We start from the raw sequence: 72,089 nt of genomic DNA on the forward strand, positions 1-72,089 counted from the left end.
AAGCGTGCAGGATGTATGAAGTGAAGCAGGTTGAAGTGTGGGAAGTTGTTGGTTCAGAATTATTTCAATGCTACCGCTTTCTACCTGGTGAGGTGTTTATGTGGCAAGAAGTAGGACTGACGACTGAGCTAATTGTGCTGCGCTCCTTTCCGTGGAGGGGATCGTGACCGCGTGTCCCCCCCTAAAAAAAATCAGTTAATCACTGTGTGTTAATTAGGATGTAGTGTGTGGAGATGGGTGTGCTTCCATCTTCCTCATTCCGGCAAGGAACATTGAAGTCGGCTAAGGTGCAGGTTATTTGCCTGCCCGGGCTGCAGACCATTGCGAGTGCGATAACTGCAGCTGCCTTTTTCTTCCCCTCCATAGTGCTATGCTCACTGCCTACATTGTGCAATTACCTACGCTGGCCATGGATACCGACTACGGTGTCTGAAGGGCTGCATCTGTAAACTTGGCTTTGCCGGGCTTCCGTGCCTTCGCCGCAGGAGTGCTTCTCTCTCATCTATGCAGCGCGCGTGTGGTGTTCTGGTCAAACGTAGAGGTATAGGGGCTGACTCTGATGTGCGCTTTCATGCTCGCGGAGGACTCTCAGCTGATGCCGCGGAGCAAAGAAACACTTTGTAGTAGAGAACATATGTTTGCCATATAAGGTGACCGTAAGGCGACATGATGATTTTGTAAGCACCACTTGGCCACAAGAGGTAAATGTAAGTTCGAGATCGTGGAACGCTAATAGGTGATTCTGAAAGGATATTTTCCACACCAATTTCTCACACTATTCACATCATGCTTCTATCGGCTATATATGATACCACATTCGTTGCGGAGCCTGATAAACTAGAATATTGGTTTGGGCCTGTTGGTCAGAATGCATAATCATAAGAGGCAGCGAGAGCAGACAAGGATATCCTCTTATCATTGTGCCTAATAAAGCTCGGGTTTTAGTTTCCTTTTCTTTTTCCTTCATCCCCCTCCCCGAGTACGTGTAAGACTGCTAGTCGGAACGAACGGGTTACTCTCTTCAGGTAGGTGGCTGTACTTTGGCACAAGGACGAATTACAAAAAACAAGACAAGACTGGTGCGTGCATGAACCTTGTCTTGTTTCTTCTAATTCGTCTTTGTGCCAAAGTATAGCGCGCCTACCTGAAGATGAAAAACCAACTAGCTACTATTACAGCATTGCTTACTCTCTATCTCACTTTACGTTTCTTCCCGCTCTACTGACAATGTCTTGAACCCCAAACCCATGATCCAGGCGATATACTTCCACGAGATTCAGAACTTCAATAACAATAAAAATAAAAGTGAGCACATCTTGTCTTATCTAATTATATCCACCTTTGACAGTGTTATAAAGTTTATTTACATGGAGTGCGAAGCTTATGATCACCTCTCTATTCTTTTTCAGACATATCAAAGCCATGCATGGACCGGGTATCGGATACTATCTGTTCAACATTTCGGTGGAACTCTACATACACTTTGCCAGAGAAAACCCGGACAAAAACTTCGCCTACTCGCCGTTTAGCATCGCTACTGCACTTTCGATGCTTCTCGCTGGAGCTTACGGCAATACTGCCGAGGAACTGTCCAAAGTGCTACATGTCGCACCAAGCCAAGGTAATGTTGACATGTTTTATGAAGCTCTCAACGACCTTTCCACCGACAAAGTGACTCTACGCATAGTCAACAGACTGTATAGCGAACGCCAGTACCCTGTCTGGACAGAGTACGCGTACCTCCTCGAGGATTACTATGGAGCCAGCATCAAGTCAGTTGACTTCAAGAAAAACGCTGAAGCCATCAGGCGTGAAGCCAATAAGTGGGTTTCCGAAAAGACTGAATCCAAAATTCCCAATCTGCTTGAACGCGGAAGCATCAATTCCAAAACTATGTTCATCGTGATCAGCGCTATTTACTTCGAGGCTGCCTGGATGTCTCCATTTCGAGCAACAGAAACGCGTCCCGCTGACTTCTACCTCGACCGCAAGAACGTTCGGAAAGTTGACATGATGCGCCAGAAGTCGTATTTTGAGGTAGCCTATTCTGATGATTTGAAGTGCGGCGCCCTGGAAATGCCATATAACGGGGGAGAATACTCGATGGTAATCCTTCTTCCCGATAACCTCGATGGGCTGTCCTTCCTGGAAGAGCGAATCACGGAACATAGCTTAGAGTCTCTCCTTGACAGCCTTAAAGTGGGCCAGGAAGTCTTGCTCCAGATTCCCAAGTTCAAGATTGGGAGCAAGATGCAAGTGCAGGATGTCCTGGAGGCCCTGGGCGTTCACGATCTGTTCGACCCAAGCATGGCGGACTTGTCGGAAATGTTCAAGAATGAAAACCCGGCGGTCAGCAGCATTGTGCATCAGGCATTAGTGGAAGTGGACGAGAACGGCACCGTGGCGGCAGCTGCTACTGCGGTGCTCGGTAACAAGTACAGCCGCCCTAACCGCGAGCTCATACTGTTCCTCGTTGATCATCCTTTTATGTTTCTCATCAGGAAGAAGGAGGGGAACCTGGTTCTTTTCATGGGCTCGGTGCATAACCCTGGATGAACTTTCATTAGTCTCGGTGCGCGGAGTAGCGATTTAAGCTCCGTCGTACGAATTTTCTCTCTGGCATTAGAAATGCGTCAGAGAGCTACGGAGATATGTGAAGACATTGCAAAAAAGCACCAATAAAGCGACGACAGCACTGAATGCTGGAACAAAAAAAAAATAAAAATGAACCTGACAGATTCCACGGCTACTCTTTCAAAACAACAGTAGTTAGGCGTGTATAAATACAATATATATATATATATATATATATATATATATATATATATATATATATATATATATATATATATATATATATATATATATATATATCGTTATGCGAGTACTATATATACGGCAAAAATGTTTCAGGACCACGTTAGCTTTCAAATATCTCGGCACCTCTGAATCTTTATTAGCTTTTGTAAGTATTCATTTTATTTGAGAGAGATCATCCAGCCTGGGTAAGCAAGTGCTGTCTGAGCCAAAATAAATAAAAACGATATCATATCTCTTTTTCTTCAAAACCAATTTCATTATTTAAATTATAATGATAGCCTTACGTTAAACGCCCAACGGTAGAAGAAACTCACGTGCACGAGTTTCATCACTGGAATATAATCTTCATACCGGAAACATGGGGAGTATCGGCGGCATGTACTGTTTCGCTGGTATAAGCATCTGCAAAAAGCTATGCGAACATCAAGCAGCGAAAAAATGCGGTTACTATCAATTATGAAGTGACGCCGAGTCTACCTGCACGGAATCAAAAAGCGTTTTATTGGAAGAATACCGCTGCCCAAATGCCTACGCCGGCGTACGGTATCCGCGCACCTGGAGCAAACACCGGCACAAACCTGGCGCATGCTCTCTTGTGGCACACCGACGACACAGCGCGTGATTACACAATCTATCACGCTAACAAAATGTCAACAGCTTTCATTACGGAAGAATCTCTTATATTTTCAAATTAACGCACGGTTTTGCGCGCTAATGTTTTTCATTGGAAGTCTTTTTCTTCATGAAGCCGAAAAAGCGTGTTTGCTGAATACGCGGTTTGTTTTCCAAGGCACTAGAATTTATGTCCCTGTGTGTAGACAGATCTTCAGTATCAATTGAAACAAGATTAGACACAAGAACAGATTCATTTTTTATATAGGCCCCCGTTTTATATCATAGACAAAAAAAAAAAACATTAGAAAAAAAATAGTTGTGGTTTAGCTCTGTTTAACCCTAGTTTAATTGCTTAAGCAACGGCGGAAGCTTCTTTTGCCTCCTACATTATTCCCCTATCACGCCCTATTCGTGTAAGGTACTACATTATTGGGGACACTTAAAGGTCAACTCCGGTGGTTTTTCCATCATTCTGTGTTTTTGGTTGAATTAAAATCCTCGGCACGTCCTGACTCGAACATAAAAAACCGTTTTTCGAAATTCCAATTAGAAGTATTTTTAAAAAGAAAGAACAGCAAATCGAAACCGAAACTGCTTTCACGGCCAGAAATGACGTCCCAGGTGACGAAATGGTGACGTCACACTCAGTATTAGAGAAACACTCATACGTGCGTTGGATGGTGAAAATAAAGCATGGAAATCATGAAGCATTGCATAAAATGTCTGAGGTAGTTCAATATAAGCCTCAAAATTTCATAATCATGCGGAAAATGGACAGCAACGCCGGTATACTGTTTGTGACGTCAGAAACTCAGTGTTGCCGGCAGAAATAGTCTCAATTTAAGCCATGAAAACAGCATATTTTAAAGTCGTGTTGCGCGCGAACGGATTATTGTACGGCGCCCAAATTTTGTAGAATGCGTCAGGACGGAAAGGAGAATGTACAGTAAAATTTTTATTAGAATATTCGAATGTCAAAAAAACCCCGGAGTTGCCCTTTAAGCTCGTCCTTTAAGGTTATGGCGCGAGAGCGTAAGCTACCAGCCCACATATAAAGTCACGCTTCAACCAAGCCGTGCGGACGTGCCTGCGTGTCGTAGGGGTAACGAGAATGCAAACGGTTCTGGCAGGCTGATTCTGATATCACCCTCCCATATGAAAGGAGCGACCCGAGTCGGAAGCTCCTGCCCGTGGCATAGGAGTAACGTGAAATCAAATGCCATGGCAGGCTGATTTCTTAATGAGGAGACCGTAGCTACACCTCTTCACGGCGTAGCTACGGCCACCCGAAGTCTCGCTTTGGCTGTCGTAGTGTTTCTTTCGCAACAATAAGCGTTTTTCATTCATACTTCCCGATTATTGTTGAATATGGATAATGTGTCCTGCATCATATTGGAGTAGCCTTTACGTATGTAATCGACTAGAAAGATATATCAGCTCGCAAGGCGGCACAAAGTTAGGTGGGCGGATGAGATTAAGAAGTTTGCAGGGGTCAAGTGGATGCAGCTAGCACAGAACCGGGTTAAGTGGAGAAATATGGGAGAGGCCTTCGCCCTGCAGTGGGTATAGTCAGGCTGATGATGATCATGATGATGATGAAAATAAGAAATTCTCTTCATCCTAAACACGAATAAGAATGGAGTAACATGTCTTAGAGGGCAATAACTGTAACAGTAGGCCTGTTACAGTTAATTTTTACCACCCCTGGTAGACCACTAAGTATACAGAATCCTACGCTCTTGGCAACAAACCTAGAAGCATATTCCTACCCAAAGCAATATTTGTTTCATGTAATTGTCAATCAAAGAATACATTTAACAGCGGCACTATACGCGAACAGAGATGGACGAGCTTGTGAGGAGCAGAAAACAGGGCAAGTACATCGTATCTCTTCGTCATTATGGGCGATCTTGTGTACATACGGTGCCACTTCTGGCTTACTTCAACATTTTTCTGCTCATAACTTTTTTCAAGCTTGCATGGCTTTCTTTCTTTTTTTTTTTTTTTGAGCCAAGCCTTCAGCAACTGATGTGGATACCGCGCAGGAGATCCATGGCTCGCCACTAGAGCGGCGTTCAAAGCGCTTGCCAAACCAGCATGCATGAAGTAAAGGCAGAATCTGTCGCATCCCTGCGAGGATATACTGCCGATGAAGAGCAATGTGAGAACGTCTCAACACACCTTGCGAGATGACAACGCTGCCACACCAAATGATAACGAGGAGACGCAGCCGCACTACCAACGCTCGACGATGAGTGTAACCCGACATCGAGACCGACGAACAAACCGAAAGCCAGAACCTCACACCTGGCAGAGGCTATGATGGCCATACAATTCTAATTCGGTTTATACTAGAGTAGACTATCCCGTCATAAATAGACCCTTCGTCACGCATCTCAAGAAGGTGACAACTACATGAGACGGCCATAAATCCGAAAAATAGGAGGGAGGCCACTTCATTACGTCATCAGGAGGACGATGAGCCGTGAGTGTGGAAGTCAGCAGGCACTCCTCGTGCCTGTTCTGCAGTTCTCCAGCGGTGCCTTGGTGACGTAACCTTAGATACGGATTTCCTGAAGGAGCATCAGGAGGTCCTCGACCATCCATTCAAGCTCATCAGCACTGCTCTGGTGGTGCAGTGGTTATGGCGCTTGACTGCTGTGCCCAAGGATGCATCATTAAATCCCGGCAGCGGCGGCCGCTTTTTGATGGAGGAAAGAAGCGAGCTGCCCGTGTGCTTTGCAACGTCAGTGTTCGTTAAAGAACCCCACATTGTCAAAATTTCCGGAGTCCTCCAATACAATGTCATGTCTCTCAAAGCCTGATGTGCTTTGGGACGTTAAGCCCCATAAGCCAAACCAAGCCAAGTTCCTCACGCTTTCGCGAGATGAAGCCATTACTTCGAAAGCAACACTGAAACACTGTGTGGCCGTGAGTCTTCGACGAAGTGCTCCACACGTGTCAATCGTTACGGTTCCTGTACTCTCTGCAATTACCAAAAATTTCGAAGGCATCGTTGAAAAAAATAAACACGTAGTTAAAGTTAAACCAAGGATTTGCCGCTGCAATAAGCATCGCCTGTTTCTCGGAATGGGGAAGTTGTTGTGATCGCGACAAAAGTTAACTTAAAATCATGACCTCCACCAGCCTGACTACATCCACTGCAAGACAAATGCTTCTCGCATATATTTCCTATCATCCCGGTCCTATGCCAGTTGCGGCCACATTATGCCCCCAGAGTTGTAATCTGATCCGCTCGCTTAACTTTCTGCCTCTCGCTGCTTTGTTGCCTTCTCTTGGAGTCCAAACTGTAACCCTTACCGACCATCGCTTATTTTGCCTTTGCACTACATTTCGTGGCGAGCACGTTTGCGGCTACACCACCATCGAGGTTCTCAGTTCTTTGTAGGCGCGTTAGTTCTGCTCATATAGTATCCAACGTTGAATGGCAGAGCCCAACATCAAAGCGGGTCCAGACAGAGCGACACCCTAACAGCGGCACCAGGTACGCCCAGCAGTTGCATTACATGTCATGTACATCTTGTGCCAATGAACGGTTGGAATTTGACCTGCAGAAGTACTCATTTTTTGCATTATTCGCGTTTGTTTGGTTTTTTGTGCCCACCTGTCGTTTCTGCAAAGCCCTCTGTCGATGGTTCCTTCGGAGGAGACTAATACAACCAATATCTGTGCGGCTTGGGAGCAGATTTATCTCCAGTATTTCTGCCATTCAGAACAGACCACATTAGGTGGTTTCCGAGCCTCACTGCGAAAGTTTTTCATCAACCTATAAATGAGTGCAGCCGACAGGGGCAGCGAATTTGCTCTTCAACGGCCGAAGAACATATGTGTTGTCATCGCTGCAAGCGAATCCTCCAGTTCTTCGTGATCGCACGTTAACACAATAAAGAATTTCCCTCGCCATAAAAAGGATTTCCCTCACCAATAAAGGATTTCCCTTTATTAGCGCCATTCTACAAGGAAATTCCCAAGCCTGCACAAGGAAATGATTGTTCGTTGCTGCGCGCCGCATGTGTTGCTTGCTTATTGTATTATCCCCGACAAAAAGTGCTGCCTCAGCTGCGAAGCCCTGTGCCTAGTAGTTTGAAATTCCCTAGACAAAGGCCTCAGTTTCGCCAACGGCGCCGATCTGTAGACCAGCGTTTTTTCATTGGCGCGCAGGCTGCTACGCCGACAGGCTGCGCGTTTGTGCAATATACAGCGCTATACAGCCGTTCGCGACTACCTCTGTGTAAATATTTATACCAGTTGCGCGCTGGATGGTCACTTTCTCTTGACGACAGGTAAGGAGCACGGCATGGGTACTGGAGGGTAAACGAGAAACAGTTATGTGGAGAAAACAGTATCATTTCCCACAACCTAAGGAGGGGAGGGGAATGATTAAGGAGGGTTGAGTAGTATGTATTTAGGTACATATTCTGCGAGGAAATTCTGCGGAAAGAAAGTGTCGCAGTTACGATCGACTACGGACTTGCCTTGGCTCACTGAACCTCATGAAGTTCAACGTGAGCTGAGAAAGCGCCATGGCTCATCGCGACTCATTGTTGCAAACGGACTAATCTAGGAAGGATGCAGGGGGCCGTTCCGCGAACTTTATAAATCGTTCAGTGGGGTATATTTGCAAGTTTACTACATTTACGTTGCAAGAATCATTGTTCCGACGATCATCCAGACTGTGCTAACTTGTGACTACGGACTTGCCTTGGCTCACTGAACCTCATGAAGTTCAACGTGAGCTGAGAAAGCGCCATGGCTCATCGCGACTCATTGTTGCAAACGGACTAATCTAGGAAGGATGCAGGGGGCCGTTCCGCGAACTTTATAAATCGTTCAGTGGGGTATATTTGCAAGTTTACTACATTTACGTTGCAAGAATCATTGTTCCGACGATCATCCAGACTGTGCTAACTTGTGACTAATTTTGCAAGTTTTCAGATGATGTTAACATTCTGCAGAGAAGACGCGCGCGCGCGCGCGCGCGCGCGTCTTTGGAACACTTTGGAACCAGATAAGATGGTGAGCTGGTTCAAGGTAGGGAACAACGATGAATCAGTGGGGATCGGCTGGCACGAGGCAAGGTACGCCGATCTATAGCAGCAAAGCGCACTATTTACACAGTGCCAATCGTGGCCGCGAGTTACGATTCGCAACACCAAGATAACGTTATTTCATAGTACTGGCTGCATTAGCCTTATTCTTCACGTAGTCGTCATCGTTCCTTCCGGACGCCTATCTCAGCTTGATCACCAAACTTTGGGTATTCGCGATTTCAAAGCTGCCTTTTTCATTGTTTTTTTTTTGTGCTGAAGTTGAAAAGAAAGTCGGGAAATTGCAGAGAGTTTGATTTGTTATGACTTTCATCTTGTGGGGCTTAACATCCGAAAAGAGCTCTAAGAGAAACGCCGCAGTGGAGGGCATAGGACAATTTTGGCTATTAGGGTTTCTTTAAAAGACAGCTCCATCAGTTTTCGAGAATTACGGGATATTCAAGGATTCACATCTATATCGGCTGTTGGCAACGCTTGCAAAACGTTTTTCTATTAGCATTAAAACTGATGATGTAATCGACGATTAAAACTCCAGCTTGTCCTCACAACACTGTAGGACTGCGGCGAAGCTCGATGATGACGTCACGGACGGTTATTATTTCTTTGCTGCTTTCGCCCACATCCTGCGCTGCCTCACGACGTTTCTAAAAACTTGCTTTCGATAGTATTGTTTTTACTTCCTCGTCAACAGCGTGTATGCGGGAAACGTACCGGTACGTTCAATGACGTAATCATGTGCCTCCTCTCCCCCACAAGTCGCTGTGCAGTGTGAAGCCTGATAGCCGTCGCGGCATTAATTGTTATTCGCGCCATTGTTTCAAACGCTAGCGCCAAGGTATTTAGCACGTTTAAACTGCAAGCAATAATCATTCAACGCTCGAAACTTATCGAAATCTAAAACTGTTGCAGGCTCCTTTTACCGTGCGCTGACACAGCGAAGAGCGCAGTTGCCTTGCGTTTCGCCGCCATCGAAGCATGGCAGCCGCTGTCAGTGGTCAGTCGTTGTAACCACTGAACCGCCGAGGCAGAGTAGGCATTTTTTTTTTATTGTTCTCGTTTTGCGAAAAAAAATTTCAGCTGTACGAACCCTCTGAAAAGCAAATAATATGCACTTTAAAAATATACACCATCATCTCAGCCATGGTGGTGAATTAGTTAGGGCGCTCTATTCGTGTACTCAAGGATGTGGCATCGAATCTTCGATATTAGCAAAAATCAAGGCACCCGCGTGCTGTGCGGCGCCACGCAGCGCACTCTAAAGATCCCCAAGTGGTCGAAATTTCCAGAGTTCTCATAGCCTGAGTCGCTTTGGTGCGTTAAACGCCATAAGACCGAAACCAATAAAAATACATCATATTTCGATATTCTATATGACTGCAAAATGCTTGTTGACCATTTTCGTGGTCGTGTTTAGCTAGTGGTGGAAATTTTCAGAACCCTTAGGCTGCATTTTCGAAATAAGAACCATTTGGGGAAAATTAAGTGCCTTAATTGTTCTCAACAACTATAAGACGTGAGCAAACAAACTTTTTCACGTGTTTCAGTTAATGTATTTTACATGACTGGAAATTCAATTAATGATGCAAGTAAACTGGTATCTTAGGAATAAAAAGAAGATATTCATTAGCGCCAAATTTAAAGCGCAGAGAGAAAAGAAAGAGAAAAAAAGCATATTTTTTGCCGAAAGCCAAAATTTCATTTCTGATTGCGTAACCCAGAATTTCTAGGGTTCGCATTCGATAGGTGGTATCAAAAACTTACATGTGTGTAAAAAACAGACAAACAATACATGCAGCCAAGGCTGCATGCTTCTAGAATATTACTTTAAAATATTATTCTCGTGACTACTATTAGCTCTACTTTACTGCCAGTCTTTGTTTTCAAAGTCTCATTCCACGCTCAGTGTCCCTCTTTCATTTTTTTTTTTTCAGAAGTGCCGGGCCATGTTTCCAAGAGCGCTGAGCTACCAATTGCTCCAGTTTTCATTGGACCTGTACGCTGATCTGGTATATGAGAACAAAGGACAGAACATCGCCTTTTCACCTTTCAGCGTCGGTACAACGCTCTGTATGCTCCTCGTCGGGGCCCGAAACGAAACGGCGGAGCAACTGGCTGAAGTGCTTCATACTAGAGTAGACGACAAGCGGATACACGAGGAATTTGCCGAAGTCCTCAGCAAATTATTGATCGACGCCCGTGATGTCACATTCCGCATAGCCAACAGGATATACAGCGCGAACTCGCTCAAGGTTCGGCCCGACTACCTCTCGCTTTTGGAAAGTCGTTACCTGGCCACAGTCAAGTCCGTGGACTTCTATCAGGAGAGCGAGGCAGTTAGATTAGCCATCAACGACTGGGTGTACGAACAGACTGAGCAGAAAATACGAGACTTGCTTCCTATTGGCAGTCTATACCCGGACACTGTGCTGATCCTGATCAACGCCATCTACATGAGAGCTTCCTGGCAGTTCATGTTCGACGTGAGAGAGACGAAGCTCCAGGACTTTCACCTAGACAATAGAAACCGCGAGCAGGTTTACATGATGTACCAGGGGTCGATGTTCAGGGTGGGTCATTCTGACAGGCTGAAGTGCAGAGCCCTCGAGATGCCGTACCGAGGTGGGCAGTTTTCCATGGTCATCCTCCTTCCGGACGACGTCGAAGGACTGTCCTTCTTGGAAGCCAATATCAGAACCCACACCCTCAATTCGCTGCTTAGGAGCCTCGAAAAGGATTCATTCGTGATGCTCAGTGTGCCCAAATTCAAAGTAGAATTCGGCCTGGATCTGGAGGACAACCTCAGAGGGATGGGCGTGGAAAACATCTTCGAGGATGACCTGGCAGACCTGACGGGAATTTTCTTGGATAAACGTCCCAAGGTCACCAATATTTTTCATCAGACTGTCATCCAGGTGAACGAGAACGGCACCGAAGCCGCATCCGCTACGGTAACACTTGGCATGGTCGTTAACGCCGTTGAATTGGATCGCTTTACGGTGTTCCGCGTAGACCATCCTTTCATGTTTCTGATAACAACGAAAGAAATGGACACGATTCTCTTTATGGGCTCCGTGCGGAGCCTATAGCACTGAGGTTTGTGGGATATGGGTAATATTGGACTGCTTCACAAGCATTAGTCTAAACGTCGTTTGCTCTTATATTAATGATCGTTGCTTGAGACGTTCACGTGTTTGTTTACTGAAACAAATATAAGCGAAAACAACCCTTCCAAGCGCCAAAACGAACTAAGCGGCAATGTCTCGCTGCATCTTATTCAGATTCTGCTCACAAGAAGAGAAAGAAGAGCCATGGGGGGGATCGAAAGGCGCAGAGCTCAAGGCTCTTTCTCTCATTTTGAGAAATTATGCTTAGCCCGTGACTCTCTTTCATTCGGTTACACCGGCAACGGAGGAGGGAGGGTGGCTGCTCCTGGCCCTGATGGGGCTGGGACAGGTAGGTCACTGCCCCTTGCAGCGGGGGCTAGCCTGTCACCGAATTTTTATCAGTTGTATCACCGAATTTTTATCTGTTGTAGGCCGTCATTGCACCCTCCACCGCTTCGGAGGTGGGCGACGGCGGTGCGCGTTTTCTCTCCCTCTTATTTTTCTTTCTTCTATCCTTTCTCTCTTCTATCCGCCCCGCCTGGGTGGTGCAGTGGTAAGATGCCCGACTACTGTGCCGGAGTTCCCGGGTTCGAACCCGACCACGGCGGCTGCGTTTCGATGGAGGCGAAACGAAGTGGCGTCCGTGTGCTATGCGATGTCAGCGCACGTTAAAGATCCCCAGGTGGTCGAAATTACTCTGTAGCCATCCACTACGGCTACTCTTTCTCTCTTTCCACTTTAACTCCACCCTCCTCCCTTCCCTTACGGCGCGGTTGAGGTGTCCACAGAAAAACAAGTGAGACAGTTACCGCGCCTTGCCGTTCCTATAAATCAATCAATCAAACTCTTCTGTCCGCACGAGGCAGCGGATGTGGCTCAGCTACAGAGCCAGTAGCAGGCCCGTGCATTTTCTTTTCCCTCTTCCTACAGCCATAACAACAACGATAACGGCACCAATGGCGACGCGTCGCAACAGCCAAACGGACACATAAGAACTGCCCTCTAAAATGCGTCAGAACTAAGGTTGCAAGCCCCGCCGCTGTGGTGCAGTGGTAAGTCACCCGACTGCTGTGCCGGAGTACCCGGGTTCGATCCCGACCGCCGGCGGCTGCGTTTCGATGGAGGCGAAACGAAGAGGCGTCCGTGTGCTGTGTGATGGCAGCGCACGTTAAAGATCCCCAGGTTGTCAAAATTATTCTGTAGTCCTCCACTACGGCTCCTCTTCCTCTCTTCCCACTTTCACTCCCACCATCATCCCTTTCCTTACGGCTCGCGGTTGAGATATCTACAGGAACAAGCGGCCTTTCCCTTCCTATCAACCAATTATTACCTAAGGCTGCAAACCTGGTTTATTCGGCTTCCGTGAAAGCGAATATAATATATACATATATAAACGTAAAGGAGGTGACACACGGTGGAAAAGCAGTAAACTTTAATCCGACGTTTCGGCCGGGATCCGGCCTTTGTCAAGGAACTACTCCCGTAATCCGAAAGTAGTAGTCCTCAACGAGGCATTCGGCCTCCCTTATCAATGCCAGTGTCGGCGGATGACCACTGCTTGCTCCAGCCTTGCCCAGTTCTCAACGAAAGAATGTGCTTTCTTTGAACAGTTCAAATGCTTCGGCTCCTAACTTGCCAACTGTGTGGGCCAAAACAAACTCAATGGCTTGCATCATCGAGTACATGTTGTGGCGGAGACGTTTCCTGACTTTAAGCCCCGCGCTGCTGGAAGCGGTGTAGCCCAACTCAATCGTCTGGATCACAGGATTGTTCTCAATGCCCGCACTGAGAACACCGAGGCACGCCTCATCAGCGGACGGCCTGCCGAACTCCATGCAGCAGAGCGTCCTGTTCACCTCCAGTGCGGCGGCGATGGCTGTGCAGCCGGTCATATTGAGAGATATACTCTGAACACTGAACCGCCAGATGATCTTATTCTTGACTAGGCCATCGAACATGCGGCAGAGGCATATGTGTCGGCAGTTATAAATGCTTCCCTTTTGTACGTGGAAACAACGGTCTGCATTTCGTGGAGTTTGTCCGTGGGTAATTGTGAACACCTTCATTCATGCGAGGAGTTATTTAGCTGATATGGCTGAAATAACCAAAGCTGAAAGCGAAAAGGAAGAGCCCTGCTCGCGGCACGAGAAGAAGAAGAAGGAGGACAGCGCTGTGGCGCGTTCGGAACCCCGTCTCCACGAAGAACAGAAAGGCCGCCTTCTGAACCACACAACACAGAAAGGCAGTCTCCGAGCGCAATGGCCAACCCACCTCCCAATCCTCCCGCAGCTCCTGTCCCGGCTGCCAAGAGACCCATCTTGGTCCAGCTAGACATGGACTTCAGTGAGGGCGGCTCCAGCCCTTGGTTCAATACCAAGGGCCGCTCGACGGTGGCCGGCCTAACCTCCGCGCCGGAGAATGCCGACCTATTCACCGAGCTGGCCCGCGACGGCACCATTGGCGCACTGGTCTCCTACCTGGACACGGAGCAGCCCTCGGTGAGCTCCGTCGCCCTCGTCTGCTACATCGTGCTGGGCATGGTGCTGCTGCAGCTGTTCGTGCTCTTGCCGTTGGGGGCGCTAGGTCTCAGGCGTTACGTTGCCGGCGTAGGCCTCATACCGTGGCTCTTATGCGAGCTCATCCTGCTCGCCTGTGCCGGTGTCCAGCTGGCCTGCCTCCTGTCCATGATCAGCACCTGGTACGGCATGAGCGACGGACTAAAAACCAAATGGCCAGAGGCTTACGAGTGGACCTTTGGACTGCTGCGCAACTACACCCAGCTCACCGTGCAGCTACTCAAGGAGGCTAAAGACCCAGGCCCGGACATTGATAAAGCATTAACTGTCACGACGAGCGGCCTCACCTGGCTCCAGGGCAACATGTCCGCCTGGGAGAACAACTTCGGCGCATATGCAGCGCTTCAGAACATGGTCGTAGGACCGATGTCCCTACTCCAGATGGGCATTCTGGGATTCGCGCTCGCTGTTGCTGTGGCGTCGGCCCTTCTCGCGTGCGGCGCCTGGAATCGGCGCCGCAAGAACCTGGAAAAAGGCGGCAGCAGCCCCGTGTTTGTGGGTTTCGTTCTGTTAGCCGGAGCGGTACTGCTGCTTACACATCTGGCCGTGGCGCTGCCCATGATAGCGCGCTGGTTGCCCGTCTGCGTGCTGGCCGACACATACTTCTGTGGACCATACCGCGACGGCTCTTACGGCATTTTGAATGACGGCGTCGCAAGGGTATGGCCATTGGCACACAGACCGGAGCCATTCTGCCGTCTCGTGCCCAGCGCACTGTTAGCAAAGTGCTCCGTGAAGAACACGACGGCTATCAAAAGCCTGGCCGAATGCCCCAAAAAGGACGTCAAGAAGAAAGCGCTAGCCATTGCGCGGGACGCCGTATCAAGCCAAATGCTTTTGCAGCCACAGCCGCCGCCGCCGTCACCACCACCACTACCATCACCCCCAGCAGAGAACACAGCAGCTGCCTCAAAGGGAAAGCCCATCGGTGACTGCTTCTACCCGTATAAAATCATAGACACAGATATGACAGCGGCATGCCCTCTCTTTACAGACGAGTTGATAGGCCACTGGATGGCGCTGGTGCTGTCGGTATTCTTCGGACTGCTGAGTGCATTAACCGCTGGTGCCATCGCTATCATATTTTTGGCCGTCGGCGATATCAGCCGCAGCACCATCACCAAAAAGGTGGTGCGCAAGAGGCGTGTAAAGAGGAAGAAGAAAAAGAAACCGAAAAAAGCATCCCCGCCACCTCCGCCGCCACCACCACCCCCACCCCCACCGCCTCCTCCTCCTCCTCCTCCCCCACCCGAACCCGAGCGCATCGAAGTGCCAGTTCCGGTTCCCATGCCTATGATGGTCCGACCGAAGCGAAGGCGCCGTCGCCGCCTTCCTATGCCTCAACTCCTCCCACCACCGATGCCTCCTGTCGTCGTCGTCACACCTCCGCCTTGCGATCATCCCCCAAAGCCCCGACGACAATCTCGGCCGATGATACTCCCGACGGCGATGATGGCTCCCCTTGCGCTGCCCATGCAAACCACCTCACATGCCGCACTTGCTGCGTCTAGCACTTCAATGACTCCCGCAGCTATGGCAAGATACTCAGGGACCAGCCAGCAGTCTGCTTTGTCCTACAGCAACGTGGGATTCTATGGTCCCAGCTCCGGGATGCTGGCGTACGCACCGGGAGGGCAGATGGCACTCACAGCGTCGTCACCAAGAGGTCATTCAACAAACGTGTCGACGCAAACGCATACGGCATCTGCGTACACAGTGCCGCAGTCGCCAGCTTCGTACAGTTCCAGAAGCATGTCTCCAACGCACGTTCAGGTGACAGGACCACAGTACGCGATGCAAGGAACTACGAGCAGCATGACACCGACGCTTGTGGAAATAACAACCCCGCAGGGTGTGACGCAAGGGGTAGCCGCAAGCGGAGCGGCGCCGGTGGTCAGGAGGTACACGACTCAAGCGGTCCAGCGTCGCGTCTAAGGACGTTACCGAGACGTCGCTGGGGAGGTCGTCTGAGGGCTCTTTGAAATAAACGACCCGTCAACGTTACGAGACGGTCTAAGAAGGAAAAATTTGTCTGCATGGTTTATTATCCGGTTCGTCCTAAAAGCGCATGGACTGTTTCTATTTTAGCACTTACTACATGACATGTTTAGAACATCCTTCGCGATAGCCTTAAAAAAATAAAGCAAGTTAATTTGACACAACGCATTACACTCGGTTTTAAAGGGCCTCCAAGATCGAGCTTCGTTTCAAACTAACATCAGGGTAAAAACACTATACATATGATAAGGCTCTCTCTGTGGTACAGCTTGTATCTGGCATTCAACGATTGTAGAGCTCAGTTACTGGCCATTTCATTTATACCGAACGTTACAAAAATAGGACGATCAAAAATGAAACTTTTTTCACGACCAAACTGCCCTCCCGGCGGACGCTTGTTAGATCATTAGTATTGTCATTTTAATTATCGCATTTGATTAAACCAAACGCAAAGTTCGTATCCAGAGATAAGGGCGTCCTACTGTATTTTGAAACAAATTTGACATTCGCTAAAATCACGCAGGCCGCCGCGGGAAATATATAATTTTGTCTGAAGAAAAAAAAAACGAAACAGAGCGCAGGAGGTTCAGCGCAAACACAGCACCCCAAGTACCATGTTTTAAACGCATAAGACGTTCCAACTGAATCATCTGCGCTATTTGTTCCGCGATATGGACATTCATCAGCTTAGCCGCTTTCGGGGACGAAAGTCATGTAGTTGGTGGTCGATACCCTTCATTAAATAAGCATAGAAATTAAACTCTGGTCGCATTTTGCTTGTAATGATGCGCAAGACATTGCATGTTCCATCACGCGGTTTACGCCTACGACCGCTAAATGATTTAATGAAGCATATTTTTCACCTGTTCCGGTTTGAAGTAGTAGCTGTGGTTTATTGCATAATCAAACGAAAAAAGGCAGGAAAAGAGCGTTTCCGGCAGCGGCAACTGCTATCTAAAATCTAAAGCACCCGAGCTGCATCCGGCGGGAAAGAAAATGGGATGGGGAGAGGTTAGCAAGGGGAAGTACAGATGGGAGCGATAGTGCGATAGCTAGAAAGGACAAGGGGAACCGGTTTGAACAGCCGAGCGATGGCTGTGACGTCAAGGGTATTCGTATAGGTAGACAAGTGAGGGATGAAATAAACTGCGATGGAATTGCTGCATCTTCTCTCGTTGTGGCTTCTATTCTTGATGCCGACTGGATTTAGCGGCGCAGTCAATTGAAGCTACGAACGAATCAACTTATCACTATTTTCTTCCCTGGCGTGACCTTGATTTCGCTTTGACGTCATCCCAGGCGAAAATCGTAACTGCCTAAATGGTTTAAGGTACAATTCCCAGTTGATACCAGTTAGATCCCAGCTGGATCAAACTGGGATTAAACTGGGATATAACTGGTATCAACTGGGAATTGTTCTTTAAACCATTTAGACCAGTTACAATTTTCGCCTCAAACAGGTGAGAAAAAAATTCGACCATAGATTATGAACTCGCAACCAAATACTTTCAAGGTCACACACGCGTAACATATAACATTATTCTAATGTTCGATGCTAGCTTGGGCTTCGGCTTATTATCGGCTGCCCTAGCTACTGCAAAGCCACCGCGGTGGTTGAACATAATCATCAAGTGATCTATTAAGGAATATTCAAAATGAAATCGGAGGCACTTCAGTTGCGGAGGCCGAAACAGAGACACTGAACAAACAGAGGAAAAAATTCCGAGATCACTGCACTAGAAATATGAGTAAGCCTAAGCGTTGCTGTTTTCTCCGCGAGATGTGTCAGAGGGATTCCGCGAGTGACAGGTACTGGACCTTTCCTCTCCTGTAAACCACTTAATTCTCTCTAATTAAGTACCTAATATCAACCATTTTGTCACTTGCACATCTTTCCTCGATGCTCTATATGATGGTACCATTTTTTTTTTCGATATACCAACTATAGTTTTTCTTCCGTGAGTGACAGATACTAGGCCTTTCCTTAAACCACTTAACTGGCTCTAATTATTAAAGCTTCGATGGAGGCGAAACGAAGATGCGTCAGTGTGCTTTGCGATGTAAGCGCACGTTAAATATCCCCAGGTGGTCGAAATTGCCACCCCTTTCACTATTTCCACTCGGTTAAGGTGTCCACAGAACAAGTGTGACAGACATTGCACTTATCATTTTCTGCGAACCAATTATTTTTGTTATTAGCTCCAACTGATTATATAATTAAACCACATCAACCATTTCGTCACTTGCACACCTTTCCTTGACGCTCTATCCTATGGCACCATTCTTTTTCCCGATGTACCAACCAGTTCCTCTTTTACAGCGCCGACAAAGTCACGCCCACGTGAAAGCCGCCTACATAGTCATACATTGATTACCCATTAATAAAAAGGGAAGCGGTAGAGAGACATAACATGGTAAGATATACGGTAAAAATAATCATAAAAAGTGAAATTAAAATATAAGTAAAATTAAAAATAATCAAAAAATAGGTGCTCCCTTAGCTGTCCCTTAAGTGAATAATGGGTGGCCGGTACAAAGCAGCACGACCGAAAGCTTTCATCTTGATCATAGCTTGTACGTTGCTTATCAGTAGTCATGCGCCAACCTTTCCGCGCAGATGAGTCGATTTGTTTTATTTCTAAAAGCAAGTGCTTTTACTATTTACCCTCTCATATCAACACTTTCCTCGACAGATACGGGTAGGTACATCCTGGACGCAGTAAAATTCCAATCGATCGGTCCACCCTTCGACAACAGCCGCCTCGTCACCCAAAACATCCGGGACAACCTTATCATACAACCCTACCTGAGAATACGCATCCTACTCACAAGGCAAGAAGGGAGGCTCGAGCCAAGGCGTTACACAAAGTCCATGCGACTGACACCGAAGCGGCCTACGTAGACGCGGCCGAATACAGTCAACCCGCGGCATATGCCATCAGTGTACTTTAGTATAACTTATATCCCACAGTTTCCGCCACTGTCAAAGCAAAAACATCTACAAAGGCCGAAGAGGCAGCTATAGCACTAGCCATCTCCTCTTCCACTGCCACACTGATTTTCAGCGATTATAAACTGGCCATCCAAAATTTCACAAGAGGGAAGATACATCCAGTCGCCCATCAAAACTCCTGGCTCCACAGCTCCCCGACCGATTCACATCATCTGGGTACCAGGCCACGCGCGAAACCCCGGCAACGAGGAAGCCCACTCAACTACTCGAGCGCGTCAACCGAGCGGGGCATGGCGAAGACTGGGGAAGCACGCGGACAGACTAATTCTCACCTATCATAACTATTCACTACTGAGAACGACTCTTCTATCCCCCGCCTCACATCTCTCTCAGAATCCCAGCAAATAATCTGAAGACAGCTACAAGCCGAAATCATCCCCTCCCCAGCTTGGTTGTCCTTGGCACACCTGGGCAGGTACGACCCCATATGCTCTCTATGCGGCACACCTAGAGCCACTTTCGATCATATAATGTTTATATACAGATTTCCCGCCACTGCCCCATTGTGGCTTCAGGGACTAAGAGGGTTTGCGAGATCGCAGTCTTCAGCATGGATCCAACCTCACAGCAGATGCTAGTTGACTGGGCTGAAGCAGTCGCTGCCAGGCACGGCTTGAGATACCAACCAGGATCAGGAATCCTTGCAATCCTTGTAATCGACCCTGGTTCCCACAATAAATATTTTTACCACCACCACCACTGCTCCCCTCCGTCCTCCGTACCTTCTTCGCCAAGTGCACGTTTGACCTCGAACCGAGGAGAAACCATGTGACAGCTATAACGTCACTCAGCCACCACCGCCAAAACTGAGGTAATCGTGAGTGAAAACCACATAATTTTGGAATGCTCTAGATCCCTGGGCGCTAGAGAAAACATTAAAGGTAGCAAAGCCTAGAAGATCCTGCTGCGGAGCGAAGTTCCACTGACCAGCAACGAGCCGTCCACCTGGAGGCTGAAGCCGTGAAGAACCAATGCATCTTCTCCCTACAACATCCCCAGTAGCCCTAATTAATCCAGGGAGCACATGGGCCAAAAAAGTTGGAGGGTTGCAAGCCACGCCAACATAACAAGCACATTATACAGACACGACAGGCTAGCAATGTGACGGCAAAGCAGGTAGAGCGCGAGGGTTCCGATGACCCCTCTTGGCGATGACCAAAATGGATAGCGGCTACAAAGAGCATGCTACAGTGATTCAAACTATAAAAGGCACTGGGGCATGCTATTGGAGTTGCCCATATTGTCACAAGCTCCACAGTCAAAAACGACACCCGAAAACGATATCGCAGCTTCATGGAGTAGGACTGAAAATTTGCAGATAGATGGAAAACCTTTATTTTCCACATATCTGAGGTGTTCGTGAGCTCTGCTGTGTAGGGCCACCCAAGATAGACAGGTCACGGCAGAGAGTTCTGGCAAAATGTGATTCACTGGAGAAGGTAATGGCAACCCACTCCAGTATTTCCTGCCAAGAAAACCCTATGGCCAGTCACAATACCATTATCGATATGGCGCCGGAAGATGAGCCCCCCAGGTTGGAAGGCGTCCCACATGTTACTGGGGATGAACAAAGGGCGATTCCTAGTAGCTCCAGGACGAATGAAGCGGCTGGGCTAAAGCCAAAAGGACGCTCAGTTGTGGATGTGTCGGGAAGCGACCGGAAAGTCCGATGTTGCAAGGAAATATATCACATAGCAACATGGAATGTAAGATCTATGACGCAAGGTAAACTGGATATCGTCAAGCGAGAAATGGACAGATTGAACATTGATATCTTGGGTATCAGCGAGCTCAAGTGGACCGGAATGGGAGAATTTAACTCCGGCGACCATTATGTCTTTTATTGTGGGCACGAATCCAAGAGAAGGAATGGGGTCGCTCTCATAGTAAACAGAAGAATGGGCAAAGCAGTGCTAGGGTACAACCCCAAAAACGACCGAATGATTTCACTTCGGATCCAAGGTCACCCTTTCAACATAACAGTTATCCAAGTCTATGCACCGACCACTGCTGCTGAAGAAGCTGACGTTGAGAGATTTTATGCGGACCTACAATGCCTTTTAGACCGCACCCCATCATCAGACGTCGTTTTTCTCATAGGAGACTGGAATGCTAAGGTCGGGAGTGAAGAAATATCCGGAATTACAGGCAAGTTCGGTCTTGGTGAGCCAAATGAAGCTGGGCAGAGGCTAGTAGAGTTCTGTCAAGAAAACAACCTGACCATAGCGAATACTCATTTTCAACAGCACAAGAGGCGCCTGTACACATGGATTTCACCGGACGGTCTGTACAGGAATCAGATCGATTATATTATTTGCCGGCAGAGATGGAGAAGCGCTATACAAGCAGTAAAAACAAGGCCTGGGGCCGATTGTGGCACCGATCATCAGCTTCTTGTTGCCAAAATTAAGCTTCGATTGAGGAAAACGCAGAAAACTAGAAGGCCTTTCAGGTATGATCTGGATCAGATTCCATTAGAATATGCTGTGGAAGTGAGGAATCGATTTCAAGAATTAGATCTAGAAGACAAAGAGCCCGAAGAGATGTGGACTGATGTTCGTGATATAATACAAGAAGTTGCTACTAAGGTAGTTCCAAAGCAAAAGAAATGCAAAAAAGCAAACTGGTTATCTGAAGAGGCTTTGCAAATAGCTGAGGAAAGGAGGATGGCAAAAGGTATGGGGGAAAGAGAAAGATACAAGGTTCTCAATGCGGATTTTCAGAAAATAGCAAGGAGAGATAAGAATGCCTTCCTGAACATACAGTGTCAAGCAGTTGAGGACAACAGCCAATTAAGAAACACAAGAGCTCTGTATAAGACAATCAAAGATATCAAAGGAAGCTTCTGTGCTAAGCTGGGCGTGATAAAGGACAAACGAGGCAAGGACCTCACTGAAGCCTCAGAGATAAAGAAGAGGTGGCAGGAATACACAGAAGAACTGTACAAGAAGGACCCGGATGTGCAATCCCAACATAGGACGGTTGTGATTACTGATCTCGAGCCGGGCATCCTGAAGAGTGAAGTTGAATGGGCCTTAGCCAGCCTTGCTAAGAACAAAGCAAGCGGAATTGATGGTATTCCAGCTGAGTTGCTTCAAAACCTCAACCACGACGCTGTTAACACACTGCATACATTATGTCAAAAGATTTGGACAACCCTGCAGTGGCCACAGGATTGGAGGAGGTCAGTTTACATCCCCATTCCAAAGAAAGGCAGTGCCAAAGATTGTTCCAACTACCGCACGATCGCGCTTATTTCGCATGCTAGCAAGGTGATGTTAAAAATCCTGCAAGGTAGGCTGCAGCAGTATGTGGATCGGGAGCTTCCGGACGTGCAAGCTGGGTTTCGCAAGGGCAGAGGAACTAGAGACCAAATTGCCAACCTTCGCTGGATCATGGAAAAAGCAAGAGAGTTCCAGAAACCCATTTACTTCTGCTTTATTGATTATGCGAAAGCGTTTGACTGCGTAGATCACAGCAGATTGTGGCAAGCTCTCCGAGAGATGGGAGTTCCAATTCACCTCATCTGTCTCCTCAGGAACCTGTATGAAGGGCAAGAGGCCACAGTCAGAACTGGGCATGGTCTTACTGATTGGTTTCCGATTGAGAAAGGGGTGAGGCAAGGCTGCATACTGTCGCCCTGCCTATTTAACCTATATGCAGAGTGCATCATGAGGAAGGCCGGTCTGGACGAGTCTTCAGCTGGAGTGAAGATTGCTGGAAAACGTATCAACAACCTTAGATATGCGGATGATACCACTTTAATGGCAGAAAGTGAAGTGGAACTCGAGAGACTTCTGATGCGCGTACAAGAAGAGAGTGAGAAGTTTGGGCTTAAACTGAACATTAAAAAGACGAAGATCATGGCGTCTTGCCCTATCAAGTCCTGGAGCATCAATGGACAAGAAGTGGAAGCTGTGACAGATTTTCTGTTCTTGGGCGCCAAGATTACCTCGGAAGGAGACTGCAGCCATGAAATTAGGAGACGCCTGCTTCTGGGAAAGAGAGCAATGGTTAGCCTTGACCGCCTAGTAAAGAGCAGAGACATTAGTCTGCCAACCAAGATCCGTATAACCCGTGCTATGGTCTTTCCAGTTGTGATGTATGGATGCGAGAGTTGGACTGTGAAAAAGGCTGACCGCCGAAGAATTGACGCGTTTGAATTGTGGTGCTGGCGAAGACTCTTAAGAGTTCCTTGGACTGCCAGAAGATCAAATCAGTCGATATTGTCGACCATAAACCCTGACTGCTCATTGGAGGGTCAAATTCTAAAGTTAAAGCTCAGCTACTTTGGTCATCTGATGAGAAGAGAGGAGTCGCTGGAGAAAGATTTGATGTTGGGAAAGGTTGAGGGTCGCCGGAGAAGGGGTAGGCAGCGAACGCGATGGTTAGATGGCATTCTCGAGGCATTGCAGATGAAGCTATGTGATGTTAAGAAGATAGTGAGAGACCGGAAAGCGTGGCGTGACATGGTCCATAGGGTCACGAAGAGTCGGACACGACTGAACGCCTGAACTGAACTGAACTGAGGCGTTCGTGACCCTTACTAGTCACTTCTGTGCCGTGGTTGACCCTCGGTACAGAATGCCGCACTTCACTGCTGCCATTGTCGCTAGGCGCAAGAGAAATCATTGCACTTCATCCTTGCTGACCGGCAAGTGCTCCCACTGCATCACTCGGGTTCTCTATGATGAGGTTTCAGTTTGCTTTACGACAGGTCCATGTGACATGCTCTAGTGTCAGTTTACCGTGAGACCATAGCCATTCGTCTACATATTGTGTAGGAAAAATCTCGTATAGTGAAAGGACCTGCATTGCATCATCGCTGCATCAGTTATTGAAATGGTGTTAACGCCTGAGCGCGCACTCACATGAAAGTCGTGTATCCGACGAATCCCACTACAGCCCAGGAATAAGAGCAATTAAAGGCCGATGCGCACCAGCCGTGGTACACGAACACCCGGTGTCTGTGCAACACATGGCACCCAAGATGGCCGTTGTCTGGTAAGGAAGCCGGATTGACGAGTGCAAACAGGGTGGCTGCCATGGAGCATAAATGCAGCCCACAGGCTGGGTATGACCGCAGCAGGAACGCGCATTTTGGGTGCAGGGATAGCGGAAGATTTACCAGCTGCCACCTGCGTGGTGCACTGTGGAGACAGTCCACGCGAAACACCGTATGCTGAAATGCGATGCTAACTGTTCCCTTCGGCTGTTCAAGCGAAACTCCTAAGGACAAGTGCAAGGGCAAAGCCTCCTCACCCAGACATTGTTCATGCCTGTTCATGCCTGTAGCATGAACAGTCTATTTCTGTCGAAAATCATTGATGCCGGGTTCTCCTTTCTGGATCCTTATGGGACCAAATTTTCTTGCTTATAGTAATTCTACATGACGTATTCACAGTCTCAAAAAGTTTGAAAAATGCTATGCTACAGGAATGGGACATTCCATCCTTTTTTGGGTGCACATATATAGGCAGATCCGTTGCTCTCTTGGTTTGCTGACATGTTTAGACTTTTGTGTAACAGACAGTTCAGGCAAAGCATGCTCTCTGGCAGTGCTATGAAAGTGCAATCACTCAGCACCATCAAATATGTCAGCACCATTTATGTTGAAAATTTTAATATTTAAGAATTAAAAATTGAAAATTACTTATGTATGTTGCAAAATATTCATTTTTGCTTCATTTTATTTTTTTATTGTAAATATCTTTCCACAAATGCTAATGAAACGCCTCCTTTTTTTTTTTACTGCTAACACTGCCAGTTGCAAACTTCCGAAAGTATATGCTTCGTTTCGAAGCTTTTCAAACAAAATAACTAATTGCTCCAAACTAAAAATTCACCACTCCCACCTCCTTATATTAAAACTGTCTATGGAGCCATTTTTGTTTTGTTTGGTTTGTGCGGTTTAACATGCCAAAGTGACTCAGGCTATGAGAGACGCCGTAGTGGAGGACTGTGGAAATTTCGACCACCTGGGGTTCTTTAACGTGCACTGACATCTCACAGCACACGGGCGCCTTGCTTTTCGCCTCCATCAAAAAGCGGCCGCTGAGGCCGGGATTCGATCCTGCACTCTTGGGAACAGTAGTCGTGTGCCGTAACCACTGTGCCACCCCGAATCGTGCAGAACACTTCTCCAGCTTCATAGTCCAGCTTTGGTTTCCCAATAACTGCCATTTTAGAGCAGTTTTCCTCATTATTCCACAACACAATTGGTTGCAACCAAGAGAGGGAAAAGTTAAATAAAATGCAATCGCAAATTAAAGTTTTAGAAAAAAACTTCACCTTTTGAAAAGTATAGATGTTGCCCATTCAAACTCCAGCAAACAATTGTATGAGTACATGCTATATTAAAACTTCGAAGACATGGTATGGCAAATGGTTTGGAAAAAATGTGTAACCTTTATTTTATTGTACAAATGGCTAAACGGTAGATGGCCGTCAATGCAATAACAGGCAAAAGCGATTTTATTAGGTGTCCAGACCATATAAATATACGAATCTAACAAGCAAAATAATGCAACGTACCCTTAATTCACTTACATAATGTACAATGATTTCGCAGTCTCAGCAAACAAAACCTCTCAATTTTTCTTTTACCTTTCTTTGGCTAAGCCACCTTCCGTGGTGTAACCTGTAAGCAGTCTTCAATTAGTGTAAAACGTAATAAGTAAGAAAACCTAGGTTTATACTATTAAATGCACTCATTTCTCACCTCTCTGGGATAGGCTCGGAACACATTGGCAAATGATTACCTCTTCTGTGTTAATGATGACAGGCAGTATAACAGGTTTTCTTGTTTTTGTGGCACCTGATCACAGAGTGAGAAAAAAAATTCGCAAAACTACAACCAACAGCTTCGCAACAAAATGCTAAGACTTCTTTTTTTTCATCTCCCAGTCCATGATGTCAATGGAGACATGACAGCCGCAGTACATCACAAGCAGAGTTGGAACCAAAGGCAGAGGGTACCCTGAAAATAAAAAAAATTGGAGGGACCCTTAGGGAAGCCTTTGAGGGTGTGACAAGACAGGGTTAGTTGCTCCTTTCTGTTGCTCTCTTTGCGAATCCTCGTTCGCCCAGATGCAATTCACTGCTCGTTTCACCACACATCCCTCAATGAAGTAGAGTCACCAAAATCTCTTTGTGTACTATGGTTGTGGAATTACGTGCAGCACATTAATAAACATGAATAGCAGCGTGCATTGCACGAACAAACAGCAAATAATTGATTTATAATTAAACTTTTTGCATCATGCAGTTTCGGTTTCAAGTGTCGATTTGATGGCTCTGATGGTCACTGATGCTCGAAGGTCATGTGAGGTATACTAAAGCTGCAATATGGTTACTGCTCTGCTAACACCAATTTGCACTAGCTCTTATGCAAGCCTGCCTAAAAGATAAAATAAATAAAGAAATTAATAAGCAGCAACTTATAATTGGAGTTTTCGCACATCTCAGATGATTTCAGCGTGTCGGAGATAACACAGCTGCCATTGGCGGCTGCAAAAAAAAAAAAAAAGAAAAAAAAAACTGCACAAGAAAAAAATTTTAATTATATACTATTTAGGTGGTGTTGGTGAATTCCGTGTTGTAACCCACGGATACTATCACATCAAAAAAAAAAAAAAAAAAAATGCGAACAAAACATTCTGCTGCCTCTAGTCCGTTAACTTGTGCGTTTTACTATTATTCCAAACATATTATCATACAGTCTTAAGACACCTCATTATGTGAAAGACCATCCGACATAGACATAAAGCTCTACTATAACCAAACCCTACGAATAAACGTGCGCGGCATAGGGGTCTCCGGCCACACTTAATGGTCCATAGTGTACCGAGGGTTACCGTAAAAACCCGCGTATAATACGAACCCGAATATAATACGAGGTGAAATTCTGGAGACGCGAAATGGAAAAAAAAGTTTTTACCGCATATAATACGAGAGAGAAAAAAACAAGACATTTATTGAAATCGGACCTCACACTTCAATCACTTTCATCTTCAGCAGCGCTTTCCTCGGAAATTTCTTTGTCGGACAAATCATCCCACAGGTACTCATCTTCTGTGCCATCGAGGGCGTTTGAGATGCCGCACTTCTTAAACGAACGGCGCACAAGCTCCTCTGGGATGCTTGCCCACGTTTTTACCGCATATAATACGAGAGAGAAAAAAACAAGACATTTATTGAAATCGGACCTCACACTTCAATCACTTTCATCTTCAGCAGCGCTTTCCTCGGAAATTTCTTTGTCGGACAAATCATCCCACAGGTACTCATCTTCTGTGCCATCGAGGGCGTTTGAGATGCCGCACTTCTTAAACGAACGGCGCACAAGCTCCTCTGGGATGCTTGCCCACGCGTCCACAATCCATTTGCACAGCGTGGCTGGCGATGCTCGCTTCAGCCGCCCGGCCGGCGTCACTGCAGGCTCACCTGACCGCATCCATTCCGCGTAGCATCGCTTGACTGCGTCCTTGAAGGGTTTGTTGACACAAACGTCGAGAGGCTGAAGTTGTGAGGTCATCCCACCCGGAATCACAACAAGTTCTGTGCGGCAGTCGCTTAGCAGCCTCTTCACCGAGTCGGCCAAATGGCAACGAAACGCGTCCAGCACGAGGATGGATGGAAAGGACAACAGTGCACCGGGCCGTTTGCACCACACTGACTTCACCCAGTCGAGGACAAGATCCTCGTTCATCCAACCTTTTTCATGGCATCTCACGATGACATTCTTCGGCAGCTCCTCACCTTTCGGCATTGTCTTGCGCTTGAAGATGACATAGGGCGGGAGCTTGCGGCCGTCTGCCGTGCACGATAGCATGACTGTAACCCGCGTCTTCTCGTTTCCAGTAGACCGGATACAAACTTGTTTAGAGCCCTTCTTATGGACGGTGAGGGGCGATGGCATGTCCAGGTAAACCGGCGTCTGGTCAGCATTGCCTATTTGCCCCAGCTGAAAGTTTTTGGTCTTTCGCAAAGAAATCACGTGGCGCTGAAAAGCCACCAGCAGCTCTTCGAAGGATTCGGGCAGCTTTTGTGAAATCGAGGTTCGCCGGCGTAGCGAGAATCCAGCACGGCACATATAGCGATGTATCCAGTGCTTGCTTGCTTTGAAGGCGGAGCTCGGAATTCCCTTTTCCCTTGCAAGCTCCCTAGCTTTTGCCTGCATAAGCTCTACGCTCACAGCTAGATGCGATGCTCGCTGTTCTCGTACGAACTCCGTCAGAGCGAGTTCAATTTCCGGGAATGCGCCATTCTTTGGCCCGCGAAAGCTTCTTCGCATTCCCTTGCACGCGAAAAGGGCTTCTTTCTGTCGTCGCCATCCGCGAATGCTTCCCTCGGTGACGCCAAACTGCCTCCCGGCCGCACTGTTGCCGATGTTTTCAGCAACTAAAATCACCTTTCTCTTAAAAGCAGCCGAGTACTGTTTCCGAGACCCTGGCATCTTGCTCGTTCACTTAAAGAAAAAAGCGTGCACTTTTTCGCGAACCGTGGTTTGCACGAGAGCACATGCGCTGATGCTGTGCGCACTCGACGACCCAACAACGAAGAGACGACACCTCGACGTCGTGGCCACTGCGGGGTGCGGCCACGTTAGGGCAACGAAGCCAAGCCGTAGCCGCACATCGATAACAAAGCCAAGCCGTAGCCACGCGGCAACGAAACCAAAACTTCTCGCAAAACTTTCACATTTTGGTTGGGATCCGCAAATAATACGAGGCGGAAATTTGGAACGCTGAAAGTTGGAAAAAAAACTCGTATTATACGCGGGTTTTTACAAATTTCCATCTAGTCCTTCATGTTTTAAAGGAGCTACCTGAGTTGGCAGGTGCTGTGAGCTCCTGCCAACTCGGCCCCATCATGTGGTCCTGTGTCACCCCACAATCCAACGACAGGTAAGTGCCTGGTCATGTCACCTGTCAACTACAACCTGCCAGAGGTACGCTCATCACTTTATTGATCCCCTAATCAGCGATTTCACTGATGTTTGTCTCTCTGAAGCCAAATTGGTAGGAGCTGTCAACTTGGGCGGCACTTTTGAGATGAAAATAGAATCCCCTGGGGCCCTTAGATCCTTAGATCCCGAGCTACTATTAGGCCATGCAATACAGGCACATTCATACGGCTTCATTAAAGTGGAGCTTTATATCTATGTCTGACGGTCTTCATATAGTGTGAAGATTACAACTATATGCCAACGAGTATGTGCAACCCAAAATCTAAACAGAAGTAAAAACTGAAGTGTTAGTGCAGCCAATTTGTATTTGGACTGATGACGACAAGTCGGCTGTCATTTATTAGCTCACAATGTAGAAGCCAGATTTTTCTGTAGAATGGAGCCCAGTGATTTCTCTACATACCACCTTGTTTTTTTTTCAGGGCACTCCCTTAACTTAAATAATAATTTTTTTTCAATGGCCAGAGATGACTACTGCTACTCCTCGAAGTTCAACGGCGCTTCCCCAGTCTGCTACTTTAGAAATTTAGGCATCCTGCCAATTACTAGAAACCCTTGAGGAGGCCTTTAGCAGTGTTTCATTAGAACGAATTCTTTGAGGGTATCTGAAAGTAGGAGTCAACAATCCAAACGCAGGGCTGCAACAGCTCAAATATGATTTTTAGCAATTTTAGGAGCAGCAAAATCTTAGTTTTTGAGCAGTAAAATCCAGATTCAGAGCAGCTTAGATGAAAAACAAAATACTGCTATTTGCAGCATGATTTCAAATTTTTGAGCCTATAAATATGGAAGAAACCTTACTTTCGGCACAAAACATAAAAGGTGTGAATATCACACCGTATGAATATGATCCAAAGGAAATCTAGCGAGGGCCACCCATCATCCGCGCTGCGTGTACCTATTTTTTTAAATAAGCAGTTTGTACTGCAAGGTATGCTATCACAGTAAAAAAAAAAAAAAAAGAAAAATGTGAGCCACAAAACCGAGGAGGTTAATTTTTCAAGCTTCCTGGACTGAAAAAAAAAAAAAAAATGGAAAAAGATGGAGAATATGAATTTCCTTTTTTCTGCATCTATCGCAGTCTTACAATCTCAATCACGGGATCTTATCTTGTTTTACTGTCTGCAAAATCCACAGCTTGTGTTGTGTGAGGGCAGTTTCAGAGAAGCTCAATTTGAAGCTGTGACTGCGATCAGCCTGTTCCCAAAAGCGAGCCCAGTACAAAAACAAAACAAAAACAGAATGTTCATTCAAAAGCAGACACAGAAAAAGGACGAAAAGAAAAGAAAAACGGCAACCAAAAGGCAAAAGGGCAAACGCCGAAAGCAGATAAAAAAAGCTAGTTGTAAGCAAAGACAACTGACGTGAGCGCGTCTTCAGCCTATGATTTATGCTTTCAATGGGCTGGCGATGACTCTGTTGTAGACACGATATTTTGATTAAGGGGAGGAAGGCAATTACTCGGGCTAATAGGTTATACGTATATTTCGTGCAAAGAGCACACTTTATAGTACTTCAACATTCCAGCATCCATAAATGTTTATTTTGGCAGTCTTGGGCTCCACTGTGGCATTATGGAATTCAATGCTGCTGGGTGTTTCCTGACCTGCTGACGCCTGAAATAAATTTCACATGTACTACCTTAGCACTAATACAGAAGCCATAGCCTACACTATCTGATGACGGGAAAGTGCGTCTATCGACGAGACGCAGCATAAGAACAACCTTGTTGCACATGAATGGTCCAGCAAAATACCAAAAACTTCCAAGAGCCGCATAAAAAGCTAGAGCTACACCCATTAAAAGCATGCAGCGCCTAAAACACAGTGTTGAAGTATTGCTCCAAAATCACAAGTACCACAAGGGCCTTTTTTGCAGCGTAACACAGTAGCAGTGGTGCCAATCCTTACAAACGATCCCTTTCCGTTATAAAGATGCTTCATGTACCACACGAGCTGTGACCCCGGCGGCGAAGCATCCTCAAACCATGACGGTTCAGCGTACTCAGAGTGTAGGAAGCACGTGGATGCAAGAGAGACAACTATGAGTGGGTATTAGAATGGCGTAACGCCATCTCAAAATACAACTAATTAAAATGACAGTGACACGCGTTGCAGTGTCTAAAACGTTGCGACTGGCAATATCACAGCTGCAGAAAGTCGTCCCTGTGTATGGCAAATTTTTGTGGTTTCTTAGGACATTTTGGTGCAGCTTGGTACAAATCCAACAAATTTCATGCTTATGGCACAGAAACATGTAGCTGTATCAAAATGTGTGCACCCCGCACATGCTTTCATGCACAAGCCCTGTCTAAGATTGGTAACACTAGCGTGCCTGGTCTTCAGACAGAAGTCAGCATAAGTTTAGACTTACTGGCCATGACAGCTGCTCAGAATGTTCAGCACTCTCAGAGAGTCTCACGTGCTGTTGGCTAGCCCTCCTTCACAAGTCAGAAGAATGCAGCAGATATATTTGCGGCCCACAGGGGTACTGTAAAAGCTCGATATAACAAACTAAGATAAGCATTACACAGTATTTGATATACCAAGCTCGTTATATTGCTTTCTCCATTCTGCAGTAAGGATCGCTAGAGTTGTCATTGCTTCCCTGAGTAAATCAAGCTACTCTTGCATGCACTTCTGATTAGGTTTTACATTACGAATTTCACATTACGATTTCGCTATAACAATCTTCGAGTGCAGTAAGAAGCATTGTGAACTAGCGAACTGCCGTGCCAAGGTTGCATTCAAGAAGCGAAACAATATTTCTTACCAAGTATTATTCTCCTAAGGAAGATAAGTCCAATCTCCACATTGCTGAGGAAGAACATACACGAGAACATGGAGAAGAGAAAGTGTGGTGCCGAGATGAGAGCCCTGAGGAACCGTAACCGCATTCCGGTGAAGAAAGTTTTCTGAAAGAATGAACAGTCATTAGCAATGCGCGTGACCTGAATCGTGAACAAAGAACATGCATATCTGAAGCAATGACAAAAAATTAAACCCGTCTACATGACCGGGTCAGTTAGAATACAATCCTTATTTAAACTTGATTACTAAAAGCTAGATAGTGTTAACAGTGGCAGCGTTTATCCCAATGACAAACTTAAAAAGAAAAAAAGAAACAAGTGCAGCTATGAAGGAGGACAAGGATGGTCGCACTGTAATATTAACCCTGTAGTGGATGAGAAGTTGCCAGTTTAAGGACTTAGAATGTAGACAAGGCAGATATACAACTGACAACTATTTAAGGCTTTGTTATGACCGTTTTTAGGCCAGATTTGCAAGTGTATGAATCACACATTTTCAGCCTGCATGTGGGCATGGGTGGAAGGGTGTTTTAAGATCACTTTGCGGCCTGCGGGTCAACTGGAGGATTCCATCGTTTTGATTGGTGCGCTCTGCATCGCTGCTCGTCTAACTAAATGCGGGGGCACAGGCATGTGTCGTAGTCAAGCATTAAGATATTTTGCAGTTAAAATACATCCATTGCATCACCTCTTTTAAAGCTGTACAATTTTTCTGTCGAAGATAAAAGTGTAATCAGTTAAGATGCAACCAAAATCCACTGATTCTAATGTTCATGATCGAATTCACGACAAAACTTTGTAACGCCGCAGGCGACATTAAACATCTGAAACAGGATTGTGATGACTGCTGCACATTTGCACTTTTTCTATTCCAGAAAAACAGATTCTTCGCATTTAATACAATCGTGGACTTCCCATTCAAACACTAGTCTCGACTTGAAACCAACCATATGAAACCATTCTCGCAAGGGTCTAATTTTTGTCCACAAATAATCGAAAAGTGTCTCCACAAAAAGCAACCCTGTTCCCAAATGCGCAATGGTGACACAATTCTTTTCGTAAATTCTCAGGGCCAAGGAGGAAATAGGTTAACAGCTTCGTCTGCTGGCAATCAATGATCAATAATTTTAAACTGGGAAATTCACACTGATTTTCATTGCCACATTCCATCCTTCCCTTAGGATATGGCTTGGGTGTCCATTGAGAATTGTGACAGATACCAGGCCTTTCCTTTCTCATAAACGAATTTACAGTTTTTACAAGAAGTTTATGTCATTTACCCTAAATTATTTAGTAATGATTAAATCAGCCTTTGTTCCATACAGCACACTGCAGTGTTTTTACAAGTGGTGAATCATCTTTGATTTGAAGAACTTTTATCCATGTACAGTCGTTACTACTGCAATGTAAACAGGCCTTCTTGGTGCCTCCTTACTTTAACAGCTGTTATGAACTGGTAAATGCATGCTAACGGTAGCACTGCTGCTAGTATAGTAGCTGTTCACCTATTCAACACACAAGTAAAGACGAAAAATCTGACTTAAGCTGGACAAGACGCAATGGTAATTAGAAGAGAAAAAAAAGTGATTTAACGAAGGTTTGTTCAAGAAAAGCAAGCCTAGACAGTGCTCAGTTCTAACGATAAAATGCAGAATGTTCACTTCATACTGCTTACCAGCCCAGCAGCAAAGTTAGAATACAGAAAACAGTTACATGCCCCCATCATGTCCAGACTCGTTACCAAAGCTAATTCAAAATTTATGACTTTACAAGAAAAACACCCATTTCTCATTCACATGTATCACCATTGCCAAAAATCTACAAGGTGACATTTTTTTTTCTAACGGTCTCTCATGGTAGACCGACCTTTTAAGTGAGGTACTCAGAGAGATCGACTACGATGGCAAAACGGGAAGAGAAACGAGCGAACCTCAATGCTCTGCCAGGTCTCCTGCTTCCTGGCGAGTTCCGTCAGGAGCTCGGCCAAGATTCCGAGAAAGTTCAGAGTGCACCACACCACCACGGCCTTGTCCATGCCGTGCCAGGAGCAGACAAAGGCAAAGCTGGCCGCCGCGCCCATCAGGCGGTGCTCCAGTGACCAGCCACCACGGGCCGCTATGGGCCTGTATATGTATCTGCAGGAGGGCGCACATGCTCAATTTAACTTAATTAAGTAAATTAAACCTAATTAAAATGCCTTGCGCTGTCATCAATGCAGTTAGTACGCTCTAATTTATTGCTATTCTTTGATACAGCTGCCGGCTCAGCATCGTGACGGGGTACATAGTAGCTTTGCAAGCAGACATAATTTTGATAGTACACTGTTTATGCATGTCACACAACAAAAAGTAACCTTCTACATCGCCAGCATTTGCCATACAAGCCAAAAAAGGTTGAAGAAGTTTAATATTGATGTCAGTGTGAAGAGGACAATGAAGAGAAGCAGAAGACAACGAAGTTCCCGTCTCGCGCTCGGACCGGACGTCCCTAGACTAAGCCAACAGCGGCTCTCTGTGTTACCGGCTCTGCGGCCTTCACATGCCTTTTTTCCAACGTGACAATATGACAATCTGTAGTCTAATATAATTCATGAGTACACACAGATCTTTGAAAAAAGGCACAGATTATTGTGCTCAGTCCAGAATTTTGTTGCATGTGGAAATGGCCTGCGTAGTGTGAAGAGCACATAATGGCACTCGGCTTCCGAAAACAGGCATCCGGGCACCATTTCAACGGTGTTTCATATCAGCTTCCTCGTCTTGCAGAAACACGTGCTCGAGATCAGCGCACAGTGAAGATGAAGAATGCTCCACTTCAATATGTTATGCAAGAAAGCTGTGCATAGACGATGTAAGCAAGCATGTCAAGCTATAACCAAAACTGGTCGCATTAGTGAGATTTACAGTAGAGAACAAACAGAGGAGCACCATACATAAAAGATATTTAACAGTGATGCATAATAATGCTAGTGTACAGATTTATCTCTATGCTGTCCACTAGGAATGATTCATCAATGTTCCTTCAAAGCTGCTACCCTCAGATACAAATCATGGAAGAGAGTAAAGCTTAGGCTTGGCTTAGGCCTGCCTCAAGCAGCAGGCTCAAGCATCTGACAAGACTTTCTAGCAGCTGTCCTATGTGACTATGTTGCATTTAGGAACCAGATGTGTCACTTTGCCGAATGCCCCAAAACCTGCAGCACTCTGTGGTGCATCTACTTCTGTTTGCCAAACACCAGTGAACGGTGAGTTCTCCTCTGATTTAAAGGTGGCACCAAAATATTTGCAATCAGCACTGTTCATACTGCACGCTCAAGTGAAAACACACTATTTCTCCTACTGTGGCAGCAAAGGGTTTTCAACAATTCCTTCAATGCAAGAGATAAAGGTCGCATTAAAGGACTCATCATCATCATCATCAGCCTGATTATACCCACTGCAGGGCGAAGGCCTCTCCCATATTTCTCCACTTAACCCGGTTCTGTGCTAGCTGCATCCACTTGACCCCTGCGAAGTTCTTAATCTCATCCGCCCACCTAACTTTCTGCCGCCCCCTGCTACGCTTTCCTTCCCTTGGAATCCAGTTTGTTACCCTCAGCGACCATCGGTTATCCTCTCTTCGCACTACATGTCCTGCCCATGTCCATTTCTTCTTCTTAATTTCTACTAGAATGTCGGTAACTTCAGTTATTTCTCTGACCCACTCTGCACGCTTTTTATCTCTTAATGTTACCCCTACCATTTTTCGTTCCATAGCCATCTGGGTTGTCCTCAACTTAAGTAGAACTCTCTTGGTTAGCCTCCACGTTTCAGCCCTATAGGTGAGTACAGGCAAGATGCAACTGTTGTATACTTTCCTCTTGAGCGATACCGGTAAGCTGCTAGTCATAATCTGCGAGTGCTTGCCAAATGCACTCCATCCCAATCTTATTCTTCTTATTTCCTTTTCATGGTCCGGATCTGCGGTTACTACCTGTCCTAAGTAGACATATTCGCCTACTACTTCCAGTATTTCGCTTCCTAATGTAAACTGCTGTTCCTTCCCGAGGCTGTTGAACATTACCTTAGTCTTCTGCATATTGATTTTCAAGCCTACCTTTCTACTTTTCCTGCCCTTTTTTCTGGCAGCGCCGGTAAAAGTAATGAAGGTGAACCAACTAGCTCAAATTTTCATGTTACTGCATTCACTTGACCCCTGCGAAGTTCTTAACCTCATCCGCCCATGCACCTCACTTTCTTACACCTCCTGCTACGCTTTCCTTCTCTTGGAATTCAATTTGTCGCCCTAAGCGACCATCGGTTATCCTCTCTTCGAACTACATACTCTGTCCATGCCCATTTCTTCTTCTTGAATTCCACTAGAATGTCGTTAACTCGGGGTATTTCTCTGACCCACTCTACACGCTTCCTGTCTCTTAACGTCAAAGCTACCATTTTCCGTTCCATAATTCCCTGTGTTGCCCTGAACTTAAGCAGAACCCGTTTCGTTAGCCTCCATGTTTCAGCTTTTCAAGTGAGTATAGGTAAGATGCAACTGTTATTACTTTCCTCTTGAGCGATACCGGTAAGCTGCTAGCTTGATCTGCGAGTGCTTGCCAAATGTGCTCCATCCTAATCTCCTAGTTATTTCCCTTTTATGGCCTGGGTCTGCGGTTACTAGCTGTCCTGAATAGACATATTTGCCTACCACTTCCAGTGCTTCGCTACTTACGGCAGACAGCTGTTACTTCCCGAGGCTGTTGAACATTACCTTATTCTTCTGGTGGTTTTTACTGTCTGGGTCATCAATCATTATTTGCAGTTCATCCCCCGAGTTGCTTAGCAAGGCAATGTCATCCGCAAATCGCAGATTACTGAGGTATTCTCCATCTACCCCTATCCCTAACTGCTCCCATTCCAAGTCTCGGAATAATTCCTCTAAACAAGCTGTGAATAGTACTGGGGAGATTGTGTCTCCTTGCCTAACACCTTTCTTTATGGGAATTTTGTTACTTTCTTTATGCAGAACTATGATTGCTGTGCAGCCACTATATATATCTTCCAGCACTTTCACGTACGGCTCGTCTACCCCCTGATTTCGCACGTGGAAATGGCCTATAGACACCAAAAGGACTATAGACACCAAATTTTGGTGGCATTTTTCTTCTTGTTAATGATGTGTAACTCATTCCTGCATATCAATATGCGCGCAGTTTTTGCCTATACAACCGATAAATAATTTATCATTGAATTTTAGTTTCTCACCATATTCGGTTTCAACAGCCGAGAGATGGCTGTGACGTCACAATCATGTCTTTATGCGTGGCATGAAAAAACAGTGATATAATCACTCATTCTTCACCTGTAGTGATTCTTGTTCTTCAGGCAGGCTGGCTTTATCATTGTAGTGAATTCAAATGACACAGCAATCATTATATCGCTGTATCTTCATCTTTCGCGTGATCTAGACTTGACTGTGACGTCACAGCCATTGCTCAGCTGTTGAAGCCAAAACAGGCGAGAAAAGAAATTTGATTATAAATTATCCAGCAGTCGTAGACGAATGTGGTGTGGTGATCCGTGTACAGCAATGTCCTAGGCATCATTACAAATGATAAAACACGAACCCGAAAATTAGGTGTCTATAGTCTTTAATCGTTGCATTTCATCCTGTTGTTAATATTTGTGTTAAAAATTTTCATTGTTTGTCCCTGCAGTCAATGTAGCAGGTTATTTATGTTTTTGTCACAATGGCCTATTAGTGTATGAATACGAGTACACACGATGGAGTGCAGTGCAAGCTCCAATTTCAAGCCGGCAAAGGCACTGTTATGCTGGATATGGGCAAAATAACTGGTGAAGTTGACGCTACAAAGCAGTCCCTCTTAACAACACTGGCAGATCTGGACAACTGAACGATGTCTGATCAAGGCATTCTCGACCATCATTGTGCCCACTGTAGGCCCCTTGCAAGGATAAGAATGCGTTCGTGCGGTTCCTCAAGGTGAGGACGTAGCCTGAATGCTTACAACAAGAGTGCTAAGGTTCCTTGCACATGCCTCTGCATATTATTCTCTTTCTAAATGTCCCTCCTTTCATTCAGACTGGTTGCTATTGCAGTCAAAACCACACATATCGAGATCAAAGCGGATCGCAAAATGGCTTGGTTTGCAGGGTTTAATGCTCAAAAGTGACTCGGCTATGAAGGTGATAAATGCGAACCCTGTTATACTTTTAACGTGACAGCATTAAAGGTCCTTTCTGCACAAAATCTGGCATCGTCAACACTGTGAACGAAAAACCGCGGGCTTGGTTCTGGCAGATGACATGGCCAAGCACTGATTCGCCAATGGGTTGCATGACATAACGCGACCATATGATACCACAAATTCGAGGTGGGAGGTTGGGATAAGCAGAGCTCTCAAAAGCTGAGTCAGGCACGCTACCTGCAGGCCACGCGGGCAAGTTTGTATGGTTTAGTTGAAGCAAGGCTTTATCTATGCTGGCTGGTGGTCATTTGCCGTCAGCCGCTAGATAGCATGGTAGCTTAGGACTGTATGCTAATAAGAGTGTGTGAGAAATATCGGAGGCACAATTAAAGGGATTGATAATCAAACGAGCACAGACTACATAATTTAAATCAGGCACTAGCTATAGGTATCCCATCTACCCTCTCTGTGGCGTCAAAAATTTTTAGGCTAGCTTCATTAGCATCAAACATAAGGTGATCGAAAATCATGCTCCTCCTCTCCCTGAACCCAGCGCACGCCAGTGCGCAAAAAAAAAAGAAAAACGAGTCGCGACGGCGCCTCACTACGCCATGTCCCACTCGCCTAACTTAGACCGTCCAATGAGCAGGTTCGTTTAGCAGCTTCACTAACATCAGTGGGGAGGCTTGCACACGGTGATGTGTCGCCCAAATCTGCTGCAAGTGGTCGCCACCTTTTATAACTATTTTCAAATTAGCAGCTCGGCGCTAACCTTACAAATCTGACTCGAATACTCACAAAGACCACCTCTATGAAATGCCTGCGTAAGTATTTTACCCAAGTAGCATTTCAGGAGCCCTTTAAATGTCCTCCATAATATGAAGATTTCAAGACAATATTCAAACCGTTCGATATAAGCAATAACTTCATATATTGGGATCGACAATACTTCCCCTTATTACAAGGCAGCAACCAAGATGACAGACAAAGCAATATTCTTTTATGTACTCTCTCCCTCAGAGAGCAACTGAGACAAATGTTTCAGTGCTCTGATATTAATTGTAAATATGGGCCATTTATTTCTTTTCCTGGTGTCTATTCTTGGAACAGCATGGGAAGAGCAGCTATTCCGCGGCTCTCATTCTGAAACTGAAGTTAAATCTTCCACAAGTCTTCATTCCATAGTCAAACCTGCTATGCTGAGACCTGCGTTCAATTCGTGCTTCCCCACCAAATCTCTTGCTTTTTTGTCGGAAGAGGATGATGCTTTCTCATACTGTCAAGTGGCATGATGCATAAAATTATACGGTGTACTTATGGTTTTCTGCACACACTGCAATGAATCATCTTGGGGCTGTTTGTAACGAGGCTCCACTGCTACTGCGCTGCATTACGAAATGGGAGCGGTGGAACTTGCGATTTTGGAATAATTCCTCAACTCCTTGACAGTGTGCGTGAAACAAAAGCGCTTGACGAGGCCATAAAAAATCATTGCTGTCACTTAACTTTCATCTCAAATGTATAAACAACCATATGTTCCAGGCATTCATCAAGTAAAATTTCTGCGATGCAAGCGGTTTTCGGTAATGTTTAAGAACCATTCGATAATTCGAACTTTCAGGTAATTCGAATATTTACTGTATTCGCAATGTGGTCGCCGCTTTCTTCTTTCACTTGAATTTTTTTTTTCTTACTGTTTGTGTTTCTGAAAAGCGACATTTTCCTTTTTGTGCAATACTACCACTAGCACAGCGCCTACTTATGCGGCATAGTTATGCTTTCAAAACGTTCAGTTTTTCACCATGATCTGGTGCTATTGAACATTCTGCGTTCAGGCAAGGCCAATGTAAACCTCATGCACTCTAGTGCTAGCTAGACACTGACGCATAAACAAAGTCAACAAACAATCTGGTGCAGTGCCACGTGCTGGAAATGGGTCCATAAAGAAAAGCTGCACGACTATCTGTGTTCTTTTTGTTTTTTGAGACGTCTTGTGTGTCGTTATTTGGTTTAGAAAGCCGCACCCCTCCCCCCCCCCCCCCCCCCTCCTGCCTCCATACCGATCCTCAAATGTCCACCTCTAAATATTTTCGAGGAGAACCCTGGGTATACTATCTCAGCCATTTGTCAAAATAACTTGTAACTGCTAGTTTATTCTGCACTTTTCAGCGAATAATTCAAGGGTGACAGAACAGTGGTTGAATTCAGCCCCAAAGTAGCAGGTTAACTGGCCAGCTTTTAGCTCGTTTGCTGCGGCACTCAACAGCTCTCTCATGTGAATTCCAGCACCATCTCTTTTTACAGCAGCCATCAACTTTTTTTCATAGACAAGACTCAAAGATCCACCAAAGCGGCAAAACAGGATGCCAATAAAGCAACTTTACAAACATAATGCATTGCATAAATATATGCCAGTTACAAATGTTGGTCAGTTCCAGGTAGGCACTGTTTTATTGCGATCGAGTTAAGAAGAATGGTATCCATTCTTCAGAACAACGCACAACGTTTAAAGGGCGGAGTGCCATATTAACTAAACCTATTTTGCTTATTTAGGAGTGAAATGGAACCACATTCGGTACAGATATATCTTTTTTATGCTCATTTCCAAGTTGTACAACAAAACAGTTTAGTCCCTAAATTTTTACAACATATTACACTATAATTTTTCACATAAAACAGATCATGACCTTAGTTATAAAATATAAATAGAAAATTTTTACCAAATTCATCGAGTTATTCGCTACAATCCTGCCCTTGAAAGTAAGCACACAAGAATTGCTCTCACCTTTGTATCCAGAGGTAGAGCCCTCGGTCGAAATGCCTGCAAAAAATAGTTTAGAAAAATAACCTGCGGAGATCAACGTGCATGATTGCGTGGTTGAGATTTAACTGCTGTAGATATAACTGTGCATGTTATAACGCCACATTGCACCACTAATGCTGTACCACTTTGCTTTCACTGTTTTGTAGAATATTCCAGCAAATAATACATATAGTCATAGCCACCTGTAAAACACTGATTAGAACAATAAAAAAAAGAAAGAAACAAAGATGGACCGCAGTGGCACCATAAGCATAACCATGTGCTCTATGGCAAAATAAATTGCTCATAACAATGCAGTCACAACACAATATCAGTTATAACAATTACACCTGATCACTGAGAGCCAACCTTAAAACGCAGGATTGAATCACGGCCTCGGCGACCGCTTTTCGCCTCCAGCGAAAAACGAGACACTTAAACCCTCTAAGCTCTAAACTTTTGACAAAGGCTGTACATTGTGCCTGTTTTCGCTCATTTCTGAAGGTGGTGTAAGGAAAGCTGAGGACGCGGCTGCGCCATGCATTTGCTGCGCGTCGCAATGAATAAAGCCGGGTGTCTGGCACTGCGGCGCAGGTTCGTCGTGCTCGACGTACTGAAGTACGACGGTTATGACGGCAGCGGGATCGTGAGTCTACTGATTGTGATATTGCACCTAAATGGTGCAAGAATATAGAAGCACAAAGAATGAGGAAACATGCCAAGCGTGCTCAGGAAACTGCTCTAGACACTGAGCGCCTTTGTAAAACGAATGCCGAAGCGAAGAGAAACAAGCGTGTGGTAGAAATTCCAGGACAACGGCTGCGCGACTGCAAGCGATGGAAAGGTATAGCAGGGATAAGCAGCGCTAACGCACCTACTTCGCATTTAATTAACTTTGCAAATCGGCCATAATTTTTTTTTTCTTTTGTTTTGTTTGTCTGTTACGACGTTCCCTTGGTCTTCTAAGCTCATAAGATTTCCAGTGGGAAATGGCAAACCAAACTCTTACATTTTTGTCAGAAGGTGACACAAATGTTGCAGAAGACAAAGCGAATGAAAAAGGAAGCATTGGACGCTGAGCGCAATGTTCTGAAAGACCGAAAGAAGGGCAAAAAGAGTGTGAGACTCGGTAAGCAAGTATGGCATACTACTGACCGCCCTCTGGACTATTTACAACCTACCTAAAAGCAAAAGTTGTGAGACGTGGACAAGCATTCAGCATAAGGCTTAAAAAGACATAAAAGAAGGCAAAGGCCCATCCTTGGAAGGCACTGAGCAACCGCACCAGCCCAGCAAGCCACCACCCACACTCCTGTGTAGGCTGCTGGCACTCTGCCAAGTTTGCCAACCCTCCCCCAGTCACCCCATCACTGGAGGTAACGCACACAGTGAAGTTTTCGCTGCACGTAATCTTGGCGCCCTGCAAAGATATACACTATACTGCGACGGCGCGCAAGGTAGGGACGCGCTAACGACAAGCATTTCTTCTTTTAATTTGTTGGCGCGCTGCGAAGATATACACTATACTGCGACGGCACGCAAGGTAGGGACGCGCTAACGACAAACGCTTCTTTTTTTTAATTTGTTGACTGCAAATGCAAAAGGCAGGTTCATTATGCGTGTAAATAGGGTACATGCACGTGAGGCCTGAACAATTGCCGCACAAAAGTAGCCGTGCCAGCATGGGTGATGCACTCTCTCTTTGCTCACATAATAAAAACAAAACAATGATGCGGTCGCATTCGTTTGCTATCGCCCATTATCCTCCTAATGTACAAAACATCTAGTACCCTTGTTAGTTTGCTAGCACTATTATTGTAGAATTTCTTGCTTATTTCCTGAATTCGTAATTTACAAGTACCCATCTACCAGCGGTATTCCACTAACCTTGTAGTTTATTTGGGCAGCTAGAACATGGAAACCTTGAAGTAACGAAATTCGCGATTTAATGAAATATTCAGCTGCAAGTTAGACTTTGTTATATCGAGGTTCAACCAATACTACATGCCAGCCAAATGACACTACAAAACTACTTTGCCTTATCACTATCACAGCAAGCAGGAATGATCATAGAGCTTGCACAAGTGATGAGTTTGAATCAAGCAGAATGGAACTTTCTGAAATGCAATTTCGAGCGCAATAAATGCATCTTTTACTGACAAACAAACATCAATGCACCCAGAAAGGGCCATAGAATCCAGTTTTTTTTTACAGACAACTAAACTTGAACATGACTGTCGATTACAAAGAAAGGAAGGATGTGCAGCTCTTTGATGTTGCCTCCTCGAGAGAAAGGGTTCAGTCCCTGTGACCCACCTCCAGAGATAAGAGCAGAGATGAATCCGGCTCACACACTTGGGCGGTGGAGGCAGGTCAAGGCCCTCCAGACCGGCCATTGATGAACCGAGGCCGTAGAGTATTCGGTACTTAAGGAAGAACAGCACCGTCAGGCAGATCCCTAGACCCAAGAGGCTGGAATCGTCCATCTCTTCCACAAGGTCAGGGTAGTATGCCAAGGCCGAACTGTACAACAAGTAAAAAGAAAACCGCACTGATAATATCCGCTGATGTTATCTGAAGTGCTGATGAACTCTGATTAAAGGATTTCGAGACATTTCCTGCGACCTCTTTTTTTTACACTGCAAGCTTCTGCCAGATGGATAACTGAAATCTTAGGCAATCAAGAACAATCAAATACCAAAATATAGGTCACTAATACATTATTTCCCAGCTATGAATATTTGGCTCCAGTGCTCCTGTTCCGTCGGTGGGACCAAATAATTATGACAGGTTTGTTCTTCAGCAGAACAGTAGTCACCCACAGGACAAGTCCATAATCAGCACCTGAGACTATGATGTCGAAAAAAAAGCAGCAGCAGCAACGTTGGTAGGCATTAGCCCTTGCACTACCCATTTTGAAAACAAAAGTTCAAAGCAAGTGTCTTTATTCTTTCTGAAAGTAGCCACAGGTAGTGCTGTGGGTGAGATAAGAGAACCTAGCGTGGCACGAACACTTGCAGTCACTAATTACACTTGCACAATCACCAACAGCAATGTGTAGTGTCATCTGAGTAGATGAAGCTTGTTACTGGGCAGAGTTCAAAACATCCGTTTTATGACCCACTGTGTTCGGTTCGGTTTAGTTTGGTTTGTGGGGTTTAACGTCCCAAAGCGACTCAGGCTATGGGAACACTGTAGTGGGCTCCGGTAATTTTGATCACCTGGGTTCTTTAATGTACGTGTAATGCGAAAACTGCACTTGTCTGTTAAAATATTGAGGAACACTTTGACAAAGACAATAATTTGAATTATCGGTGTGTACCATTGTATATGCCCACTTAGTTAATAAGCATAGTTCTTCACAAGCTACTATACTAAAGAAATAGTAAAACTAAAAAGGTAACTTTCTCTTTAGAGCGAAGAAATAGCTCTTAGGTGCACTATGGACAGCAGCAATGTTAAAGTTGTGCATCACTGAGTTGGCCCGAGACACTTAATTTGAAAATTAAGCGCAAAGTTTGAAAATTTGCTGTTGCTGCAATAAAAGTAGATGTTGAAACGTAGGGCGTCCAGTGTGAGGCACAGTTTCATGTAGATTGCAACTTTGAACTCCAGAAACTTTTCAAACCCGGTTTGGAGTACATAAAATAAGCATTTACCGTGTGTGAATTGCAATGCTGGAAAAAGAAAGAAAAGGAAAAGCATTGATGAAAACGAAAACAATTGAAAAATGCCCGGTGACAATGCAACTTTCTTTTCAAAGGCCCACAAACATAGCATGTGAGAAAAAAAAAAAAAAAAAACACCGTTTCATTCAGAAAGCACTAATGTGCTACATTGTGGCATCAAATGCATGCGCAACTATATGCGATTATTTTTGAAGAAAAGAGGTAAGAGGAATTCGTATCAACAAGCCCACCTTTCTATGCTCGTATGCTCGTTATTACGATCGTGCCAATACCATGTTTGAACTGCAGCATACTATGCCACTGAAATTTTGTAGTGTCACTGATGGTGCAAACCAACACTTTCATTGTGTCATGGGTAACCAGTGGTCACTACACCGCACACAGAACATAACAGTGACAATTCTCCTGAAGCCATCACCGCCCCTTCACAGATCACAAGGTACTTTGCCTGCATGCGGCCGACAGAGTGTGTTGTGGCGATTTTTATGCGAGGCAGCAATAGGCGGATATTATTATGTAATCCTCTGATCCTAATGCTCATCCTTAACGATGCTTAGCCATCCCCGTAACAAAACTGTTTCAGTTGAATCATCATGTCATTGATTCATGCTGTGCAGCAGCCATGAATACTGCACCATATGATGAACAGTTCAAATTTTTTTAATTGCCCACAAAAAGCGCACATTCCAGGTTGCCACTGCCATCTGTTGGCTGTTCCAAGAGGCTAGCATTGCTGGTGGCTCATTGGTGCATCACATCACACGTAAGAAAACGAGGGGTGCTTAACCATGAACCACAACACGCAGGGACAAAGATTACAGTAATCAGCTCCATAGCTACCACGTTAAAGGGCCACTTTGTCGGTGACTGTGAGGCTTCGCCCTTGATTGTGTGGCCACAAACATTTCTTTAAAAGACTAATTATTAGAGATGTGCGAATATTCAAATACGAATAGAATATGTTCGATTCGTATTCTTATTCGAAAAACTGATATTCGAAATTTCCAGATGTACAAAAATTACCGAATATACAAATGATTTTTTGAATTCACTGCTATTTTAGTGCACTGGGGGCTTCACCACAATGCATTACTGCATAGACTGCAGAGAAGCATCCTCAAAATAAAAAACGTTCACACTTCGGTTTCATTTCGAACGCAGACACACACCATGAAGGCGTTCATGAGATAAGATTACTGTCAAGCAAACATTTTTTCGCAGTTTTTTTCAGACCCATTCTATAAATGGGATATTTTTTCTGGTCCTTTGAAGGTGGAATTAATGAGTTTACTTCATTCAGCAGCAGTATAACAGCTCCATCCAGTTTAATGCAGGTGCTCCTTATACAACTGCCTGACCAGTATATGGAATACTGTCTAATTTATAATAAATTTTTTACCAGGTGATACACTTTCGTGCAATTTTATTTTAAATTTATTTTCAAACAACACGTGAATTCTGAACAAAACAAGATGAACAATGTTTGTCAAATTTAATTTTTCTTTTTTTTTTCACTGATCACATATCCAATATTCAAAGACAATTTTTTGCCACATTCATACTCTATTCATATTGAAAAGTTTCAGTATTCATACACCCCTTATTATTAGAGTGGTTACATCCATCGCAGTCAACAATTCCCATGTCCCTCTAGTTCCATTCCCTCTCAGAGGTTTTTCCCTCTCGTACCTGGCCATCTAGCCTCCACAAGCCAAATTCTCCTTCCTCTTCTGCGTTTGGCAGAAGGCGTGGAGTATGTCATATGCATACATCCTGACCCTGCCTTTAGAGAGATTTTCTTTCTTATTCCTCCATCTCGCGTTAGTTGGGCTGAGTGGCTGATCTGTCTGCAAAGAGAGAGAGAAAAAAATTAGCTGTGGCTTAGCTTGTGGTTAAACCTGGAGTTAAGTGAAAGCAACCTGCATGGCTATGCTTAGGTTCAGCTTCAAAGTAAAGACATGGCTTTTGCGCATAGCAGTTTACCCTATGGTTTCAGCTTTATTTATGCCATAAGGGAATCACTTCATGTATGAGTACCCCTTGCCTCTTGTCATTGAACCTTCTGTCTTAGAAACTCGCTGTTGTCATTCGCCTCTACCAACTAACGAGTTATCTGTCTTCTTCGTTTACTTCTACTTCTTTTTCTTCTTATTTTTCTCTGCTTCTTCTCCTTTTTGTTTTACTCATTTTTCTTCTTCTTCTTTCTCTTCTTTAACCTCTACTTCTTCTTCTTCTTCGTTTCTTTCTTCTTTTTCTTCTTCCTCTTCCATGATGCCACGGTAACACGGTGCTACGGTAACACAGCAATACGGTGCCATGTCGACAGCTTGAAAACCTAGCGCAGCGTAGCTTTCGCTACAAAGCGAGCACTCGAGTCGCTGTGAAAGCTTCAGTTTGGAGTTCCTTGACACATTATTCGTTGTTACAATCAGAAAGTTGGCAACCATGCTCCAAGTGAAAGGACCCCGTTGTCTGCGCCCATTGGGAAAGACTGGCCCAACACATGGACAACACGGCGACAAGCCTCGGCACAGTGAATCAAGAATGACAGAAGACTCTCCAGAGCTTCGCCCTCGACTTTGCAGCGCTGGTAGGGAGTGATGCATATCGTGTTCTTATTACGGTGCACTTTGTGACCGTTTTTTCATCGACAGCTCACACTTTTGAGAGTGTGCACAAATGCCATTTCTCTGCACTGCAATCACTGCAGGCCAAAGCAGCACAGCTGTACAAATATTGGTACAGCATTGACATCGCATTGGTCCTCTGGTGGGCCAACATTGCCAACACAGTACCAAGATTGGACCAATAGTTCGTGCTGCTTGTTTGTGTTGTGTCTTCGCTGTAGTGCCTGCTCAGTGCACAATGAGTGAACTACAAGTACGTAAGTGCTTGAGCAGATTGTGCGTGGCAAATGTCAACACTGCAGATAATGTATGCTACAGAGAAGTCCCAGAAGTTGTTACCAAGGCAGCTTGCAGATTTTCCCAGAATCTGCTTGAACCTAAGAGTTCTAGGGGCAGCGTACTTTGAGATACAATAGTATGGCATCCAAACAAAAACAGAACTGCACAGATAAAGTGTCTCCCGCACTATTAATCATACTAGGAGAGTAAATACACTTCAGCATTCACTCAAGTGCAGCCACATAGCTACAGAGGAAAGCTATAGAGCTTTCTCAACCTCAAAGCTGAAAAAAATATTGTTCAGGTGAGCAATTTGCCCACACCCTGTTATTTAATCTGCTAATTTTGGTGTTTATCTGAAGATCGAGTGTAAATGCCAGGAAAAATCCAGAAAAGTGACTCTCTTGCTTTCCTTACCAGCGTTTATCTCGAGGCCTCTGCCGACAGCTCCTGCTGACAATGATGAGGCATTAAAGGCTTTCACCTTAAAATGCATGTATCTGCCATGATGATGCCATATAAACTGAAAACACGCTTCCACTACACGAGCGCTGCATGTGTGAATATGTATGATGACGCCACGACGTGAACAGCTACAAAAAACCCTGATCTAAAGCCCTTGAACACAAATTGCCAACTAACGCTTGCTGGAGTTGCACTCACCAGCCCGCTGGGAACAAAAAGCTTCAGCAGTGTGCATGGCTTCAGCCGAGGTTTAGCAGTGAAGTTCTTTGCCTCCAGTAGCCATGGGTCATGGACATAGTCATCCAGAACAAAGTGCCTCCCACAGACCCCCAACCATGCGTCTACTGTATGTGGAAATCCAGTGCATTGCAGCCGGATATGCTTTAATGCACAATTTTTTGGCAACTTGTGCCGACAGCATTCTGTCATTTTCTCTGTACCATAACTCCTGAACTGCTGAACTTCAGAACAGCGCGAAAAAGTGCGTGTGCGGAAGGAATGCCGTAGGAAAGGCACAGCACACAGAACACTCTGATATAACACACAGACTCTGAGCAGGAACTCTATGTATGCGAAAAGGGGAAGAGAAAAGTATGCAGTGAGCCAGTGACACAATCAGTAGTCTGTGCCCACCCTAAAACTGTCATTCTGAAAGGACCAGTGGATGCCGTCCTTGTTGGTACGTCATATCCAGGGCTTGACGGGTCAGCATAGAGGGTGACGAGGTCGGCTTTACGAAGTGTGCATCGCTGTTGTATTTTGCATACACTATCTGCGATAATTGATCAAAGCACTGGGTTTGTTTGTTCAAAACATCCAGACAAACCTCAGAGCAACGTTCTACTTAATTCTGACCCTACCACAGCCGAGAGATATGCAGCACAGAACTGTCGAACGTGATGTCAACACGCAACACGCTGCTAGAAAGGGACACGGATGAATATCTGCAATTGTCATAAAGAGGTTCTATATTGTACGTACCTCCCATTATCGTCAGGGATGAACTCACCTGTAGAACCAGTGTAGGAGGGCTTCCAGGAGAAAGAAGTATGCAGTGCACAGCCCAAGCTGTACAGCAGGACGAAGGACCCCTTGAGATGACCACGCTACCTTTGGTTTTGCTATCTGGGCAGTGAATGGAATAAAGCAAGGAGTACCTTAGCAAGAACTCCAACAACATAAGCACTTTTTTGTGTGTGAAATTGCACTTTTTTTTTTTCCACTTTTACTGCTCATACCAGCACCTGTCAGCTCAAATAAAATTTTTATTGAACAGGGTTTACTCGCTGCAAACTGGACACACAGTGCCACAAACTACATGACAACCTCGGCTTGTCAAGAGCTAGAAATAACAGACGGCCTGTGCCAAACACGTCCAAATCTACTAGGGGGTTTAAGGACCTGGAGAAAAACCACATTCGGAAGCAAGATAGGTGGGTTTTTGCTTTCTTCGAGGTACTTTTGTTTATAGACTTCTACCCAGACTCCTGTACACTGCGGCCTCACTCATTGGGTTCAATTCAAATACATTCACCACAATAGCAGTACTATTCAGTGACATCTGGCAAAAATGGCAACATATAGGTGAAGTCTCAGAGAATGAAGATTATACCCTCTGTAAGCATCAGCTGCCTCCCTACCATGCTTCACTCAGTAGAGCATTGCCCAACTTGCTCAGCAAAACCATCAATCCATCCATCCATCCATCCATTCACGTCAACCTTCACCATAAATAAGCACCATTAATTATGCACCAGCCATACTTTATCCTCACAAAGTTGCACCTGCCACTAGAAGCCCACACAGAAGCAGAACAAGAAAGTGACAGCAAAAGAAAATTCAAAGACGCAGTTGAAAGGCACCACCCACCCACCTAATTATTTTAATACTACACCACTTCCAGCCTCAAGAAGTGCTCACCCACCCTTTGCCCACTTTCACCGCTTCTGTGGGTTCTGCAAGCTCCCACCGGACTGCCCCACCCCACTACTTCCCCTGTTCCACTTCTAGCTACAAGAGTAGACCAGGCACAGTGACTAATTCATTAAAATCTATTTTGAAATGTTTGCTAATATTAGCTCATTCCTCAGTTCTACGCCGGCTCTCTCGTGAACATGGCAGCCTGCCAAGTTGCTCCGGTCATTATAAGTACATCTAGATGCTGACAAAAAGGTGAAAAGGAGGCATGGTGTACAGGCTTGGTGAGCCATGTTAGAGCTCATGCATGTGTCACCATGCGTCATGTGTGAACAGCAGCGTTAGCCAAGTGAGATAGAAAAGCGTGCACATCGCAATGGGCTTAATTCTGGGCGTTTTGATGGCATTGGCAGAACCAGGGCAAAGTTCTGCTACTGATGAGATCAACTGCGGTGAAAAACCAGCATCTGCCGAAGTAGAAAAATACACCCACTCCATGCCAACACCGCAGGGAGTAGAAGATAATTATTGAAAGCCGACTCAGCCGTCATGTAACTTTGTGTGCACCACAGCCAACCGAGCCACATTGGTCTTATGACCCTTATGGCTGTAGTTTTCTGCGTTTTTGCTCTTGCTACAGTATCAAGTTTCACTAATGTTCTGACAATTTTTTTTCTTGTTTTCATTTGATACCTGCAAAACGTACCTTAATATTATATTCAAGTCCTTTTGTTTCCCCTGCTTGGCACTTGCAGTGTCAACCCCCACATTACAACTGTGCTTACGTTGCATTCAGGTATAAAAGCTACACTCCTAGCTCTAAATTTCTTAGCAACGAATGTATTTTCGCTGGCAAAGAAATACCAAGAGAGACACAGAAGAGTATGTAGTATCAGCATTATCCCTGACATCACTGGTGCAGCTAAAAGAACACAAAGTGACATCACTCCCGCCGGTGTGGTGCAGTGGTTACAGCGCTCGATTACTGCGCCCAAGGATGCGGGATTGAGTCCTGGCCTTGGCAGCCACTTTTCAATGGAGGCGAAAAGCAAGGCGCCCATGTGCTGTGCGATGTCAGTACATGTTAAAGAACCCCAGGTGGTCACAATTTTTCAGAGTCCCCCACTACGTTGTCTTTCATAGCCTGAGTCGTTTTGGGACGTTAAACCCCACAAAACACAAACACACAAAGTGACATCCTGAATAAACTCCTGCATCAAGCCCCGCCCATGCTGAGAACATTCGGTTCCTTCTCGGTGTTTGGCTGGGGAAGGGTCGGCCCATGTCACCTCCCAATCTTCTTCAAGTATACCCTTTCTTCAATGAACTTGCATTCCCAACTTATTGCCGCATGAATGAAGCACTCTCCCTTGCAGCGCGTCAAGGTTTAATAAAAAAAAAAAAGAAATTGAATGGAATGGTGTCTAGAGTCATTTTATAAGAGTAATCTTAATTTGTTTTGGCAGTAAAGCATAGTGACTAGGCTGTACACATTTTGTCACATGCAAGCATCTTGTGTTTCAAATGCTAGCCACTCGGTAACAAGAAACCGGTACTAGGACATACCTGTGCGGCAAAGTCTGAGTAGTTCTGCAGCGGTCCTGTAAACAGCGCCGGCAAGTAGAGGACATAGGCAAGCGTCAAGTCAACCTTAGGGGACCCTTGGGAGGCAGGCATTGATATGGCATCAACTGCAAAGCTGACACACCGAGCTGCTGTCCACGAAAGGCCCACTTGTGTGAGGAAAGTCTCCACGCTTCCATGGTACAAATAAACGGGCTGCAGTGGAAAAAAAAGTGAAAGGAAAGAGAAATGCCTCATGAACAGCATGTACAGCACTGTCATTTTCTGTCTGACATGCCTGGTATGAGTGGTATGTTTACAGGCAATGAACCACCATCATGAACACCGGTTCAAGCAAGACTGGTGTTCTAACACTATGTTCTCCGTGAAACTGTTGGGCTCCTTGGAGCACTTTTTCAGTTCCCCAAGCACTTAAATCCATGCATGCCTCAGTCCCTCCCTTCATTTCTTTCCTTTAACCTCTTAAGTTTTTTTTTATCTTACGACTGGTGATACTGTAACAAGAGACAGTTCCGTGTTCACACGAGGCCAAGAGAGGAGGTCAACAAAAGAGACCAAAATAAAGAGACAAAACAAAAAGATAAGCAGATTTTAGGTGGAGTTAACTTGTTTCATGGTCTTACCGTGAGTATAGTAAGTGCCATGTTACAAGCTGTCACCACAGCTACCGTTAGCATGACAGACATTTTTCATCTCCGATTAATTCCTCCCAAGCCCATGCTGTGGCTTAAGCACGTATACTGCCAAGTAATGAAACAGAAGTGAGTACACATGAAGTGTCTTAATTTGCCGTCTGTTCATGCACATTACGCTGTCAATGATATATTGGCATTATGGTCAACATTCTCACGCATTGTTGTGCAGAGCCATTGGTTGAGCCTTTCGTGCACTGTTTGCATTCTAGCACGCACTTTCCACAAGGTGGTCACACAATCATCAGGTGATCAAGTTGTACAGTTTAAGCAATTTTGTTTTGCCTGGATGGCTGACAGAATCTTGCTAAAGTTTAACTTCAATGGCGGTTATGTGATGTTCGGCGTCGCAACCAAAAATTCTTTCGCTTCCACTTCCAACCACAACTTCCTCCTCCACCCCCTTTTTGTACCACAGATTATGGTACGACCACGTCACAAAGCTGCATATAGGCTATTAGAGACACTGTAGTGGAGTGCTTCGGTTTAATCTCTGCCAATAGGGGTTTCTTTAATGTGCACCAACATCGCATAGCACTCAGGTGTGTTTGCACTTTGCCTAGTGAAACAGACCTAGCACGGCCAAAATTTCAACTCTGGCTTCAGAGCTGGATACCACAGCCACCAAGATAGCGCAGTGGGTCATAAAATGTATGTACCTACAGCTGTGCCTATCTGCTCTATAATGCCCTTCAGTGACCGAAATAAATTTCATACCTTTGTGAACAACACATCTGGTAATAATTTGATAAATTACAGCAAAACATTTTGAGCATGGAAGTGCATACACTATGCGTCTAAGCCAGCTTATGCTGATTAAAGCATCTACCAGCAATGTCATCACAACAGAATGCAGTTTCAGAGAACTACATCTATCTTTACAGGCTCTATTAATGTTTTCCCAGACAATACACAATGAGATGAATGTACAACAATCAATGCAGTTAACAATAGCTTGCGTGTAGCCTACTTGACATTTTAGAATTTTATTGTCACTCAGGTACAGGTGACTACCTTCATTTCATAAAATAAATTTATTTTGGCTCAGTTTATTTATTCCTGTATCTACATACCGCTACAAACCACTATTCCACAAATCTGTGCACATGGGAGATGAAGAGCTTTTTAAATATCAAAATGTAAGAAACAGTCCACGCAATAAACCAAAACAAGTACTATAAAGAAGCACGCAACAGTGCCTCATTTTGAGTTCTTTAAAAAATGAAACAAGGACCATAGTAAGGTCCGAAATGTGAAGTAACAAAGTGCCATAGAAATGCAGTAGATAAACACTGCTTGCTTTTGCTGTCCTTGTTGGTAAACCCTCCAGTCATGTATATGCATTTGTATATGCCTTGTATTCAAGGCACTATGTGCCTTAATGAGCAAACAATAAAACGAGCTGAGATGTGCTAAATCAAGAGCAGGAATGCACCACGTCAGGCTTGCAAAACTAAAGCAGGAAATTGTAGCTAAACTAGACAGCTTCAGGTTTTATTGCAGCTTAGATATGACTACCCTTATTGTGTATTTTAATTTGCTTGTTGTGTAAGCATGAGTGCTTTAATGCGCCCAAAATGTCCTGACAAGTTTATACAATTTTGTTTCACAGAAATCATTAACCAGCAGCAAAGTTTAAGCCTTAAATGCAATTTAGAGTAGTAACAAGGGGAGGGCAAAGTTTCATCATTGATCACTGGATAAGGTGGAGATTTTTTAGCCTATTCTTGGTATGCTCCTAACGAAAATGTGAAAGTTCGACATGTGAATGCAATAACAAAATTTAGCCATTTTTTGAGGGGTTGCATGTCTACATGTCCTTTTTTGCACACAACTTAAAAAGAAGAAGCTAGCCAAGTCGTGCCGAGTACCTAAACACCAATGGTGCACAAGATTGCTTTATTACCTGGTGGTCACCAGTGTTCCACACTTGGATTCTAGTGAACAACAGTGTGCAAGGATTTGGCTGAAATTAGGTGAGCCTACAGCCCTTCATGGATACAATTACAGCATACTCATCAAGATGTGCGCCTAATGTTGTAATAAACCTTCATTATTTTGTTGTCGCACATTGATGGGCATTCAAAGACTATGTCTGCAAGGCTCACACCTCTCCAAACATTACCTTGCCAAAGCCCAGGTTACTATCAGCGTTTCATGCCCAAAGAAAAAAACAAGGCTGTGTCCCGCAAAGAGTATAATACTGTCACATACCTTCAGGAATGTGACAACAGGATAGGCGGAATGAATGATGACAGCAAGGCCAAGAAAGTAGCACGCCGTGATGTTTCTGTACCTTGCCGAGATGAAAAAGGCAATATACAAGGCGTACAATGATGCAGTTATCAACCAGCCGACATTGTAGAGCAGAAAGAATGTGCTGTATGCAGCGTAGAATGTGGGTAACCACTGTATTGAAAAGAGAGAAGAAATAAGAGAAATTAGATGCAAGCACACAGGCACCAAAGACAGCGACGTCTGTTATAATGCTGTTTTCATCACGCCTGTCGAAAAAAAGACGTTTGCCCAACAATGTTTACATCCCTCCCAGTAGCTGCTGAAACTGAAAATTTGTGTAAAATACACTTGGGGCAGTAGAGTGCAGTAGAATGAACAAACGGTCTGAAACGACAGGTTGTTATGGCAAAAAAATCGTGCATGTGGATATGCTTCCCAAATTCTTCCACCAAAGAATATGCACTAACATTATGACCTATGTATTTATCTAACAAAAAAGCACCCTCACAGTGAGACAACTGCATCAAACAGAGACGAAAATAAAAGTTCCTATTGGTTTCATTTAGTACCGTTGCTTTCCCATCAAGAAACTGAAACAATTAGCTATTACAACTGCAAAGAGCATCTCGACTCCATAAGTGCCTGAAGAAATTCTTTCAAGAATTGTTTTGAACGTGCCAACGGCAGAGATTCCGAAGTGGTACACTTACGCCGTGGAATTTCCTAAAGAGGCAGTTGCTGACCAGCGGCTGTATTAACACCCAAAGCCAAAACTTGCGAATCGCAGTACTGTAACGGTACCACTCCTCATCGGCTGTGTCCTGCAGAGGCGGGACAAACCAAATGGTAAAATAGCATACAAGAAAACAAAATATGAATGGAATGAAAAACTCTTGCTCTTAACCTTGTCACGCGAAATGCCAAAGGAGCCGTCAACAAACTCGTCGGGGGCCGTCTCGGGCAAAGTAGAATCTGCGGGGTTAGCAAGAAAATCGGTAAAGCCGCTTTAAGTCAAACACTTTAAATGCGCCGCGCTTGGTATGACTAGGAAAAATACGAATCGCTCAGCAGCGAGCTACTAATGCTTACTGGTTTTGCATGCCACGAAGCAGCCGAGAACGTAGAGCAGTCCGGATGTCCAGACTGACCAGTGAACAGTTTTCAGCACAATTTGCCATTTGCTCATGGTCGCTGTCAGCCTGTCAAAACACGTGTCGGAAAGGATTCGACACATCAAAGCTGTGCTGAAACGCAATTAAGTTGTTTAAATACGGAAATGCATCCTTACTTATTGGGTGTGGCTTTCAGCGACTGTGCTTTATCCGGCCGGGCGCCATCATATGAACCCTTCATGACAGCTTCCAACGGAGGCAGTACAGCATGCCGTCATTAGCAGGCTTCCAGACGTCGCATCAGACTGAGCTGGTTCCTTTCATCCGGTAAGCACAGTGAAGCTAAAGGCAGCTTCTAATATTTTGGAACGTTCGAGTTGGTTCTGTCCTAATGTCATGTAGAAGTAAGGCGGTGTTCAGCAACAGGTGGGGATGACACAAACTGCTGGGCAGCTGGCATCGAGAACTTGCGTGGGCAGCGTTAAAGACAAAAGTGAATACGCTCTACCGAGTCCCGACTCTACTACGTGAAATGTGAGCCGCTCATTAAGGCAGCGTTTTCGAGCCTTCCTTTACTAATTAGGTGAGTTACACAACTCCAAGACGGAAGCACATGGTCCTGCAAGTATTCAAACATGTATACAAAGGTAAATTCATAATAGAGCAGACGACATTAGTGCCGCACAAAGTAATCAAACCTAAATTTTATTTTTTTATGACGGTATAACGTATTGAAAAATAAACAAAAAAAATATTGTAAATAGTTTTATGCTCGCACAAAATTATCTTTAATATTAGTTGTGAAAACATAGCGCGCGTGATTTGAATTCACAATGCGTGCAGCGAAGTACTGTGAACATTGGTGCACGTTCGCATGTTATACGGACTGTTCTTTTCATAAATTGCTTGATTTAGATCAAAATCTGTAATAGGATTTATTCTTCAAAGGAAGTGTTGAGTTTTAAGATTGCATATCTAGTGTGTTTTGACTAGTGCCTACATGAGATTATTCAAGCAAAATAATTGCACACACTAAAAAGCAAAAAATTTAATGGTGGCCATTCCTGTCTCGCCGTAAGATTTTTTTCATTATCAAAATTGTCTCCACTAGTGGGGATCAGACCAGTGAATGTTTTTGATTGCGTTTCAACTCCTCCATTTCCTCACTATCGTTCACTTACCGATTCAACGTTGCGAAGAAGCAGGCATCCTTAGTCGCTGACGTGCAACCTTAAAATGCATTTATTTATCAATTACCAACCGCAGGGGGTCATGTATTATGGTGGACATCTAGTGACGAGGTCGGCGTTTCGAATCCCGGTCGCGGCAGCACCAGTTCCATGGAGGCTAAATTCATGCACGTTCATGCACTGAGACTCTGGAGCATGTTAAAACTTCTAACTGGAATTCGAAGTCAGCGTTTTGCTTTCCGCCATGGCATACCTTGTAACATCATTTGTCATTGTATATAGGGTGCAAAAATACTCCGCCAACCAACCAATATAGGCGAAAAGCGCATAGTAATATAACACTTTAAGTTGGAAGCTTGGGCTTGTTTGTTCTGACATATAACCAGGGTAGAGTGTACTAGAATAGGTACAGTCTATAACCATCGTTGTAGAACAACACATGACAAGGACACAGAATGAGGCAATTCCAGAGAACGAGGTCCCAGAGATACTGCCCTCTCGTTCTTTGTCATTGCTGTGTGTTGCGCTACTATGATTATCATAGAGCTTTAGTTTAATGTTCCATCACGATGATTGTAAAACCATAAGGAAATTAAAGATGGTTGAACTTTTATTAACAGACTTGCTACTTTGGGACAACTGGCGTGCTTTTAACGACCGAACCGCCACTGCTAAAAACATTCAAAAGTGAGGGCTACGCAGTGCCGTTATTCGCAGTACTGTACAATCCGAGTCAATACATCATAATGATTGTTTGTTGATTTTATTTTTATTTTCCTCAGCGCTCTTCGTCATTGTCGCAAAAGATACGGTAAAAATTAAATTAGAACAGATTCACAATGACATCATTTATGTGTTCAAGTCCAAGATTCTGTGCTAATTAAGCTTCCGATGCATGTAAAAAAAAAATAGCAATTAAACTTTTACCTGCGCTCGCAGCCAGTATTTAAACCTGCCATTGAAAACCAATGGGCTGCGTTGTTGAAAGTAATCATGAGGAAACGTGAAATCTCGTAAGACACTTTTCATTAGCATATTGATCTAAATTGACTAAATTTCCGATGCGTATAGCACAATTTCGCTTCTTAGTTTGTCCTGCGCTTACAACGGGTAATAAAAATTTGCGGAGAGAACTAACGTGAGGAATTTTTAAATACGTATGCATAAGACAACTGTAGAAAATTGCAAGATAGTTCAGTCACATAATGAAAGAATGGTATATAAGCTTCTTAATATATATAAGCGCTCACAAAAATTAAGTCGGAATAAAATAGGAAATTAGTGAGGCGTGTTAAAATTTATTAACAAAAATTATTTAGAAACCTGTCGAAGAAGCATCTTTGGGTATATTGATTGTTATTGTGATATTAAACAAAGTGTGAGAAAAATTACGTTTATAAACTATTTCTCGAAAAATTCTGATCCCGATTACGATACTCCCTAAGCAACTTTGAGCGCAATTTTTATTGGCTGTGCGAGCGAAGCTACGGGGCGCAGCATCTGCAAATGTCTCCCTCCGCGACTTAGTTCGGCCGGCCTGCCTCTACTGAGTCGTTTTCAATGCATTTTCAATTCTGCTTCCACGACCAGATAAATGCGCTTTCGACACCTTATTACCTCTGTCACACAAACACTTTCGGTCCTCAATAAACGTGATCTGCATTGAGGTTTTCAAGAAGCATTGAAACATCCGGTGTTATACGTCCATTTTGAATTACCATTGAAAAGTTTCCATCGTGTGCGCTAGGTGTCGCCGGCGACGTCAAAACTCGAGAACGCTTGAGAAAGCGACTTCGGGCTAAGCAGGTTCGGGCTCGCTTACACTTGGAAGTTGCCGCGTGCAACCTTGATCTTCATTGATTTGAATGCAGATCGTTACTGACGAGGAGCTAAATAAAAAAAAACAATGAGCCCAAAGTGGTTCTGACGCACTCTTCGATTTACGGAGGATGGAGGTTTAGAAACGGCATAGACTCATACATGCAGATACCCATCCAGGCGCCTGAGCAACGAGACGTGTCAGGCGTCGAACCAGTCCCATCGCTCTAAATCGAACGGTTTAATCATATGACACGATGAAGCTGGCAACGCAAGACACTCAGCGTGCTGCACGCCTATATGACCGCATCACTTCGTATGTTACGCGCCTTGCTGCCTCTCCAGATTCATTCAAACAGCTCGCGACAAGGCACTGCCCTATTTCATTACACGTATTACAATTCTTAAGTTTAATACTTTCCTGTTACACCATTGCCTTCTATTTTATGCATGCAATGACCGCCACATGTCGACGATGTCGGCTATCTCCGGAAGTGAAGTATAAGTTCCGCTTGCGCCTCCGGATCGCAAACCAATAGCGGTTGGGATCCTTTGCAACGTAGTACGCACGTGTTCGGCATATCCATCAAGGATTACAGTTGAGCAAGTTGGTATACACTGATGTTGAGAAATCAAAAGTGCTACAAGCACGAACATAAGGGGGAACACAGCGCTATCCATGCATATCCATGTCACATTTATTCCGTCGTTCCGTAGCTTTGGTGCAGTCGGCGCACTTCGTCACGCATGTAATGCTGAAATACTTTTCATCTCCTAGCAGCAACAGTGAAGGTCTCGTACCTTTGAAACCACGTCGTCCCGTCTTTCCTTTTTTGTCTAACAAAAGCTCAGATGACGACTTCACTCTATTGCGCTTTGGAGATTTCGGAGCAAGCGGGAGGCGGCACGCTCACTCACTCCGGTGAGCTCGCTGTCTATGCGGCATATGGATGAGATGGAAAGCTGAGGCTGACTACTTTTTATGCCAGCCACAGCATATCTTTCGCCTGCTTTGACAACCTCCTGTTCTCCAGTCTGGCTTTGATCTTCTTTCGGAAGTACACGGCGGACAGCGAAGAGTAGACGCTATTTTTCTTTAAAGGAGGTGGGTGTCTCGAAGACGAGACGAACGCGAACACAGAAAACCCGGGAAAGATAAAAAGAAACGCTTCTCAGTCACGTTACAACGCTGTAATAATTACAGTTATGTTAGAAATGTGATCAAGATAACAAGGTTTAGGATTTCCGTTTGTATTAAGGCGTAACTCCCAACCTTGACCTGTGGACTATAATCAGCAACCCCGTAGATTTCCCAGCACTGCCAAGAAAAGTTGCCGCGGAGTACAAAATGACTCAAGTAATGCCGAAAGTTTGGCGAGTTGGTTAACATTCATGATGGAAAATAGCGCGAAAGTACATTTCGCGCTATTTTCCATCATGAATAGAATGACTCATCGCTACTGAACCGAATGTTGAACGATGGCTCCCTTAAGGGGTAAGTATGACGTAGAGTATACTGATTCGACTAATGATCAAAGCCTGGATTATGCGCAGAAGATTCTTTTCCTTATTTCCTTACGTCCTCAGCCTTTGTTCGAAACTCGGCGGATGAGGCTGTTTGAGAGACATTTTCTAATTTCACCAACCATAGCTACGTTGAACAGAAGAGGCGAGAGTACCGAACCATATGCCCAGAGGGAAGGGTGATGGTGTTCTATCGCGAAATTTAAAGCGGGCACTACGTCCACTCAAGGAATTTTTGACATTAGTTATATGTTCTTGCCCTTATACATTTAGTGCCGAAAGGCTGTCCATGACTCCGGGGTGCGATATATTATCGAATGCTTCTTTAGGCCTAGCCCAAGGACGGCCTTAGAGTCTTCTCTTGGACCGGATAATGCCATGTTCATTTCCAGCAGGAAAAGGTCGTTCAGTCGATGTACTTTGAGTCTGGTTAAGATATGACAAGCTCCAATAGCTTTCTCAAGCATGTTAGAGATATCGGCCGTAAATTATCCATCTGAAGCGGTTTACAAGGCTTGGGTATGAAAATAATGCCAACAGTTTCCCATTACTGAGGTATTTCTCATTTCTCCCAGCACTCATGCATCAGCTGAGTTAGTGGAGCTACCGATTTGTCATCTATAGGTTTCGCCGTATTTTATTCGCACAAGTATTAAAAGAGCCCTAGGTCACCCGCGCTGTACTTTCACCGCGAGCCCCCTGCAACTGGGCAACCATAACACATGGGATGAGGTCGCGGAAGCGGTGCGTACCTTACAGGTAGAACGGCTCCGTCTAATATCCACAGGCAGATCCATACGGGAAAAACTAGCGATCGACACTTGCGGAGGGGCTTAGCCAAAATTTGAAATAGACAAGGCTGTATGGGATAGGCTATGGATACCCTTGCTGCCAAAAAACATGCATCCCGAACACCATAAGCAGCGTCGAGAAAAGAGAGCTCAAATTCTCAGCAGGAAATTTAGCCGCCGGAGGAAGTCATCTTTGTAGATGCAGCCGGAGGGACAAGCCCCTTTATGATTGCAGCGGTAAAGAGCGGGTCGGGTAGACCGATCACCACGGCAACCCTTAAAACTTTAGGTTTCCGGAGATAGCTGAGGAAGTGGCTGTATAGCTCTAGCCTGCGCGCAGACGAACGCGCGTTCAGTGGTCTGCGACAGCAAAACTGCCATAAAAAGCTACGGTTGTGGGTTGATTCCCCCTTGTCGAATCGAATATTACACCAAACTCTGAAATGTACAGCTGATTTGGACTCCGGCGCACACTGGCATTCCCGGCAATGAATCCGCCCATGCCCTGGCTCGAGGGATATACCACCGAGCCGGCAGCAGATATCAGGGACTTGGAGCGGGAGCGTAGAGTGTGCCAAATCTTATTTCTCCAGCATTATCGACTGAGTAGGCAGATGGCTGCTGCGGCAGCCCCTACCCTAAACTCCAGGCAGGCCGTCGCCTGGCTCCGCCTTCAGACTGGGACATTCCGATACCCGCTCCTGTTGAGTCATATGCTCCCATGAGAAAGATCAGACTTCTGCATAAACTGTGACTCGACAGGGACCCTTGAAAACATAATCTGGGACTGCCTTTTTTCTCCCTGGAGGGGAGTAAATCTGACGCCGCAACTCCGGGAGACCGTGCTGCGCTGCTCGGATACTGGGCTTCATGGTAGCCGCCAATCCAGCTGGCCTGTGACGCCGCCGGCCAACAACGTCTGCCGGCCTGCGTCTGAGCAACACCCTCGGCGGGCCCCCCCCCGCCATCCGTCCCAAGCGACGGAGGCCCGAAATCCTTCATCCGCTGATGACACAAGACTGGTTTCAGCGTTTATTTTATTGATTTCTTTCACGTTGTAACGATTATGAGCAGATGATTGAGATAACTATTGTAAACTGCCATGGTTTATGTTTATTGGTGAAGTTATAAGTCAGTCTAGCAGAAATTAAAGGAGACACATTCTGGCTGGGTACTTGAACCATGTTGTAAATGAAGGGAGGAAGGAAGTATTGAAATAATAGTGGAAGCTAGGGTCCGGAAAAAGGCTGCGGCCCTCTAAATTTAGCAGTCGCTTTGCGCACAGTGTGGCTGGTCAACCAAATCTGGCCCCCGGTCGCGCTCCTATTTGAGTTGGCACCACTATAGACGATTTTACCGAAGGGTGAAGGGTGCTGCCATATTGGAACGCTGGGCTGCTTTCGTAGAAAAGGAAAGAGCTGACGACATCCCCTTTAACAGCCCAGTCAAACCAGTTTCTCCGAGGGTCGTAAAATGGTCTATAGCAAAGGCTTTGAGCTGACGACATCCCCTTTAACAGCCCAGTCAAACCAGTTTCTCCGAGGGTCGTAAAATGGTCTATAGCAAAGGCTTTGAGCTGACGACATCCCCTTTAACAGCCCAGTCAAACCAGTTTCTCCGAGGGTCGTAAAATGGTCTATAGCAAAGGCTTTGGTATGGAGGCAGCTCGTCTGTGCAGGCTTTATTACTTAATAAAGCGGGTCGTATTTGTTGCTTAAAGATCCTCGGGTGGTCAAAAGTATTCCGGAGCCCTCCACTATGGCGCCTATTTTTCCCTTTCACTCCCTCCTTACCATATGGCGTGGTGCAGGTGTTCAAAAAGAGGAGTCGAAATTACTCCGTAGCCCTCCACTACGGCTCCTCTTTCTCTCTTTCCACTTTCACTCCCATCTTCCTCCCTTCCCTTACGGCGCGGTTGCGGTGTCTTTCCCTTCCTATAAATAAATAAATCAGAGGAGTGACAGATACTGCGCCTTTCCTTTGCACTACCTTGAGAACGACGTTCGTATGGAGGCTTCCTAGACTACCCTCACTTCTACTTTCCATGGCAACTGACACTGTGTTAACAATGAAACCGCCATTTGTTTACGATTCACGAAATAATGTGACATCGGTAGAAGTGAAGCAGGCTTTGAGATGGGGGGGGGGGGGGGCAACATTTCTGGGTATGATTCCTACCAAGATGCCGTTCGCTTGAAAGAAAAAAAAAAAGATGAGGCCTATTTTGAGTGCGCATGGGTGATAGTAAAGAAGTCCCAAATAGTTCAGAAGGGGTAACTGTCTCACTCGTTTTCTGTGGACACCTGAACCGCGCCGTGAGGGAAGGGAGGGAGGTGGGAGTTAAAGTGGAAAGCGAGAAAGAGGAGCCGTAGTGGAGGGCTACGGAGTAATTTCGACCACCTGGGGATCTTTAACGTGCGCTGACATCGAAGAGGCGTCCGTGTGCTGTGCGATGTCAGCGCACGTTAACGATCCCCAGGTGGTCGAAATTACTCCGCAGCCCTCCACTACGGCTCCTCTTTCTCGCTTTCCACTTTAACTCCCACCTTCCTCCCTTCCCTCACGGCGCGGTTCAGGTGTCCACAGAAAACGAGTGAGACAGTTACCGCGCCTTTCCCTTCCAGTGAACCAATTATTATTATTATTATGATGAGAAAGAAACGTCTGATGGTATCACATGAGTCGAGTTGTCCGACTGTTCCAGTAGCAGTGAATTATTTTGTGTGTAGTTTATGAGGAAGCTGTTTTCTTCTGGTAGCTGCCGACTCCTCCCACTCCTCCGCGTCCATGGCAGCGTGACATGCACAGTAGAGGACAGCTAATACAGGAACAAGTGGGAACGGAAAACCTGAAAAAAAAAGAAAAATAAAACTTGAAGCTTTATGCAAGTTGGCAAGTATGACGATAAAGGCGCAAATATTGTCATCTGTGTTCGTGAATAGGGTGACTTCAAAGCAAACGGCATGCAAATAGTTCCCTCTCATATGTCAAATATGAGAGCACTGTCAACCATGATTGTGTGTGGCTATATGAATGCCGAAGAAGAACTAAAACGTCGAATTAACCATGAGGAAAACCACTCACTTTCATGAATTCTGTTGGACGTATTTTTTCTTCAGCCGGCTGATGAGTTGCTTATGTGTGAAGCGTGTATTATGCTTGATCACTGTCAATTAGCGTAGTCTAGAAACCTTCAAGGATATATAAGAAAACAAATTGTCATTGATTAACTATCTTTCTCTGTCTTTTCAATCTTTCTCTTTGGATTCGTGGCAAGGTTTTTCTGGGATTTAAAATTGCAAGAAAAGGTATTTAAACTTCTAGGACTAGAGGCGGGTGTTACAGATGTAGAGGAGAAGCCGAACTCATATTTATTTTTTTTTTCTTGTACCTTTGCTGTGTTGTGTGGGATAAGCAGCATTTGTGACCCCAATATTTACGAAAAAAGATTGCAAATATTGATTTCATTTTACAATGATTAAAGTTGTATTTATGAAGAGACACAATGACAGAAAAAGGGAAAATGTGCCAAGGAACTACGCGACAGTTCCCACTCCTACCACAAACCTTGCATAAAAAAGTAACTGTTCAATCCCAGACGCGTAACGCATCTGCGGAAACCGCTGTTAGACGCGCATATCTATGCACTATGCAAAATAGATCAGTAATAAAGTACCCACGCCAATAACTTCAATGGATGCTCCTCGCTGCAATTACGAACGGCCCTATACGTAGTTTAGGTGCAGTATTCGTTGACTCAAGATTCAAGGGACCTGGATTCAATTCCTATATCACAAGAGCTAGCCGGGTAGGCAGCTGCTATCAGTTCGACAACCCGTTGACCATGGCAGTGCTTATTCACGTAACCCGCATGCCACCTACCGCAGCCAGAAATGTTATCGCGAGTTTTCGCTCAGTACGCTGAAGCCGCCGGATTTTCTTGAGAACGAGGCCTTTTTATTGCGTTGAAATTACGTCACAAATTTAGGAGATGCCTTCAAGAAAACAGAAAAACGTGCCCCCCCCCCCTCCCTCTCTTCTCCCCCTTCTTCATTCCTTCAAGAAAGTACGAAGTAGAAGTTTACCCAATTTCTGTGCTTGATCGCCATTTCTCTGCTTTCTTGTTATCAGATCAGATATGCTTGATCCTCTAATGTGTCTCTGTCACAAATCCCCGCCTTTACGGTCAACACAGGCGCGAGATCCCCTTTACGGTTACCCGCCGTACGTCTATAAGGTTTGAGGACACAGTTAAAAGTTAGTCCGGTCAACCCGTGAAGTAAGTGTGTCAGTGTGTGATTGAGGAACAAGTCCAAGAAAGTCACTTTTTTTAAAAAACAATTGGATATTTATAGCTAGTAGTCCAAATTATACTGCATAATAATTGAACAAAAAAAGAAGGAAGAAACGCCACGACACGATAGTGATAAAAGACGACTCGGTAACTGAAAAGAGGAAAGCCCGAGAATGAACAAACACTGCGATAAAAGAAGACTATAAAGGTAACAAAGCAAGTATTCCGGACATAGTAAGTAGAGGCAAGAGTTACGCAGAAATCACAGCGTAAAATACTAAGCTGGATCAAGGTTTACACAAAGGCAAAACAATATTCAATTAACAGAGTCTGTGGCAAAAAGGAATTCTCACGGCTTTCTTGTTCGATGAGGCGTCGTAGTCGCAGAGTTGATCGCTAGCGGCGGCCGTATAGGTGAGGAGAAACGATGAGTTGATCGCGGGCTTGGTGAAAAAAAAAAAAAGGCACCTTTCCCAAAGCGAGCGACCGCGAGAGATGCCCGGAAGACTGAATCTTCCCAGAGCGCATTGCTGCGGGCGTGCTGCGGTCTGCCTTATATACTCTCGGCTGGTTGCGCTGCGGCCCATCGTCAAGGACGCGCGCTGGCCGGTCGCTGCCCCGGAGATTCATGTCGAAGCATGCTTGAAGGAGTGGGAAGATCCCGTAAGTTTCACTCTATATGTGAGGCAGGCGATCCCGTAACTTCCCTCTACATGTCAGGCAGCTAGTGGCAGTTTCCTCTCAGTTCAGTATCGTACTATTCGGCGCTGTTGTTACAATCAATTCTTAGGTGACAGTTGCTATTCGTCACATGGATGGGCAGACGCCACAAACACCGAATAATAATGCTGCGACAAACGCCCTTCATACCTGTCACAGTCTTCCTGCAGATCACCAGGATAGTGTCCAATTCCGCGAGATGGAATAGGCAAGCGCAGATGGTGAGCATAAATTGAGGGGCTCCAATCAAGGCCGTGACCACTCGCATTCGGTGAGGTGAAGCCAGGTAACGACTCTGTAGCAGAAAATAACATTCAAGATCTGAATTCGCGGACTTTGCTTCTGCACTGACCAAAACATATCGTAAGGACGGTTGTATACTGTTTGTACTCAACGAGTTAATTTCCCGTCATATAACGTCTAGGCTTGGGCGCCAACTTCACTCTGCCTGTTATGTCAAGGAGCTCACGTCATGGAGCTCAAGGCACTCGGAAAACAAGGAGCGTGTGTATCGTTCAGAAGCCCCATCAGACATAAAAACCTGAATGACCATATTTCCTGCGGACGCTCGCATTATAGGATATACTTATTATTTATTTTTGCTTATTTAAAGGCACGTACTCGCTCAAGAAACACGTATACAAATAAAATAATGGAGAGGAGAAGGAACAACCCCTTCCTTTTTCTCAGTCGATGCTCACCTTTAAATTTCGTCGAGTTCTCATCAAATTTTCGCATGTTAATTTTAATGTTATGAACTGTGTTTTTAGACTGTTTTGGAGCTGTTAATTCATTTTACTGTCTCTGCGTTTTGTTGGCGTCTAATTTTTATGTTTAATTCTTGTCTCTATCAGTTCGTTACCCCCTCCCTTTACTGTATGCTACGAACTGGGATCTGCAAGGTATTTTGAATAAATAAATTTTTTCAGTGGCACATCGGAAGGACTTTTGTCTTACAATTAAAATAGTCGGGCTGCAGCTGATGATGATAGTCTTGTAATGCACCTGAACCTCGACCCGTGGGCCTATTATTGGAGCGGTCGCAATCACGGACTCAGAAGCATTACGCAGCTGCCAGAAAGACTGTCGTCGCAGTGAAAGCCACGGCAATTTAAGGACTGTCGCACAATTCCCAGCTGTCTGGGCATGCAGTGCCCTAACTTCACGCGCTTGCACGTAGCGAAGCACACAAGCGGCAGCACGCGGCCTTACAGCTTTAGTGTTTTAATTTGCACCACAGCACAGCGTATAGCTGCAGTCACATACCTCGAGGTTCTTGATGGGCTGCCACTTCCTATTTCAACGACCAGCACCTCCAGGGTGATGCCCAGCACACTCAGCGAGCACCAGATGGCGTCTCTTGTTAGCATGCTGTGCCATGCCCAGGTGAAAGTGAAGGCCACGGCCGCCCCGAGTATCAGCTTGACGAAGCGTTTGCCTTCGCCAACTACGGGCTCATAGATGTACCTGCGTGTGCAGCGACACGTTTGCAACGAGATGATATGCGCCTGAGACGCGGGGTCCATGACAACTAACGCCAGTATCACTGCCATATTGCCAATACCATTTGTCACTGTCGTCATTATCATCATAATAAGCCTAGCCATGGTCACCTAGCTTATGCTCCTGTCACGCGGCCACTTTCAGAGGCTATTGAGTCGACAGACTTAGGGATTCTCAATCGCGATCGAACTCGAAGGAGCTAATCGCCGTCGAGATTCCAGCATCTTACACTGAGGTGTTGCAGCGCCACCAACGCCCCAATAATCTTGCAGGCATTATGGGCTTAGTATAGGCCTTAAGCATCAGCTAATATTAATCAAGCTAATTACAATTGGGAAGGTGAAATTACGGCCAATTCGCGTTCAGCACCAACGTATTACTTTATTTGACCTTGCAACCTTTAGGCTGAGGATTAACTGCACTTACGCACTCACGTTAGGCTTAAGATTTATTAGACTTTATCTAGCGTTGCATATATTTATAAAGGCTCTAGAATCTTTAATTAATGTGTATTTAATATACGCCGAAGTAAACATAGGGTGCTCTTAGTATAAAGCATTTGTGTTAAAACTCGCTCGCAGCCCTGCAGAATGAATCTTCTAATGCATTGGTATGAAACATTCGAAAATCTCACAGGAATTTTCAGGAGCGGGAAACAAAGAAGTATAGTTTTTGTCTCAGTATCTCTCAGGATTGTAATGCCGTATATCGCACACAGGTCGTGCGTCCTTATTATTAATATTATAATTCTGACAACGCAAGGAACTAACTTCGCGGAGGTTTCTAGCGAGAAAAATCAATAATGAATGCGCATGTTCCGATAGCGGCATGTGTATCGCTAACAAGACTTCATATGATAGTTGAGGGATGTGTAGTTCAGATGCGTACCTTCGTTATCCATAGGTGCATGCCTCGGTCGAAGTGCCTGCAAGGGAGAGCATGTGACAATATGTTTTATTATCCGCAAATACGCAGTCTCTTCATTTTCTATACTACCTAAAGCGACTGCTGTGAAGTCAGGCTAAAACATGTTTATTGCGGCGTGCAGCAACTGGTTACTTAAAACTTGCGTCGCAATTATCGCTAACAACATCTGTTCCGTATTCGTAGCAACAGTATACCATTTAGGCCGTTTCCCTTTTTCTTTTGGCTTTCTGCTCTTTTGACATTCATGTGATAAACTCATGTAATTCAGCAATGTACTTTTAACGTGTTATGCGGACGCAGTGTAGGCCCTGGGCAGAAATCCACTCGGGACACTAACCTCCAGAAGAAAGAGCATCGGGGACATCCTTGCGATGCACTTTCCGGGCGGCGGTACGTCGAAGCCTTCTGCGCGGCCGAGGGCCCCGGGAAATCCGTAGGTGAAAAAGTAGCGCACATAGAAGGAGAACAAGAGGGCCAAGGCGAGGCCCACGATACTGGTGTTGTCCAGTGTCGCGACTACCATGGGCTGCTTGGAGATTGCTGCACTGTAAGGTCAGAATGGGAGAAGGGAAAAGTGAGGTTAGGGACGGAGGTGAGAAAAGCAAAGTCGTTTTTCACTGAAAGTAACCAGCCAATAGAGTGCTGTTTCTCAGCCAAGAAATAAAGCTTTTATGGCATGCCTTAAGGTCTATATGTTTGTGTAAGGCAAGAACTCCTGTCTTCACTTTCAGAGATATTTTTAGTACTTAAGGGCTCGGTAAGGGCAGTTTTACACTGCATGACAGGCAAACCCCGTCACCCGACTATTTCTGACAAGGTATGAGACAAGTTTTGTATGATTCGCAAAGCGGGGATAAATTTTCATACGGCGATGGTAGATGTTGCGAATTCCGAAAAATGAGTAAGGCCATACATCTTGTGAGGCAGGGCTAAAGTGTCAGTGTGTTAAGGCAACATGCACCGTGAGGTCGATTGCTGAGAAAAGATGCAACTGCGAACAGTAATCATGACTTTGAAGGGAGCGAGGCCGTCGGTCAAATGCCCGAACGCGGTGATGTGCCGCTTTCAAAAACTATCATTAAAAGATGGTTTGGAATGGAACAGTTTACTTACTTTTGCTATGAGACGAGCCTGCCTGCTTGACGCGCTTCGAATTAGCAGCGCTGCTGATATCAATAACACGTTAGTCAAGTAACTATATCGAGCGCTGCTTAGAAAGTGACGTTCACATGATGGGTATAAGGCGACGTAGATCTAATGAATCGCATTAGTTGTCATTACATGCTGCCCTCAGTTTTACGTGAATGTGGATTTAAAAGCTGTGTACGAAGTTTTTAATTAACAAAGAAAATTTTAAACCAACTAGCTCAACAACTTTATCTGCTCAATCACAATCGTGCAAAGTGCAGACAGGGGAAGCTGCGGCGACTACTGTAATTTTACAGTCGATGACATGTCCATGCCAACAATTATTAATTACTAAGGAAACCTACCATGTTTTATCAGAAGATGGTCACGTGATGGTACAAATTCTCATAGGACCAGGTTAATGATAGCAGTACAACATAGGAAATTGCGGAATATCTTCTAAAAGTGAAACTCTGGGGAACCAGCTGATGTGGCATGGCCGTTGTTTGGTGACCCGGTCCGCTGAGGTGGAACGTGCTGTTCAAGCGACGGTTAATGTCTTCTTTGTAAACTATTAACTTTCTTGTCAGTGTCCGACAGCCCGATTAAGCATGTCATCATCATCATCATCATCATCAGCCTGATTATACCCACTGCAGGGCGAAGGCCTCTCCCATATCTCTCCACTTAACCCGGTTCTGTGCTAGCTGCATCCACTTGACCCCTGCGAACTTCTTAATCTCATCCGCCCACCTAACTTTCTGCCGCCCCCTGCTACGCTTTCCTTCCCTTGGAATCCAGTTTGTTACCCTCAGCGACCATCGGTTATCCTCTCTTCGCACTACATGTCCTGCCCATGTCCATTTCTTCTTCTTAATTTCTACTAGAATGTCGGTAACTTCAGTTATTTCTCTGACCCACTCTGCACGCTTTTTATCTCTTAATGTTACCCCTACCATTTTTCGTTCCATAGCCATCTGGGTTGTCCTCAACTTAAGTAGAACTCTCTTGGTTAGCCTCCACGTTTCAGCCCTATAGGTGAGTACAGGCAAGATGCAACTGTTGTATACTTTCCTCTTGAGCGATACCGGTAAGCTGCTAGTCATAATCTGCGAGTGCTTGCCAAATGCGCTCCATCCCAATCTTATTCTTCTTGTTATTTCCTTTTCATGGTCCGGATCTGCGGTTACTACCTGTCCTAAGTAGTTATATTCGCCTACTACTTCCAGTATTTCGCTACCTAATGTAAACTCCTGTTCCTTCCCGAGGCTGTTGAACATTACCTTAGTCTTCTGCATATTGATTTTCAAGCCTACCTTTCTACTTTTCCTGTCTAGGTCATCAATCATTATTTGCAGTTCATCTCCCGAGTTGCTTAGCAAGGCAATGTCATCAGCAAATCGCAGATTACTGAGGTATTCTCCATCTACCCTTATCCCTAACTGCTCCCATTCCAAGTCTCTGAATACTTCCTCTAAACAAGCTGTGAATAGTACTGGGGAGATTGTGTCTCCTTGCCTAACACCTTTCTTTATGGGAATTTTGTTACTTTCTTTATGCAGAACTATGGTTGCTGTGCAGCCACTATATATATCTTCCAGCACTTTCACGTACGGCTCGTCTACCCCCTGATTTCGCAATGCCTGCATCACCGCCGAGGTTTCAAGTTGAGTTGATTAAGCATGTATGTGACTGAAAAGCAGCTTCTGAGTGAGGGGGAGTTTATTAACATGCTTCTAAAAGGTGTTCTAAAATGACATCCTAGAGGCGCTGCAGATGAAGTTATGTGATGTTAGGAAGATAGTGAGAGACCGGAAAGCGTGCGTGATATGGTTCATAGGGTCACGAAGAGTCGGACACGACTGAACGACTGAACTGAACTGAAAAGGTGTTCAAAATTTTGTAAAGTTATGCGTTAAACCTGGGTTTATTACTTTATTCGTGAGAGGCCCCTGTTTCCATAGTAAGCCTCGAGAAACCACTTACCTGTACAAATAGTGAGTCATGAGCTCCATGAGAAGATAATGTGCACCGCTGCGCAGAATCCTTCCGACGCAAGAAGCGATTTCTAGCAGCGTGCAGCTTGGCCTTGGCTTGTTCATCTGCGGAAGCGAAGTTCAAGGAGTTTATTTCTCAAAATCCATGCGTGCAGCTCGCAGGAAGTGTATAGGATTGATTACAACCAGTAATGGGAAAAGATCTCGTGAACAGCGTGTCCCAAATGGCTCAACGAGTTTGCAGATGTAGACATTGTAACTGTTAACAGTTCGCGGTCACTGGCGAAGTAATGAGTTGATGTTTCAGAGCCGATACGGGGCCATTTTTGACAGGAGCCTTGCCAGTGAACAATGAAAAATGTAGTGGCCCTGAAACGTGATTAAATAACTGAATTATTGCAGGTAAGTGGTATCTACAACCTTTCTTCAACTCCAAAGTATTTCACAGTTCTCTTCAATCGATTCACATGGACAAATGAAAAATGCGCATCTATAGCTTCTGGTATTGTCACCTTGATCGCCTTTCGTGCTGTCGTTCAGCTGAGCCTTTACGCTTCGTGCTATTCACATCGTGATAAAAGATCGACAGGCTTCTAGACGATACTACAGAAGACATCCTCGTCCCATTAT

At 45.1% G+C, this 72,089-nt stretch overlaps 2 protein-coding genes and 2 pseudogenes across 2 annotated transcripts in view; 2 read left to right on the forward strand and 2 right to left on the reverse strand.

Annotated features, from left to right (window-relative positions):
* The first annotated feature begins 1,422 nt into the window (after positions 1–1,422).
* Positions 1,423–2,556, forward strand: LOC146175792 (iris pseudogene; annotated as a pseudogene).
* A 7,891-nt stretch (positions 2,557–10,447) lies between these two features.
* Positions 10,448–11,590, forward strand: LOC146175793 (iris pseudogene; annotated as a pseudogene).
* Positions 11,591–25,580: 13,990 nt separating this feature from the next.
* Positions 25,581–56,155, reverse strand: LOC146175794 (protein-cysteine N-palmitoyltransferase HHAT-like). The gene is made up of 12 exons (XM_084582155.1): positions 55,744–56,155; positions 55,545–55,654; positions 55,360–55,427; positions 55,166–55,276; positions 54,432–54,626; positions 51,508–51,720; positions 49,034–49,149; positions 43,281–43,487; positions 40,947–40,982; positions 33,905–34,109; positions 31,938–32,079; positions 25,581–26,174 (listed from the first exon to the last, which is right to left on the reverse strand). Exons 1-12 carry the CDS (start codon positions 55,806–55,808, stop codon positions 26,074–26,076), a joined length of 1,569 nt encoding a protein of 522 aa, XP_084438281.1. The 5' UTR covers positions 55,809–56,155; the 3' UTR covers positions 25,581–26,073.
* A 7,400-nt stretch (positions 56,156–63,555) lies between these two features.
* Positions 63,556–72,089, reverse strand: part of LOC146175795 (protein-cysteine N-palmitoyltransferase HHAT-like) — a gene marked incomplete at its 5' end in the record, with an annotated part of 16,073 nt that continues 7,539 nt past the window's right edge. The window contains 8 exon segments of the mRNA XM_084582158.1: positions 63,556–63,738; positions 66,055–66,199; positions 67,171–67,202; positions 67,205–67,377; positions 68,303–68,332; positions 68,672–68,691; positions 68,693–68,879; positions 71,449–71,564. Of these exon segments, the coding sequence (XP_084438284.1) occupies positions 63,605–63,738; positions 66,055–66,199; positions 67,171–67,202; positions 67,205–67,377; positions 68,303–68,332; positions 68,672–68,691; positions 68,693–68,879; positions 71,449–71,564 (837 nt within the window).

Source organism: Amblyomma maculatum, chromosome 10 (genome assembly GCF_055883805.1).
Source record: "Amblyomma maculatum isolate TAMU_Amacu chromosome 10, ASM5588380v1, whole genome shotgun sequence".
Lineage (NCBI taxonomy): Eukaryota > Metazoa > Arthropoda > Arachnida > Ixodida > Ixodidae > Amblyomma > Amblyomma maculatum.

Bases quoted from the DNA above. Each gene is read 5' to 3' on its own strand.
- LOC146175794 (XM_084582155.1), bottom strand. From the start codon at position 55,808: ATGAAGGGTTCATATGATGGCGCCCGGCCGGATAAAGCACAGTCGCTG. The intron at 54,627-55,165 runs GTAAGTGTACCA...TTTTCAATACAG, and splicing joins TCTTTAGGAAATTCCACGGC to TGGTTACCCACATTCTACGC. The intron at 26,175-31,937 runs GTAAGAAATATT...TTTTATTTTCAG, and splicing joins CCTTAGGAGAATAATACTTG to GGTACCCTCTGCCTTTGGTT.